This window comes from Mizuhopecten yessoensis, unplaced genomic scaffold, assembly GCF_002113885.1.
Source record: "Mizuhopecten yessoensis strain PY_sf001 unplaced genomic scaffold, ASM211388v2 scaffold11161, whole genome shotgun sequence".
Lineage (NCBI taxonomy): Eukaryota > Metazoa > Mollusca > Bivalvia > Pectinida > Pectinidae > Mizuhopecten > Mizuhopecten yessoensis.
In genome coordinates this window covers 1,556,959-1,618,445 of record NW_018408910.1, presented here as the reverse complement: position 1 = coordinate 1,618,445, position 61,487 = coordinate 1,556,959, and the positions used below count along the sequence as shown (strand labels likewise).

The window sequence follows — 61,487 nt, the reverse complement described above, 5'->3', positions numbered from 1 at the left end:
CAGAGTGTGTATCTCTGTCTACACTTTACACAGACATTACAGAGTATGTATATCTGTCTACACTATACACAGACATTACAGAGTGTGTATCTCTGTTTACACTATACACAGACATTACAATGTATGTTTCTCTGTCTACACTATACACAGACATTACAGAGTGTGTATCTCTGTCCTCACTATACACAGACACTGCAGAGTATGTATCTCTGTCTACACTATACACAGACATTACAATGTATGTTTCTCTGTCTACACTATACACAGACATTACAGAGTATGTTTCTATGACATTTTCGTATGTAAAATAAGTTGCAATTGTGAACCCTCGCAATCATTAATGTGGTATAAAACATGCTACTAAGTTGATAACGTCTTCCTGGTTACGTTGCATAAATTGAGGGCGTGATTGTGAGGTGGAAAAAATAGCGCGTGTGAGCTGTCTTATCCCTGGTACAGATAAAGACAGGTTTCTCTAGTAAAATTGGGAACGAATCTTTGAAATGAAGTGGAAAATAAGGTTGATGAAGAGTACGGCGGAAATGTCAAAAAAATAAATATATTCGATCAAAAAAATATGTATCTACAAATGCCAATATATTTTAACCAACATAATTTAAAATGTTTTGTCGACACTGTTGTTAACGCATGACGCTGATGAAAAGCACGAAACGACCCCTTCTTCAGTACCACTTACAGACCGCTTTGGCGTTATAATGACATAGCGAAATGGTCACATAGTCCTTTTCTTAATGTTAAGTCAATATAAGTAAGTATACTCAGAAGGTTAGGTACGGACTCTTAAAGGGTGGACATGATCGCTATCAAGGCATGGAGCTCATTGGTCTTAAGGTATCTATATCTATTTAAAGCAATCAATTAGGAATGATATCGGTACAAAACTTTACCATTGTAGTCCTTTTCTTAATGTTAAGTCAATATAAGCCACTGTTTTAACAACGAATAGAAGTGTAGTCTTGTGGAAAGATTAGTCGATTTTGTGTATTAATACTGAAATAACCTCAGCATAGTGCATTGTCTTATTTCACTCAGAGGACCTCTTAAGACCAACAAAATGGTAAGTTTGTTTAATTTTATTGCAATTTAATATCTTGTATATATAAATTAATAGCATATACCGGAAACAAACACTGTCTGGCTTACATATGTGAACTATGAACGGCGGTGTGGTATATAATGTTGAAAATGTTAGACTGAGCTTGCCAGATTTCTTGTCTTATTTATAAAATATCAAACACATTCCATTTGTAACTTCACCAAAATAGAAGAAAAATTCGATAACTTAACGAACATAAGTGTTCTTACATGCTTTCTGTTATTTCGTTTTTTGTAATTCCTATATGTAACTAAATATTTATATTTCATTCTTCAAATAAATTCATCGGTGCACAATACTGACATTAGCTGGTATTTGGGGAGGGAAGGGGGCTCTGTCGGCCTGATGTTAGCAACAAAACTGAATCATAAAATCCTTGTTATAGAATAGCCACGTTACAAATACATGTTTGCCTTTTTATGATTCAGCCTGGATTAATCATAAACATGTTCTAGACAACCTATCTTGAATTAATATTCAAACCACTGGTATACTTTACCAACTCTTTTATCACAATAGTTAAAACTTGTTTTCAGCAAAGTGGGATACTTATCTATATTTTGGAGTGAGGTGTTTCTAATATATTAAGTAAGATAGAAATACTATAGTGTTCAGATGTAAAATAAATTACTGATATTCGACCTTATTTGATATTTATGACTATTACCTGTGAAATATATCGGATGTTTTAATTTGATAAAAAGTTATATCTTCACTGCAGTGAAGATATAGTACATTTAATACAGTAAACTTTGCTCCATTGCTTTCCGCCAACATATTCCAGGGTCCGTTCTTCTCTTATTCTTAAGAATTCCTTTGTGTCCTTTCCTCATTTTATTGCCAAACCATTAATGACGTCAACCTTTCTTTGGAGAAATGTGAAGATATACGTCTGACATTGACCAATCAGAACGACTCATTCTATTCATTGCATTCACAGCAGTAGACTTCAATTTCAAACGCAGATGAAGCGAAGGTATTTACGTAACTGTAAAACTGATAACTTTGTTAAGAAATCTTACCAGATATTTGAGTAAGCTATTCAAAATGGCGAGCAGCATTTTTATGAAGCATTACTGTGTTAGAGCCTCTTTAAGGTAATTGGATTGTGTCACCATTTCCCAGTAGAATTCATTCAAATTTTGTAGTTATATTGCTTTGAAGTAAAGAAAATTTTCTACCACAAAAAAAGTATAGGTTGTCAGAATTTTAAGGATTTGAAATGGCAATTTATGTAAAAAGGAGTGAATTTGGGAAAAAAATTGAAAGACACATTTTTTTTCAAAATAATGTCAATAACAATGATACTGACATAGATTAGTATTGCATTAATGTATATCAATTTCATAAATGCTGAAATTGTGTAAAACTCATTATCTATAAACGATTAAATATTGACATTTTATGATAAAACCATATACACATAGTAATGGCATGTATGAGTTATCGTTCTTGAAAAACTTCACAGTGTAGTGAAATAGGTAGCCGGTTTCCTGAAGTACAGAAAAATGAGCACATGTGACTCATTGAAAAAAAAACCACCTGAATTAATGCATGGATTGCTTTGAAATAATTTAATATTGAGAGAACACACTGTTCTGTCAAAAATAAACATACAATATTCATCAGTTTAATATTAAACATTAGAATATGCGGAAATTGTGATACTGTCTCCCTACATTGGAATTTCAACTAAGGAAGTACTTCCTATCTCCGTTTATCAATACACTCCTATGACCTTAAGCGTCACATTGTACTCTACTAACTCCCATTCGGGGAACCCTTGGCACTTTCCCTAAACGAGAAAATTTTACGGATAGTGCCGACGGTTTCCGATATATAACTCCCTCACTTTTTAATGCTGAGATGTTTTCATATAGAACAAGATATGTAATGAAATATATAAAAATAGAGTTATCCTACATTGGTGTTCCACACGGGACAAATGTTGACGTTGTCATATACAAAGATAAGACAAAGTTGATATCAGGTGATGCAGTGTAAGATCTTAAATGTCTAGCCCGAGGGCCAGACATTATAGAATCTTAGCCCGAAGGTTGAGGTTTTTCTAACTTGCTTTTAGACAAGGAAATGTCACACAGGTAGAAATGTGGATACACCTATAGGCTATCCAGGGTAACAAAAGCACGTATATTTGTATACTACATATGTGCTCTCTACGTGGCACGTATATCTTACATACGCAGAGGTGGGGAAATGATGTATTTATTTCCTATATACATGTTTTTATCTAGATAGTTTCACGGGAAACTGTTGTTTACTCGGCTAAAATTGGTTTGAAATGTTTATTTTAAAGGTGTTTCTTATATACGACTTAAGTTAATCCGCAGTTGATCTTGTTTCAGTCCAAGGTAACCAAAGAAGAAAAGACACGTAAGTGTGAAACAGATTAATTTCTTTTTAGAATAAGAGTGGTTTCTCACGTGCAATATTTATAGAATGGTACTATATATCACATCAAAAGTAACATTAACAAAAAGAACCATGAATAATTTATACCATATCGTTAGCAGAATGTATACCGTTTCAAATTGGTTTATACATGTATATTGCTTCTCAAATACAATGTATATTGTTTTCTCATTTTTTTATTTTTTTTCAGTTTTGAGAAAAGTTTTTGATAAATTTGATACAGATGAAACAGGGGCACTAAGTGCAAAAGAATTATCTGAGGCCCTGGCCGCAAATAAAATCTACAAGTCGATAAAGGAAGTCGAACAGATCGTCAAGAAGAGAGATACTGACGGTAAGTCTATTTCTAAATATATCTATAGCAATAAAGTACATTTACAATCTCGGTTTGACGCCTCTCGTTTAAAGGGGCTGGTCGGGGAAAAAATACAAAATACAAAATGCGTTCTCTGTCCTTCCAAAAGTTATACCAGGGCAATATGATGGTCGAGTTCTGCTTGCAATGTCCAGTTTTGACCACTGAAATCTCGGGAAGCCCCCCGTAAATTTAGCGCAGATCTATTTTTATATGTCATTGGTTGTTTCGAAAGTGAGGCAATGAAGATAACAACAATAGCACGCCGTCACGTGCCATGTCGGACTCAACTAGCGGACAAGACAGCAATACTATACGTAAATAATTGTTTTCAAAGGTCATGTATGATGCAAGTGTAGCATTCCTACCTATATGTTGTTGTTATATATAACGGTATTGATACCTCGTGCCTGTCTTTCGCCGCTATGTTTACATTTGGCCTTGTTAATGATGCGCGTGCGGTAAAATTACATTATTGATCTGGGTCAATTGAGAGTTTTAGACTGGCAGGTGACGATTTAGGATTTCTTTGATATAATTATAATTTTTACTCTTAGGGAGTGAATTTCAGCAAAATTTGTATCGGTATATTTCATAAGAATGTATTTTAAACATGTGTATGCCATTTCAGCAAATATGGCATTTTTTCCCCGACTAGCCCCTTTAATCTGGCGCCTCAATTGCCTAAAATCTAGTTCAATTCCTTTTCTTCTCTCCTTTTGTTAAGAATCCCTTTATTTGTTTACTTCATTTTATTGGCAAACCCTTTCATAACGTAAAAATGTCTATGGACAAATAAATGGTGGCATTATAACGAGAATTTATTGTACGACAAATGATATCGGCAAAACATGTTCTTTTATAAGTGTGACAGAGTACATACCGTATCAATCCTAGAAACGTCACAATTAATCCCAAAAACGTCACACAGAAACACTGCATACCGTATTAATCCCAGAAACGTCACACAGAAACACGCATACCGTATTAATCCCAGAAACGCCACACAGTAACACTGCATACCGTATTAATCCTAGAAACGTCACACAGAAACACTGCATACCGTATTAATCCTAGAAACGTCACACAGAAACACTGCATACCGTATTAATCCCAAAAACGTCACACAGAAACACTGCATACCGTATTAATCCTAGAAACGTCACACAGAAACACTGCATACCGTATTAATCCTAGAAACGTCACACAGAAACACTTTAAAGGTTGTGCTACATGATTGTTTGTACAATCCATACTTAACAGTCTGACAAACATGTTTACAAATATTTTCTGGCTGGTTTCAATCGTAATAACATAAAGGTTGATATCAAAATATTGAACGTAGTCTAAGAGTATGTACTGTTTGTACTTTAAATAATGTTGAAGATGAGTTTCATTTTTTGTTGAAATGTCTGTTATTCTGATTTGATTGTTAAATTTTGGAAAAACTACTACGGGAAAAAGCAAATTATGTTTAAAATAATAGAATTATTAAATATACAAACACAAAAGAACTCAAAAGAACTAGTCAATTTGGCCAATTATATAAAAGCGGCATTCATATGCGATTTGCCTATGAATGCCAATTGAAAGCAGTTCACTACCTATGTTTACCATTTTTTTAATCTGTTTATCTTATAAAAAACCATTTACACTTATTTTTCAGCATTTAGTTCGAATATATATGCATCGTGTATGCTTGTTCAATGAATAGAACAGCCATTACCCAGAGACGGTCAGTGGTATCGAAGGTACAAATTATGACGTCATAATAATAATGACGTGAACAATCGGTTAATGACATTCATAGCCTATATGAATGCCAGCTGAATGTGGTAGGGTGATATAGTGGTAATGCCGTACGATGATAAATATATGTATATGGGTACCACCGATATATAAATATTTGTTAAATTCTTAAAATTGACACAAATTTCATTTCAGGAAGTGGTTCTTTGGAGTTCGAAGAATTTTTAGAAGTGTATGAAGATTTACGAAAAACAGCTGGAAATCCACAAACAGAATTAAGAAAAGCATTTGATACATTTGATAAAGACAAGAATGGAGTGCTAAGCAGGGAGGAATTCCGGGAAATCATGATGGTCAAAGGCACCATGAAGTTGACAGAGGTCCAGTTTGACGCACTTATGCGAATGGTTGATAAGAATAACGACGGTAAAATAAGCCCAGAAGGTAATACTCATGTATGATTGTGAAATAATTTCCCTTTATGTAGAGAACTAGAGGCACGGTAGTTTAGTGGTAAGATGCCGGGCTCGTGACCGAAGGGTTGTGGATTCGAGCAAAGGCACGGCACTGCGTTGTATCTTTGAGCAAGATACTTTACTCCGCTTGTTCCAGTTTACTCAGTTGTAAATGAGTACGTGGTTGGGTAGTGCTAGAACTGTTGAATGCTAGCTGTGAGCGCCGAAATTGGAGCATCGGCTGTAGGCTCCGAAGGAAGTTGAGAAAGATATTGGCTGGTCGCAAAGGCCCTATAACGTTGAGACGACCTACGAACTGGTAAATAAAAAACATCGAATTATTATAATTATTATTATTATTGATAAACCATGTACTGTCGCAATCAAATTTGCTGTTGAATGGTATTTTGACAACACAGAAAGTGAAAAGAATTATAAGAAATAAACAAATGCGTCAACCCTAAACAAGATTTTGTATAGCACGTCTACAAAATACATATAGTTCCTAAATTTAAAGGGCCGCATTGGCCGAGTGGTTAAGGCGTCTGACCGTCTATAATCACTAGCCCTCCACAACTGGGTCGCGGGGTTGCTAAAACCTGGCACGTCCGTAACTGTTAATAGGACGTAAAACACAAATAACCAGCCTAGTTTCAAATAAACAAACCGTTTCAATAATTTCATATACTGACGAAATGTTTTTTACTAGTTTAATCTAAAATTGTATCAGTAGGATTTTCTGTAGTATAGTCATGATACTAAGCAAATGTTGTACACTCCATGTACATTGAGGTGAAGGGAATCACCGCATCAGTTTTAAGCGCAAAGAATATCCTTCATCTTTTCGCATTGCAGAGTTATCTGCTCTTGTGAGCAGGTATTGATTGTAACGTCATTAGTTTGTGTGTGAAAATTACGTCGTTTTCTCAAAAATGTATGACGTTACTGTCACAAACAAATGACGTAACAATCAATACCTGCTCACTAGAGCAGAAAACTCTGCAATACGAAACGAGTTCTGACTTCCCCTGTCATCTTTTTATATGCCCTGTGGCCCCTAAACTAGACACTTATGTTGATGCAGAGTTGGTATGACTCCTGTATGGCAATATTGGTAATATTTAATAGTGTATCGACTTTGTAATATACCGGTTCCCAGAAAAACAGTAACTCAGTACTAGGACACAAGTATAGTCTGCCCAATTTAGGAATACTTTCTTTATAAAGAAAAACAGTAACTCAATACTAGGACACAAGTACAGTCTGCCCAATTTAGGAATACTTTCTTTATAAACGGAAACAGAAACTCGAAAATATTGATTAATTATAGTCTGCCCATTTAGGAATACTTTACACAAATACAAAATACACATCGATAATGTGAGGGTCGCAATATCTCTACAGATGGGGTACAGGCGGTTTTTTGTACTCATTCATATCGGTAACTGTTGTGTAGGACGTGTCAGTATTTCCCCACTAATCGTTTCGATAATGTATAAGAGTATCGACACCTGGACTTACGTTTTCACCTTTCACTTCGTTTGCTTTTGTATCCTGTTTGTTGCTGATTTTTGTAAGATTTCTCAGCATGTTTGTCTTAACAAATAGGTACAGACAAATATTCTTATGTACCGAAACTATCGAGTAACGAACCCTCTAGAATTCCTCTATGTGTGTTGTAACTCTTTCACCACTATACACCATAATGAATTCATCAAGATCAATGCATGGTCGAATTTATTAAAGTAAGATAGGGTTGATAGGGTGAGAGTGCCAGTGACCGACTAAAGTCTTAGATTTATCTTAGTAAAAGTCATATAATTATGTTCGTAAAAAAGTTTGATTTGTATATCTAGATGATAAATACTTATAACACATAAATGTTTACTTAAGAATGTTATTAAAGTACTTGTTCGTTTATATTGACTGTGTTTGAATACAGCTGCCGGAATTCACCGGAATTACAACGCTTCTTATTCTAGAACAACTATGATATGCATACAGCACATGTAAATTATTTTGTTAAAGATGAGTTTCTGAAAAGAAAACCATACCTTGGTGTTTTTTTTACGAAAAATAACAGAGATAAAATAAAGCAAACAATATTCGACAACAGCGTTTTTATTGAAAACAGGGGAAAATAGCAATAGGGGAAATAGTCCGGGATTCGAACCATAGACTACAGGTTGTTATGCATGTTCTATCGCGCTAACCGACTAAGCTATAACGTCAACGGAAGTGTATTAGCCCAACAGCTATATCCTTAACGAGATCAAATGGAGGTTACTATACATGTATATGAAAAACAACAGTGCTGTGGGGCAGGGATATTTAAAGTGCAGTGTTCGCGCTATGACGAATCACTGTGTTGTCCTTCTCTCTCCTAGCACGCCTGACCGATTTAAAACGTCACAAGGTTACAGGTAGATATATAGCTTTCTCTTATCCTGGACAGGTGTATCCGCATTTTTACCGTTGTGATATTTTCTTGTCTCACCCTAGGGTTGAGACGGGGGGATTCCCCTATTCCTAACAATGGCATGACGTCACTTTAACACTACAATGAGGTCACGTCAACAATCCATCAACGTCACGTCAACCCTGAATTTAGCATGTAACGTTATCATTACATTGTGCATATGATACACAATAAAAGAACAGGGTAAGAGAAAAGGAATCATTCACCCCCTTGTGGGTGAGATAGTGGAATCTCAACTTGGGGAAAGATTCTTTAGTTGCCAAACACTCGGCAAAGCCTCGTGTTTGGCAACTTAAGAATCCTCCCCCTCGGATTGAGATTCTCCTATCTCACCCCCAAGGGGGTGAAAGATTTTATTAGTATGCTGTACACCAAGGTAAGGAACGAATTGTTACAAATGTCAGCTTTAAAAAACAAATTGAAAAAAATCTTTGGTCTGGGAACTCGTTTTGCCAATAGTCACGTTAAAATACTTAAATTGATTAGAGCGATAGTATAACAATCTGAGGTCCAGGGTTCGAATCCCGGTAGACCCATGCTGCAGTTTTACACTCAGAACACTGTTGTTGATAGCATTTTGTTTGTTCTATCTTTAATATTTCTCATAAAAGTCCCGCACGGTATGACTTTTTTTTCTGAAATGATTTATCAAAGCTGTAGTCATGCCGAAAAAACAGTTTCCAACACTTAGCTACAGTTTTGTCAGTGGTAGGAGGATCCTTAAAGAATCTTTATTATTATTTATTTTTTTGTATTACTATTTTTTTTCCAGAATACATCAATTTCATGTGCCAGTGAGACGAAGAAACGTTACCGTGACCAGTAAGAAGGCTCGACCAATCTGTCGGAAATGAACAAGACATGACTAGGACTGTGACAATTGTTCCCTTGTACTGTCAGTGGTACTACAGACTTCCTAATCCGAGGCCAGACACGAATGGAACGAAGTCACAGTTATACATCACTATTCAACAACTTTCTGTTGATCAAAGTAGTATGTGGAGATAGCGTTTAATGGAGAAGTTTTAACAAAAGTGTTCACTAACGCTTAACTAGACCAAATTATATTGTATTTATTTGCTGCCTTGATTTATCTATAGTTTTATTTTTTTACATCCTCATCCTCATATGATCCAACCAATGGGGATATAGGAATATGTTGTGTCATCTAATATAAACGTATGCTGTGTGTAACACTACGTGTCTCAATTATGACGTCACAATACAGACTATTGGTAGTCTGTCATGAAAAACTTATTGCGAAGACGAAAAATATACATTTTCCAAAGAAATTCGATAAAAACAAATACTTTTGAACTCATTTTCATTTTCTATGAGATCACAACAACGCGCGACTTTTAGGCTTACTTTAGGTTTAAAAATAGTCGTGAAAATAGGCAAACGTATAAAATACTTGTATTTTTTAACCTCATATATACATGTAATTAAACTAAACTTGTATGTTTCATGGGATTTCCTCTATATTTTAAATGAATAAAGTATGTCAAGCCGTGTTCATTTGATCATTTGTTTATTTTCTCACATAAAAGGTATACCGTATACAAGCGGTTTTCACTCTAAGGATCCTATGTCACAGCCAAAATATGTGACCATGCTTTGGATTTATTTAAAGATGAAATTATAAAAAGAGTCAAAAACAATGTTCTTTGGGTTAAAATACAACGGCGTCAGACGAGGATTCGAACCCTGGACTATCTGAACCGGGGACTTAGCTCTAACGAGCTGGTCAATCGTTACTTATTGGCGCGCTACAGTTATATCTAAAACGGAACTAAAGGGAGGTTACTGTAGGTTAGAAAACTACAGTGGAACTCTTTAGTGTTTTGCATGCAGTGGGACAGGGATCCTTAAGTATTTAAGTAGCACGTATTCAGAATGAATCAAGTAACTTATCAGCCACTCATCATTCTATACATGAAAAAACTGTGGTTTTACATGTGGGTTTTACACATGTTAAACCATATATTTATAACATACTTCATGAGTTTAGTTTCACATGGTTTAACGTCCTATTAACACCTTTGTTTAGTTAAGAATCCCCGTAACACTGCCAAATTCTGTAACCAAGTTCTAGGAAAAAAAATCGCCGGCAGAACTATAATTGATAATTCATTTCTGAAAAGAAAATCATGCCGTGCGGGACTGATATGAGAAATAATAAAGATAAAATAAACAAAAAATATTATCAACAACAGTGTTTTGAGAAATTCAGCATTGGTAGAGTGGGATTCGAACCCTAGACCTCAGATTGTTCTACTATCACTCTAACCAGTTAAGTTACCTGGTCAAAGGAAGTGACCAGGCCTAACTGTGCTACAGCTATATATCCAAATAGGGTTACGGTATTTAGGAAAAACCACTGTCCAGTGGGACAGGGATCCTTAAGGACGTGCCTCTATTTGTAAAATGAATGCATGTACATGTATGTGAGCTGGAGGCGATATGTTGGGTATTTGCTTCCTTGCGATAGCGCGGATCTGATGCCGACTTAATAGTGCTATTTCACTGAAAGTCAATGCTGAAAGCGCCAAGCACAGCATTTCTTCTGGTCACAATGTACCGAGTCAGTAAAGTCAGCTGTTAGATTGATATCGAGACAAATCTAAACTACTGTTGAAATAGAAGAGGGCATGCGTGAAATCCCTAAGTTATATTCATTTTAGAAATAAGAGTACGTGTGATCGAGCGGCAGACAACGTTATACATCACTTCAAAACATTCACGACACACTGATCATACACGCAATACATTTGTCGAGTGGAAGTTCTATGTTAAAGTACGGAGCGCATCTCACTCCTGAAAATGCGGAACGTACCAGCGCTTATACTCCTGTGTTATGGTGTCATCTTGCTATTAGCATCTTCCAACTGTTACAAGCATGGCAACCGTCCACTAGACTTTACAAATCGACCTCAAACAGGTTCGTATTTTTATATACAGGTTATTGAAACAATCTGTAATTTACATGAGTATCTGAATGAAATCTAGCATCTATATATCATTAACATATGTGTTACATGTAACCATTGAGGCGTATATTATATTTATATATTTTACCTTCAAGCCGCGGTCACATCTTACGGTCACGCACGTATAGTTGACCGTAGTAGGGGATGACCGTAGTTGACTATAGTCATTTTAACCCTAGTTTAACCGTAGTTCAACGTAGTTGGCCGTATTTACACGTAGTTCACCCTCCTTAAACTTTCTTTATATACTTCAACCTAGTTGACCGTAGTAACATTGCAATGTAGTCTACATCTTACATGAAGACGTCAAAGACTCCCAATTAACACCCGTAATTCATTGTTTTACAGCTAAAGGTCTTGGCGGTTCGAATCCGAGAAATGGAGTATGTTCGTATTGTAAACAAGTAGGCCACTGGTATTGTGTGTACTTCGGATGTGCCAAGTGACGGACAAGGCGGAGGTTTGAGAATAAACATCAAGTTTGTAAACCACTTCATAAGTGTAATCATCAGTGAAATCAACTTTAAAAGAATGGTAAAGAGCGCTAACATCCGGGCCAACAAGAGTGATTAATATAAGTTGTAATAGCTTGTTTCATAATTTTTGTAAAAGAAATAAAGTATTTGTTCATAAATGTTTTAAGAAAAGATCTCTGATAACTTGTATCTTAACATCAACAAAAGCAGAGGTGTTCTGTTCTGATGTTGTTCCGATTAAATCGAATTTTCAACATGTTACTAAACATCACAGCTATTCTATAACACCAGAGGTGTTCCGTTCATATGGTGTTCCGAAAATATTTCACCAACATAAATCAAATTCATCCAACAGCAATAATATTGCACTAACAACAATATACATTCCAACAACAACAATACGCATTCGATCAACAGCAATACACATTTAACCAACATCAATACATTATCCACCAACACAAATTGCACATTCATCCAACATCAATATAAATTCCACCATCTCTAATACATATTCCACAAACACCTTTACACATTCCACCAAGCACAATACACATTCCACCAGGCACAATACATATTCCACCTAGCACAATATACATTCCATGAACAACAATACACGTACCACAAACAACAATACACATTACAACATCACCAATATACATTCAATCTACAATACTACACATTCCATCTACATCAAAACACATTCCTCCAACAACAATTCCATTCCATCTACACCAAAACACATTCCACCAACATCAATACACATCCCACAAACATCAGTACACGTTCCACCAACATCAATACACATCCCACAAACATCAGTACACGTTCCACCAACCTCAATACACATCCCACCAACATCAATACACGTTCCACCAACATCAATACACGTTCCACCACCATCAATAAACATCCCACAAACATTAGTACACGTTCCACCAAGCTCAATACACGTTCCACCACCATCAATAAACATCCCACAAACATTAGTACACGTTCCACCAAAATCAATACACATCCCCCCAACATCAATACCCGTTCCACCAACATCAATACACATCCCACCAACATCAATACACATTCCACCAACATCAATACACATTACACCAACCACAATACACATTCCATCTACACCAAAACACATTACACCAACTCAAATACACAATACACCAACAGCAATACACGTTTCACCAACATCAATACACATTCCACCAACATCATTACACGTTCCACCAACATCAATACACGTTCCACCAACATCAATACACATCCCACCAACATCAATACACGTTCCACCAACATCAATACACGTTCCACCAAGATCAATACACGTTCCACCAACATCAATACACATCCCACCAACATCAATACACATTCCACCAACATCAATACACGTTTCACCAACATCAATACACCTTCCACCAACATCATTACACGTTCCACCAACATCAATACACGTTCCACCAACATCAATACACATTCCACCAACATCATTACACGTTCCACCAACATCAATATACGTTCCACCAACATCAATACACATTCCACCAACATCAATACACGTTTCACCAACATCAATACACGTTTCACCAACATCAATACACGTTCCACCAACATCAACGAAAACACACGTTTTCACCAACAGAAATGATATCTGTTCATATACATGTATACAGTTTTTGATAGTAATAGTGTACCAGCTCATGCCGACGTTAAGTGGTAATTTAAATTACCTCTTATACGTTATTGGGAAATATCCATTTTGTATGATTTGAAGGTGGATGTCTTTGTTACGCTTATTAGGGTGCCTTACTGTTTTGTTTCACTACCGCGGTTCTTGCTTCGAGAACGTACCATCACTCGGATGTAGCCCACCGGATGTACATGGCGGATATCGTCGATGAGGCAGAACACATTTACCCTTCAGGATCACCTGCATTTATTCTCCTTGTACTTTTGCAGGAGTCTCCATGTACCTATTTCCTTCGTTTATAGCTTGCCCTAGTTTTATCAATATGGAGTTGGAATTACTTCGTACTTACTTTGGTATTATTTTTATTATCTTTTTAGATTATATGTTCAAAGTTTCCAGGCGACCAGAATAAATCAAATATCTAGTGTATACTAATGTTCAATGCAAAAGTAGGAATCGATATCCCAATAGTCAGTGTTATGTTTTTGTGACTGCAAAACCGAATGTGCTAACTATGAGATAAGCAGTGTGTAAAAAGCGTTACACCAGGTAGCCCAACACATCAAACGAAATATCCCTGGGTCATTTTTTGTACACCACTAGCTTGTATTTGGCTCCTGTATGTTAATACGGCAATCATGTAAGACAAGTATATATACACTAATATATGTGGCTTATATATGACATTTCGTCTTTTCAAAGCGAAAAGATGAAATGTCATATATAAGCCACCATACTAATACTGCAAGCATACTTTATATCACATTTTTTGTAACTGTTCGACACCTGGGCCCGATCGTTAAAAGTTTGGTTAGCTAAACAAGGTGTGAATATTATATAGTCACTGAACATCTATACAAGCAACTTAAGCTTTAAATTAAAATATTTAAAAAAATACACTGGATTAATATTTTATGTTTGGCAGGTGTTCAATCTTGGCCTGTACAACATAGGTCATAAAGATCGAATGACAATTTTTAAATAAGACATTGCATCCATTTTAGAATTGGTGATATTTTCATAATTATTAAACTAAAACAAAAATATATGCCTGGGGTAAAGCAACGATATTTTTAAACCCATGTTTAACATAAAAGAGCACGACAGTTTTACTAATTAAAGATTGACTGCAATGTAGTTTGATAGGACCGAATCACTGTATTATTTTCTGTAAGACTTTAGTCTATTTTAGGACCAGGAAGTCACGCATGGTGTTTCTTCACAACCTTATACACAGGTAATTTACAAAGCTCAATCTTAATAACATATCATTGTTTATGGGGTTTGTTCAGCAAGGACCATTAACTAGTTACGTCCATAGATAGATATCATCAAATAAAGCTACTGGCTTTTGATGGTAATACCTGTCGAAAATGATCTAAATTTTGACATTTTTATGTCTCTGCAATATAAGATCTAGTCAATATTTTAAACTTGCAAGTTTGATATATCCCATAGGTAGGGACATGTGTCATAACTTGATATTTGATAATTTATGGGGACTATCAATGTGAATATTTTACAATATTATTATCTGTTAAGCTGAATAAACTCAAATGATGTGTTTTTAACAACCTGAGTCGTCACTGAGGACCCATGCAATGGTATTTATACGTGATCCTTATCTTCACGGGGTATACGTATACTCGTATCAACTCAAATGTATTGTTGTTACGACCGGTAACAACAAAATAAAAATAGTAAATATGTAATAAATAATTAATAGCAAATGATATGTAATAAATAATAGGTAAATGATATGTAGTAAATAATATGTAATAAATTATTTATAGCAAATAATATGTAATAAATAATAGGTAAATAATATGTAGTAAATACTATGTAATAAATGCTATGTAATAAATATATAATAAATGATATGTTATAAATAATATGTAATAAGTTATATGTAATAGAAAATAATAAATAATAGGTAATAAATAATTGAATGATTACTACGTAATAAATAATAGAGATGGCAGTGTTTTACCGCATTACCACGAATGGTGTGTTTTAGATATCTGAGACCAGATGACATTGGATGATAAAGTTTAGGACTATGGACGAGTGTCATGGTCACCATCAAAATCTTGCAGCGAAATATGCTATTCCGTCGTGTTATATGAAGATCTATATTTTGGTTATGTTCATGAGATTGCCTTGTGGTTATGTTGTCACGGGCCGAGTTCTATAGAAACGAATACGCCTGCTGTTACCATGCTTTTGTGCCCTCTATACTTGGGGACACAAAAGTGACCAAAAGAAATCCGCTGCACCGATTGCAATATTTGGGATCTTTATATATCTTTCTGCTTCTGTCTACCTTTTCTGTCCTAGCGCCTTGCTTAGCAATACCTCAATTCTGGTTTAACGTTGAGCGTTCGCCGAGGTGAGGAAGGCAATGGGTTCTGTGCCCAGGCCGGGGCATACCAAAGTCCTTAAAAATGGTAGTTATTATTCCTTGCTTAACGTTCAGCTTTTAGGGAAATGGCAACAACTGGTTCACCCGTTGTCCGTATAATGTGATCGGGCGGAACGCTATGCTCGGTGCCTTCGGCAAGGTATTTTAGTGAGATAGCGCGGATCTGGTGCCGACTTCATAGTGCTATCTCACTAAAATACCTTGCCGAAGGCACAAGGAGGCAAGTACACCAACATACCCTGTCTCCGGTACATATACACGCATGCACGCTTACACAACACACATGGAGGAAAGTCCTTAAATAACCTAAGCTGTTAATAGGACTGTTAAACAAAATAAAACCAAACCCATATGAGGACGTGACATTACTTGGATTTGACTTCGATTTACATGGCGGTGTCGTCGATGAAGCATAAAACGCTAACCCTTCCGTAACACCTGGTCTTAATGTAAATCTTTCTTTTGTGCATATTTTGCCCTAGTTTTATCGATTAAGATTTCAAATTACCCTTTATTTGACACTCTGGAACTTCTATATTGTTTGTATGTAATATACGTATTCTGTGCTTTTCTGTGTCTCGATAAAGGATCAGATTGCTCCAAAATGTGACAATCTTGTTTTGTCTACATCGTTTGGATAGTTTCCTTGACCAATATTTCAATTTTGTATAATGCTTATCCTACAATCATACCTCTGTAAAGATTCAGTAGTATATGGGATTTTACCGTTATCATTTTTTATTTGCCTAATATATACTCGTATCATATCACCGGACTTTGATATATACATATACGTATATCACAAAGGGTGAACTAGTGTGAAATACATGGTGGCTGGTTTTAATGAAAGACATATTTATGATCAAACGACACACGCTATCCCAATGTAATGGGAGCATATCAACTGCGTGCCAAACCCTAACTTTGATATAATAGTGCAATGACACAGAGATATGTTATTTAGCAATTGATATAATCAGTACGTGTTGGAAATCTATCCCAAAATAGGCGGATTTAAAACCATCCAATGCTATGAGTAACACTTATCTAGTTAAGGAACATTGTTTTACTTAGATACATCGTGTTGTGACCTTAAGTATCTCGGATGAGTCCTAATTTGACATTAATTCCAAATGTAGCAGTAAAATATTTGATCGATCTGGCTTTCTGCATCTATGGAGACAAGTAGTCTAGTGGTAGGACGCCGAGCCCGTGACACAGTGTTGTATCTTGTTCCAGTCTTGTCCGCTGTAAATGAGTACGTGGATAAGAAGTGCTGGACTTGTGGAATGGTAGTTGTAAGGGCCGAAATGGCAGCACCGGTTGTATGTTCCCCAGGGAGTTGAGAAAGATATTGGCTGGTTGCAAAGGCCCTATAACCACGGATAATAATTTGTGAGCCGCTTTGAGACGCCCTAGTACATATGTTGTGATCAAGCTTAATATAAGAACCTCGAATTAATATCAATAATTATATAGAATCAAAATTTTGAAATAGGTGCTTCATTGTTTGTATTTCTAGTGATTATTCATAACTGACTATCATTGACTGGACATTGCATTAATGACAGATCTGCGTTACAAATGAAATTTTAATCTTGATTTAAGTCAAATATTGGGGATCTGTTGGAAAAATAGTTAAATATATAAAACAAGATATTATTGAACTTTGAAAATGCAAATAAATAAATAGATAAAAAGTGAAATCAGAAAATAAATATCTACATAGAGAGCCATGTAAGAACATTATATCACATTTTCACTATGGAATAAAGGCAAAATGTATTGTCTACCCCTTTCGTTCATTTATTGAACACTTCTTCCAGTTCATTTGATTAAGGTCATGAAAAAGCTGTTACACAATATTTTCATCTTTTTAATTAATTTTTTTTTTTTTTTAAATTGAAAACTTTTAGGAAAATATGAAAACGAAACAACTGAAATCTACATGCGATATTTCATAACATTAAAATTGGTTTTTGCTTTTGATAATTAATACCTATCTAAAATAATCATTAATCTATATAAGATATAATTATTATTATTACGTTTGGTGCTATATATAACATTTGTATCATCATGTACACACATGCATCAAGTTAATAATTAAATATATTGTAAATGTATTATGTACTGTTAAAAAATCTTCAAAAATAATAATAATAATAATAATATTTAACTTGTTTGTGTTACAAAAACTATAAAAACAACAGATCAATCGGTGGTATGCCAACTCAGGTCTATACCAGTTAAGGTTGTTTCCGAAACGTTTAAATAAATTTTCAATGATTTTGACTTAACGGGTTTTTAAAAACAGAATCTATATTATTCGAATTACATCCAGTTTATGTGATTATGGCCATCTAAGCCGTTGTTGCAGTATATTTTTACCTGACGTATTTATTATTTTGAAAACGTTTAGTAAAATACGAAAAAGCGCAACTATAACCACATTCGGTATTTCGTAACATTAATATCAGAGTACGAATGTGTCCTCTTTATTGGCCGTGAGATATATACGTAACACGTGTTATTATTTAAACAAAGCATTTGGAATGTTCTATTGAGTTCATCAAGGTCACAAGTGCACACGTATGTGACGGAAATATCACCACTGTATCACACACGTTCTGTAGACTGGTTGGTTGGCTTTACGATACGCTGTTTATCGTGGTCTTGTGTGGTTGGTTATAGCTATTTTACGATGCTTTATGACATATATCACATGTGTAGCTTTCGACTTCAAGAAAGTCTTATGCAAAGAAAAATAGAAACAACTCCTGCTTTAATGTTAACAAATGTACTCTTTTTGAAAGATAAACGCAACACACAAAAACACAAACATACAACTAACACACAAGAAACAGTTTACCTCTTTATTACTCTTTTTAGCAACAATTTACAAGCATCAATACATGTGGCGCATCAGGGGCTACTCACTCCAACAATTTTACTACCATAACTGCATTAACCTGTATTTATGCTAATATTTTGAATAAGCTAAACTCAGGCGGTATTGAGAGAAGCAGCTAGACTCTAAAAATGTCTCCGGAGAAGCACCTACACAGCACAGAAAAAAGTGAGCAGTAAGACTATGAAAATGTCTCCAGAGAAGCGACTAGACTCTGGTTGTGAACACCCCTAGAGAAGCCATGATGAGAGCAGCTAGACTCATGTGATACTTCAGAAAAGCCGCATCCCCACACTAATATAAAACTATGTTTATATTGGGGTTAATTCCCCTAGAATTTAATAATGAGCCAGTTAAATAAAGCTAGACTAGAACTAAAGCGAGATACATCAGGAAACTGTATGGGAAGCTGCATATATACCAACCTTCCTGAAGTGAGTAGCCCAAACAACCTACAGGAGAGCAATACTACCTGCCACAGGCAAGTATAAATGGTACAAGTAATACTGTCACTTGCTCAACGTTACATTCATTGGGGAAAGAACAGCTACTAATTACAAGGGGGAAAGAAATAAAACTATATTTCATATTGGCAGAACCTAAATGCATATATGATCTTGGCATGAAGCTGGGGATGGTGGGTGGGTACACATAAACAACAGCGGTTCACTGCAGCCTCCCCGGATGAAGGGGGCTGCTACCAATTAAGAGACCCCTATATGGGACAATTTACTGCTCTGCGATTTGTCAATTTTTCATCCACTAATTACCATTCCTTTATTAAATAAATAACCAAACAGCTCATGGTTGTATAAGGGAAATATCATGAGCTGGATATAAACTACATGTATATACAAAACAACGTATAACATTATAACCGCTAAAACAAAAGAGGAGCTGAATACATCGTTGTATATAAACTATAATTTAATATATTGGATATCAAATTATCATTTTAATTTGGTAAAAGATACCTTATGCCAAAAAGTGAGTTACACTGCTTCATACAGCGGTTTTGTCCTTTCAGAAGTCATTAGTAATTGATGTTGCTTCACACTGAAGTCATATTTTAATGGTTAGGTTGTGCACCAAGACAGTTTAATTTCAGCCGGATGGCAAAGTTCAAAATGAGCAATTCAACCACAGTCTGTCACTCCCGAGAAGTTGGCAGTTACCTGGAATTTATTCTGGCCCAGTTGATAAAAAATATTAGTGGTAGAATCCCGTTGGGAACTGTTTTTTTCTGGAATGACTAAAGGTTTGCTTAATAATTTCTGAAAGGAATACCATTCCTTGTAAAACTTTTATGAGAGAAAATAAGATGATGAAATAAACAAATTAGAACTAACTGCGGTGTTTTGAATGTAGCTTGTTACACTGCCGCTCTAACTGACAAGTGTCCTGACCCAACTCTGCTATAGTTATATTAGTCTCGTTCAACCAGATTCTTGTATTCTGCACAAGCTACGCCGAACAGAGAGTCTGGCCAAAGTCTACGATATCGTTTTGTTACGTTAGAACGAAGCGTACTAGAATTATGGTAAACGATTTCATTGGTCAGAGGTAGATACACCCTTTTCAACTTTAAAAAGAAATTGAGTGCCGCGAAATTGCATTGGATATTTTAATTCATGAAAAAACTTACCTGTACATGCATTCCTGAAACATCCTTGTTTTCACTTTTATCGAGAAAATCTCAAAACTGATTGCAAGTATTTTCATTGGATATTTTACAATAATTCATGAAGCTAACAATGCTATTGATACAAGTCAAGTCTAATTACTTGAGTGAGAATCTGTAGTGTTTTGAATGGTGTACAGGTAAAATCTCACTTGTTTCCAACCTCAGTCAGCATTGTTAGCTTTGTGCGCAGATATGATTTATTCAGTGGAAATAAATTGCATTATTCTGGAGATTTGACACATTTTCTTGCATTTTTCTCATCGTTTCCGTTGTTTGTGATGATTTTATATGTCTGACTAATCGACCAGTTATTCTGGAGGTATTTTTGATGTATTGCTATATTACATATGGATAAATCGGTTATGCCCCTTTGTCGTTAACAGGAAAAACAAGTTGATGTATAAGTTATCTGTTTAGCCAATTTTTTTAATGTATGACGTCATAGAGGGTTCTTTCGGTACCCTTCACTTTTTCGTTGTATTCTACATATCATTTCGAACCTTTACATACGGATTCTTTTATTTAAAACCTTTTATTCAACTAATGAGTTCTACATTGACAAAGTTGCGATACGATGCATTAAAAGGATAATCTTGTTTGGCATTCCGCATTTACAAGCAAACATTTCAAAAAGGCAATTCATGGTTTTGTTTTTCTGGCGGTAATCTTTGTTATATCGGCTATGAATGTCGTTGATTGCCATGTTTACCTACCACATTTTTCTATTATTTTTCAACATTACAAAATGTGGTCCTTTCAATGCTAACATACAGAAACATTTAGAGATTTCAAATTTTTCTTTAATCAAAGATAAGCATTTTATTTATCAAGATCACAACAGGTGATAACATAAATCATAATCATGAAAATGCATTAAGATTTCGAAATGTACAAATTAAATCAAAGATAAATATTTCATTTGTCGCGATTACACAAGTGATCACATAAATCACATTCATAAAGATGTATATAGATTTCAAAACGTACAATTTAAATCAAAGAAGAACATATTCAATCAAAATAAGTGAGTTGAAACATTCAGTTAAAAGAGATATGGGACGGAATACGTCTTAAGATTTCAAAATCTACAACTTTAATCAAAGATGAACATATTTAATCAAAATAGGTGAATTGAAACTTAAAGTTAACCCTTTCACAACTGTAGACCATACTGGACTCATCAAGATACATGCATGGTAGTGTCTACTAAAGTAGCATAGGGGTGAAAGGGTTACAAGAAATATTGGTATGCGTATCGTGTGTCTGCAAAATACTAGCGTGGATGTTGATCACTTATATGTAGCGTCCGTTAACCATTTACTCCTCTGCGCATCAAGGCAGTGACGTGGCCATTATCAGAAAACACCAAGGGAATAATTATCACCATTTAATATCACAAACTGACACCGATTGTTTATTTTTTTCCCTCAGCTGGCATATACACATATTGTTGACTACATGTAATAGACGATCAATCATGGTAAATATGATCGCCATTTGTTTGTATAGATGTAGTCAACATTCCCTTGCTAAATCTTCGTCAAAAACACGTTTGTCTTACGTATAAAACATCAAATAAGACTACGTTTAGTTATGGGCCCATTTAGAATTGATCTGTGTTCCGCCTGCAAAGTTTGAATTTTAACAAAAGTACAGGTCACTTCTCCATTTCCAGTAAAATTTCGCAGAATTCTGAAATAGAACAAAGTAATGTCAATTTTGTGTATAATCATATGTACATAATGTAAAGTTGAGTGTATCAAATCCACTATGTTTAATCTTTAAATACAACTGATAGCACAAATGTCTCAGAAGAGGAAAATTGCACAGCCAGAACGGGACTCGAACCCAGCATACCTGAACTCACGAGGCGCTCTCTACCAAATTAACTAACTGGTCACCTGCGATTGACACAGCCCAGTTTAGCTACCTTCCTCCCCCTTTTGTCCATCCTCGATACTCCAAGGATAACGCTCAGTTTCGCTCGCTACACCTCTGTCATAGCAAATTGAAAGGCACGCGGCAGGCTATTTTATTGGTTTCAGGTAAAAGCTCAGGCTGAGGAGCGACACCCGACCTCAAAGCCAGCCCATTTTATCGTTAGGCGACCGACAGATTATGTTCATGTACATCAACGGATCGAACTAGTATTCTTGTATCATCCATAAGCTAGTGCACACTGAACCTTCAATTTTACTATGACATATTCCAGTGATGCAGAGAGCGAAAGTTAGCGTAAACCCTGGGGTATAGAGGACTTTTTGTCTAAGTCTTCACCCCCGAAGAAAACACTGTTCACAACTCAGGTTCAGGTATCCTTTACCAATGGTAAACCCAGTTCTTAAAATAAGAGTCGGTTTCATTAACAACTGGATCACAAGAAGAAAAATGGACGGCCAGACCGAGAGTCGACCCAGAGACCTCCGAAATATACACCGACGCTCAAACCAATTGAGGTACCTGGTCAACTTACCTTCCCAGTTGATTTGTCCGTCATGATCCGTGTCAGCCTCATATACCATGTCATCAGCATCCTCGTCGTCGAGTTTTTCTCCAAGTGTCACCATGATGTGCCGCAAGGTGGCAGCATTTATCATACCTGTGCCTTCTTTGTCAATCATCTTAAATGCACTCCTAAGCTCCGCCTCCTTATCTCGTTCCTTACTCAGCCTCTTTCCACATACAGTAAGAAATGATTTCAAATCTAGCGTGCCTTTCACTTCACTCGCTGTAAGGTATTAGAAATATAATCTTAGATAGTTCACGTCGAAAGCATCCACTTTAAAATGTGTTTGTCATGTTTTTCGTCCTTTTAACAGATATGGTAATTTAAGGACGTGCCAGATTTTGGTGGTGGAGGAATGACGGGGTACTCTGAGAAAAACCACTGACCTGCGACAAGTACCTTGGGATTGTTCCCCGAAGGCAATTTTGAAATTGTATGACATTTATGGAATTTTATATTTCTATGATGGCTTTTTATATCACGTTGAACAGCGTTGATATGATACGGATTTTAAGAATTCTCGTACTACTCACAAAATAGTGATTATGAAATATAAAATAAATCAATAAATAAATATTCTGAGTATAAAATCTACTTGGCCTGGCAAGGATTTCTAATCCTGGACTCTCGAGTTTTGACTGGCCGATTTGCGCTACAGTTATATCCAAAACGAAATCAAGGGGAGGTTACTGCTATTACGAAATATACACTGGAATAGTCTTGTATCTTGCCTGCAGTTGAGCAGGGATTCTCAAAAAATGACAAATTTAGAAACTAGCCGCCTGATACGTTACCATATCTTATAGCAAAAGTTAAAAAAAAAATCGTTTCAACAGTTTAATCGAGTTGTGTCTTACCTAAACTAATGTAAGATATAAGTATGTGTCCTATCATGTAACACGAAGCACTATCATAAATATATGAGTTTGTTAAAACAATTTCTTTCCGTCGCCGGTTATATACATGATAAACATCGGATCTGAATAAACATCATTATAAGATACCTTTAAATGCAGATTTTGGAGGCGATGATGGTGGTTCTCTTTCTTGTTCCTCCTGTTGCTCGGTGGGCGGGTCACCTTCCTCGCCTTCCGCTGGAGCTGGCTTTTGGTCAGGTGGAGGTACCGCTGCAAACAATAGTATTCTTTTCACACTTAGATGTATTATTAAAACACGTTATTAAATGAAGTGAAATGAAACATATGTAACAGAGCGCATGATTAATTAAATCTAAATCACTGCCCCCGCTAGGGATCGAACCCGGGTCCTCTGGCTTACTAGTCTTACGCTCAACCGAACGAGCTAAATAGAAGTTCTCTATAGCCGAGTCGGTAGGAAGTGGCTAGTATTTTACCAGGGTGACACTATAGAAATAGTAAACTTCAAATGAGGACATCGAAATTCCTAATTGGAATCTCATGAAAATGTGAAGAAACTCATAGGAACGAAAAGTATGAACACAGAATATATAAATATATGAGTACATAGTGTCTGATGGTCTTCGAGTTTTTTCGCGTTTTTAGTATGTATGACATACAAAGGGAACTGACTTAAAACGTGAAACACGCGCCTTTGAGTAATGAACGTTAAACACACACACACAGTTGATTGCACCTTAAAACCAGGTAATAAATTCAGTAAGCCAAAAATGAATAACACTGTATCATAAAACTGTTTCGTCCTTCTAGGAATCATCGGTGATGCTCGTAGCCAAAAAGAAATCCGAATTGTCTAAACTACTTTTGAAACCGGCAGTTGCGTAAACACTTTTATTTATGAAACTAAAAATTAAAGGAATACTGGTTAATTTGAAATTAAATAATCTGTAAAAGTATGTTATGAACCAAACTACTTTCCAAAAACGAGAACTGTTGGCATTAAGGTTACAATTAACCTCGGGAACTAAATATAAACCAGCAATGTTTACCGCATTGTTCTTGAAAGATGAACGCAACACACACAGGCGTAGTATCAATCAATGGACGATCCGTACTTTGTATGTTATACACATATAAATGTGCTTTTATACAGTATTCACGTGTTAAAAACCCCACCTTATCAAAAGTGAAAATGACGTTTGCTATCTGAATCCAAAACTTCCTAAATATTATCACGTAAAATAGACAACAAAATATAATGTATCTCAGCGTCAACAAACAAGGACAACATCTGAAATGAGGGAGTTATCGAAAAAAAAATGAAAATACTTCTATGACCCTTATACAGTCGGAAACGAAATGAGAAGCTCAAAATACAGAGTATGCATTTTTAAATAAAAAATCGGGAAAAGTCATTTAACAACATGCGATTAACCTTAGGCAAGGATGTCTCTCACGCTGGCAATTATAAAATATATATCCAAATATACCCATAGAGACGTCAAGTATTTAAAACAAAATACCCTTGTAACATTTGTACGGTTCCGCAACACATCGGGCATTATATATTGACCCTAGACTTTCGAGATGGGTACTCTACTTGGACAATGGACAGTCTGAGGGAGACTCGATGTTTTATCACCCTGTCAAGTGATATGTTAAACCAATCCAACACATTATGCTGTAACATTAATGATGCATCATGATAGAACTCTCACCATTAGATATGGCATTTATTTGTAACACGGTGTCTTCTAGATCTGCTTCGGTAGGTTGATCTCCTAGCGCTCGTAACAAAGTACCAAGATCTTTGAGGGGGATTGTGCCCTTGTCTTCCGTGTCGAACATGCCAAACGCCTCCTTGATTTCTGAAACAGAAACAAATGTCGTTTACCTATAAATGTTGTTTGTTGCGTTTACAATAAGAATAGTATTAAAAAAGGGTGATATCACCTGTGTGTGTAGTATTGTAACACTCTTATGATAACTTTAATTCATAATGCATACGGGAATGTCATACATGCAGTGATTTTCGTCAATTGTTTTGAATCATAATGATTGACAGTGTGTCTACATCTGCTACATGGGATCAATGAATATTTTGGCAAAACGTGATAAACACACTACAACAACACAACATTGCAATATATATATATACCTATTTGAGACGCCATGCCATTGGGGATACTTATGCATAATTCGAATCTACAGCCTTTCTGAAAGCAATTGCAAAATATTACCTATGTAGGTGTACATTGTATTAGCAGTGATCACTCGGGTTTCGCGATTTAAATTATACCTGTTCTCACAAGGTTTTAATGAAAGGTTTCTGACCCATTTCATAATATATTTTCGCTTCGCTGTACAAGTACATCCTCCCCCCCCCCCCCCCCCCCCCTGCAATGTTTCAGTATGCATATGCAATATCTGCATAAACCTTTAAATATTCTCTGTAACTATTCTCTGTAACACTGTTGACAGATTCCTGGTACTGTAAAAATGGAATTTATTTGCGATTTGCTAGTGATTGTGTTGTTTTGCGTTGAGGAAATTAGCGCAAATATATCCACGCGCGAAAAAAATATAAAAGATAGCATATGGATCATAGACATATAGAACATAAACATGGCAGAACCATAGCCTCCCAGCGGTCGGTTTAAAGAGACGCAACAAGAATATTTCCACATACAAGGGTTTCCACATTAAAGCCATATGCTCGGTTGCCGAACAACATCAGCGTCGCTCTAGCACTTTCTCGTTAATGATGCGGATCTATTGCAATTAATCGCAGATTTATCAACAAATGCTGCCAAAGTATTTAAGGAACACATAGGCAGACATAAGCTATAGACGAAGAACCTTATTCGTTTATTTTTTGCCTAAGTATATCAATTTTTTATCTATAGGAAATCCTTTGACTGTTTAATTCACTTTCAGTCAAAACTTACTGTACAGAATTATATACTTAAAACTGACAGATTTTCTAAAACTGAATAATATGACATGTAAACTATACATATCTTACCCCCAACCACCTTACTCTAAGGAAGTTTAAACTATTGTTATCCATTAATTATTGGTATATCTATATGCGTGTGATGCGTGTATGAATGGTGTTATCATGTACTGAATATATTAGTTGCTGTTTAGTATACTTGGTGATAGGTTTACATAAGTGTCTGTGACACTTGCTTCTATTTCCCTTTGTCTTCTCTGTTCACTGTAATAACATGCTTGAACTGAAATGAAAGAAAGTTTAAACTAAAACTAATTGCATTTCGGTTCTTTAATTTAGATTAAAATGCAATGACATGAGCTACAGTACAAACCTTCCAGTTTGTCTTCATCCAGTAGGTCCGCCTGAAACATAGCAAGAATTGTACGTTAAAAGACATTAGGAGCAGAACGAACTGATGACAGCGGGAACTACAAACAATTTGCATTATTGATTTGACTAAGATTCGTTTTAATTGTGCTAATAACTGCTGAAAAAAGGCTTCCTGACATTGTACTGATAAAACCGTTCTCAAGCTCAAACATGGATTATGTGTAAACATTTTTTTCTTATCCACTTAAATCATGTACCCTAGTAGAAAAGTCAAGTGTAAACATTTTAAACGATGTTCGGTTTTAAGCCTCTCCACAGTTTCTCCAAATCATTGGCAAAATGTGATATTTTTTTTTACTAAGTTACTGTTCCACCGAAACAGAAAACTTGTCAGAAAATGTTTTAACATGAGACTTGCTTCATTACAAACGGCCCCCTGGAAACTATCGAAAAAAAAACCCAGGTGTCAACAAAAATCAAAAACTCCAAATCGATAACGATAAACCAGGGCAAAATTATGAACAAGAAAACGTTAACATCAAGACACTTGAAAACTTAAGAGAAGAATAAGACCAGATGCATTTCACAGGCTTAGACAATAACTATTCAGTTCTCATAACCTGTGTATGTTTGTATTCCAGAACGTAGACTAACTTTAGATTAAACTTTATCTTATTATCGATATAATATTCCAGACTAACTTTAAAGTCGGGTGTAAGAGGTATTTAACTTAGCAATTAATGCAATATTAAAGAAATTCGACTTTTCGACTCCTCATGGAAATGCTGTTTTGACGAATCCAGATTTAACGGTGACAATAGTTATCACATAAATATTAAATGACAATCAATACTGAGACTGGCCGTGGTTCAGTTTCGGGAAGAGGTGAACATTGACGGTCGTAAATAACCTTGTTTACATTGACGATTTCGGTCGTTAATAACCTTGTTTACATTGACGATTTCGGTCGTAAATAACCTTGTTTACATTGACGATTTCGGTCGTAAATAACCTTGTTTGATAATTAAAGGTATTCAATGACTGCGTTAAGTATTTTGCGACCATAAATTGAGTTAAGTCTTCATAATAGAAGTATATTTCATCGTTTATATAAAAATACATTTCTGTATAAAATAATCACTTCTAAAAGCAAAATCGGGTTCTTACTCCGTCTAATTGCATTGAAAGCATTGCGTTCATTTAAAGAAAGAGATTATGACCTTTTTTTATTTAACGGGTTTCACATTTGTATTATCGGAGTTTTATAAGAGATATTCTATAAAGTATGTCAATAGCGGTGCTATAGATATCCTTACCAAAGGACACCCACACTGAGAAATTCACAAATGATCTTTCATTAATGCTAATTTAGTTATGTTATATATTGATGACTATTTGAAAGGAGAATTATAAGTGAATTGAAAAGCAAAATATTTTTGACATTTTTGAATATGGATATACAGAATGTTAAAGGCTCATAAGTTAAAGCACAGAAAACAGGCAAAATATGAATGGCACTTTTTTTGTAGTTCATTGTTGATCTGAAGTAAATATAGATAGGTTTTCTATTGATGAGTGTGTTAAATATTTCGTCGTTTGACATACGCTGAATTGAGGAATCTGCGTCGAGATGATATCATAATTTAATTGCAGTTATCCAGAGTACTCGAATGGTTACACACATTTTCTGTTTGTAAAACATTGTATACACTGACAGGCTTGGGTGACATACGGTGAGAAAGTACCATTATACATTCTGTACGAACCCGTATTCCAGCATATTTGTTTTAAAAGACTAATATATACACGTTCACTGACACGATCAAGTTACAACATATGACTGTTAAGGTAAATTAAGGATCGCCGTACCACTGCCACAAACTGAAACTATACATTGGAAACTGTTTTTCTCCGGGTACTCAGGTTTCCCCTCACATTAAGACCCCGCGAGCTAACAACCGTGCCAAGAAGAGTGATAAAAATATAAGTTGGAATAAGTTGTTTGATAATTGTTGTAAAATAACTGAAGTTTTAATTTATGTAACTGTTTTTTTGGCATTACTAGAGCTTTGATAAATCGCTTTTGAAAAGACATTCATGCCCTGAAGGGCTTAAATGAAAAATAATAAAGATGAGTTAAATAAAACCTAATCAACAACAGTGTTCTTCTGTGAGTAAAAATCCAGTGGGGCTTGACCGGGATTCGAACCTCGGATCTCTGAATGCTATACTATTGGTACCCGGTATACACTGGTTACCTATTGAACGGAAGTGTGCTGGTCCAAATGTGTTACAGTTATATCTTAAACGAAACTAAAGGGAGGTTACTGTATATACCAAAAATCACAGTACAGTGGGCCGGGGATCCTTAAACATGTCAGTTCAAAGGGCATTGACTGAGTTTAACAGATATAGGCGTTTAAAGAATCTTTACAAACGATATGTACATTAATTTCGGCTGTTTTGTTCCTTTACTGGAGTGAGCGTATATAGCCACGCTTTGTTTACATGTCATTAATGCCAAAACATCGTCTGGACCTGTGAGTCATATCAATACATCTCATGTGATATATCCACAACATCGTTTTGATATATATACATATTTTTAAAATTCTTTGGTCGAATTATATTGTTGAATTTGATTGAAGAGCAGGGTACAAGTCTTCCATCGCGAACAATCTGAACACTCTATTCAGCCTATAGACTTTTACACCTTTTAAAAGGATCCCCGTACCACTGTCGAAAACTGTATTCACGTGTTGAAAAGTGTTTTTCCCCGCATTACTTATGAAAAGAAATATATATATATATATTACTAAATGTTTATGATTTTTTTTTATTGAAAAAATGCAACAGGTTCAGGTCTGACACATGTCACCGTAATCTAATCAACTAGGTTACTTGGTAAACAAGTGTATCCTAACCCTGTCCCACTACAGTAAGAACCAAAACAAAATAAATGGGGTGCCACTGTCGGCACGAACAGTATCATTGATGATAAGAAAAGTATATGTTACAATTTGAGAAAATCGATTGTAAATACGCCCTGTGATAAAAGAGTCTGGCATTCGTTTCCCTTCATATTAGATATATGATACTCGTTTAGAGGCTTGCAAAAATGGAAAATTCAAAATCCATGTAATAAATCTGATACGAAGGGAAAGTCATGACAGATCCTATATATATCAATATGCAAGTACAAGGTCAGCACATGGGTGTTTCAACATCGTATAGCCGGTAAGATTGTCCAGACTAAAGTTAATAAGATTAAAGACGGTCAGAGTGTCGGAGTGGTACTCACTAATGCTGTGTGTATATATAGAAAAGTCACGACCGATTGTTATATTTAATAGGATTTAGTTTTAATCGCCTTTTAACCAGACCACAAACGAAGCCTCTTCGCTGTCTTAGTCTTTCCAACAGTAATGTCAGGGCTTAATATTGTCAACGACATTCCTGTGAGTCAAAGAGCAGTGCATAACCTAGCTAACATAAATATTAGCTATTACTCATGTGTGATGTAGACAGAGAAGTCTCAAATCAAGGGTTAGATTTTTTGTAGCTAGCATGAGGCTTTGCCGAATGCTAAACTTCAAAAATCTTATCCTGGTGATTGAGATTTTCCCTGTCTGTATTACTCAGGAGTCATTGATTTTTGTATCCCATACTTTCCTATAGCTCTGTAAAGCGTTGTAATGGTGAACGTATTGCACCCCGCCATCATCAAGGGTTTGGGGTTGGGGGTTGAAGGGCGAAAGATGTGACACAATTGATGACACTTCCCTGGTAACACTGCATAAACTGATGACGCGATGTTGACATTTTCAGAATAAAATAATGTGTGAACTGTTTTTATCTGGCATGCAAAGACAGGTTAATCGTTTCCCTCAGAAATATTAGAATGCACATGTAAAGTGTGGGATAGACATATAACTGACCCTCCTTAAATGACCAAAGCTGGTAATAGGACGTAGAACTCAAACACACAAGCAAACATTCAAGGGAAGCATCTATATACGACAATACTGTTACATGTTCATTGCTTTGTTATGAAACCTGAGTACCTTCATTATCCTGTAGCATGGGCTCAAATGCTTTCTTACTAAGTAAGTAATTCTCACATATCATTCTCGATCATTTATTTAGATTGTGTTCGTAGACCAAGTAATCTCACAATAACTAGGACTGACTGTTTTCACAGATTCTATCACTGCTATTACATTCTAAACGAATGACCGTAGACTACTGCTATGTAATTGACACTGATAAGTGTATTTGTAAATATCATACATATGTATCAATGCTTGTACAAAATGTACCACGATTAACAAGACGGATACTTCTGACACATTCAATATAAATAATACACAGACATATTCAAGAACATTTAGAATAAAATATACTTCGATCTACCCTAAAAATAAGAAAGTTTTGACTTACCATGTTGATATCTGTATCCTGTTTTCGCCGTCTACAGAGTAAGTAGGCACTTTAAATAAGAATGCATAACTATATATGTATATATATACAAGTGACTACGTGATCGCCGGTCTGCGGATTGTGTAGTGTAGGTTCACTGGATACAAGACAATGGACGCAGAAGATATTCTACTAGACCATTGTTAGTCGGTTCTATACAAATATCTATCATTATGCTACGGCGAAATGTATGGAAGCCTTAAAATACCACCCTTGGGTACAGAGTTGGTAACGTACAATATATTTTGTCTATAGCTGATGGAGATTTATTCGCCATTTTGTCCTTGACTTTGTGACTACGCATGGCCAACAATGGACGATATATATAGCCATATGTTAGTAACCCTTTATATAACATTATCTGACTACGTACCAAGAATAAGCTTCGTGTTAATCTTTCTTCCTACCACAACCTACGCATGATGAGTTGTAAGTGGAAAGTAACTGCTTTTACCGGGAAATTTACCCTACAGTTTTGATGTTCGCCTTTTTCGCCCTCATTATCATTACAGCGAATATAAATAAACAGTAAAAGAAACATAGCCATTAAATGTGAGTAAAATTAACACTGGGCGAAAATTAATTGCATGAGCGAAGATTTAAACTATGACTGCGCAAAAGTTCCCCGGTATGCAGTATGCAAAAGGTTTAAATTTATTATTGAAGATTCTTTAATTTAACAATCGATTATGAAAATAATGGTTTTTGTTTTTTAGAATAATGATACAATATCAACTATCAGTAAAGTGGTGATACAGAATAGTTTTTTTCTGTCTGAAATTTTAAAAATATCAACAGTTAAATCCTCCTTCCAAACCAACGCAGTGTACATACCGTAACGGAATAAACTTTCACTACAATACATAACAGTGAAATCATCCTCATAAAACACCGTTGTGCAAGTTCCCTCACAAAATACTGGAAGCCTTGTCCGATACAACAAGTAATACCGACCATGTGAAAGCATACTAGTGCAACAGAAGAGAAAAAATGCATAGCCAGACCGGGGTTCGAACCCCCGACCCTCCGAACTCTAGACAGACACTCTACTGATTGCGCTGCCTGGTCGCCAACGATCGACCCAGTCCAGTTCCGCTACACTTGTTAAGAGACTGAAGTGTCTTAAAACACAGATCAAGTATTATCGTGGCAACCCTTGATGTAAACATCAATTTTTTATACCTATTACCATGTGAAATAAATCTAAATGTGTAAAGGAGACTTAAAGGAAACCTTGAAGCCCCTAGTTGGACAACAATGATGATGCAAAGAGACGGCTAATATGTGAAACCAAATATAACCCTTTTTCTTTAAATCGAAGAGAAAAAAAATGTGTCCAAATATGTCCCAGAAGTAAGGTGTCAGGTGGCAAAGTGGATAGCGCACTTGCCTTTCACCAAGGCGACCGGGGTTCGATTCCCTGATCGGACGTGAAAAGGTATTGGGTCATCTGGCCGACCACGCGGGTTTTCTCCTGTTACTGCGGTTTCCCTCCAACACTAAGACTCCTAGCACGCTTACATTCAGTCCAACATACGTGATTCGTATCAGTTAACATAACTTGCTTCACTATGTAAGGTTTATATCGTAGTAAAGGAGCAACAGGACAGTTGTCGTCAATGATAAATATGTACACGTTGTATATTGAGTACTTTGACGGCGATCGGTGGACATTGGGTTAGTCACGTTCAATCAGACGCTTGATCACTTGTAATTCGCGTAGCTTGCGTAGACAACAAGAGTCTGGTTGAACGAGACTATAAATTGCTTTGCATACACGTGTTCCGTTGTTCCGTAGTCGTTACATTGAGGGTGGACGCCGCCCGCCCTGCCGTATATAATTACAGTGGCCATATTGTTATCAGTACCTATCAATTATTGAAACCAATACCCAATAACAGTAAATTCTGAAGTGTATAAAAAATATACAGTGAAAAGGGAAGAATGTTTTATATATAGTTATCATTTAGTATAACAGGTTTTATTGAAAACCAATACAAAAGCTCGCTAGGAGGTAGTTCTGTTCACCCTTTGTCTGTCCAAAGTCGCCATTCCCTTAACAAAGTAATGCACAGGAAATATAGTGCCGGCGTTCATGACTAATTACAACATTTGGTAATTAAAAACCGAAACATACAGTGGCCCAGCATTTCCTTCGAGATTGGTTTTATATTACTTGAATAATAAATATCATCGACAAAAATATCCAACAGAGAAATATAGGGTTCAGGGATTATACCACAAAATTCAGATACAGTTAAGTTTTGCGCCCAGGTATAGACAAAGGTTCAGTTAATAAGAGCTTCCAGGCATACAATGACAATACAAATACAGTTATAAAGAGGTCCCGGTCATATATCAGGGTACAGTATGAAAAAGACCAGATCACACATTAATGAAGAGGAGGCACAGAAAACACATCAAAATACAGTTATTAAGGAGCCTCGGGTACACATCCTATTAGTACTACAATGTATCTAAAGGACCTAGACATACTTTTGAAACTGTTAATTACGGGACACACGAGTACATAAGGCAAAATATATGTGAAGGACCTAGACATCCACACATAGTGATGTAGAGGCCCCATGTCATAATACAGTTATATTGTAGACACGGGCGTACATTAGAATACTAATGTAGAGTACATAGCCATTCATTATGAAACATGTTATGATACATTATTTCCTTCGATATTGGTTTGATATAACTTAGGGCCAAGGGAATGTACACTGTACTGATGTAGAGGGCCCAGGCATTTTATCATCAATGTACGTATGTAGAGGCCCAGGGCATACATCGGGATATTGGTATGTAGGGGCCAAGGGCTCACATCGGGATATAGTACTGTAATGTAGAGGCCCACGGCTAACAACGGGATACAGTTACACTGTATGTAGAAGCCCCGGGCATACATTGGGATATTGTTATGTAGAGGCCCAGGGCATACATCGGGATACTGTAACATTGTACATGTATGTAAAGGCCAGGGCATACATCGGGATAGTACTGTTATGTAGAGGTCCACGGCTAACAACGGGATACAGTTACACTGTATGTAGTAGCCCCGGGCATACATCGGGATATTGTTATGTAGAGGCCCAGGGCATACATCGGGATATTACTGTTATGTAGAGGCCCACAGCTCACAACGGGATACAGTTACACTGTATGTAGACGCCACGGGCATACATCGGGATATACTGTTATGTAGAGGACCAGAGCTCACATCGGGTTACAGTAATAGTGTACATGTATATAGAGGCCCAGGGCATACATCGGGATAATACTGTTATGTAGAGGCCCACGGCTCACAACGGGATACAGTAACACTGTATGTAGAAGCCCCGGGAATACATCGGGATATTGTTATGTAGAGGCCCAGGGCCTACATCGGGATAGTACTATTATCTATGGGCCCACGGCTCACAACGGGATACAGTTACACTGTATGTAGAAGCCCCGGGAATACATTGAGATATTGGTATGTAGAGGCCCAGGGCATACATCGGGATACTGTTATGTAGGGGCCCACTGCTCACAACGGGATACAGTTACACTGTATGTAGACGCCCCGGGCATACATCGGGATATACTGTTATGTAGAGGACCAGAGCTCACATCGGGTTACAGTAACAGTGTACATGTATGTAGAGGCCCAGGGCATACATCGGGATACAGTTATGTAGAGGCCCAGAGCTCACATCGGGATACTGTTACATTGTATGTAAAGACCCCGGGCATACATCGGTATATGCTGTTATGTTGAGGACCAGAGCGCACATCGGGGTTACAGTAACATTGTACATGTATGTAGAGGCCCAGGGCATACATACGAAAACTGTTATGTAGAGGCACATAGCTCACATCGGGACACTGTTACATTGAGACCCCGGGCATACATCAATATTCAGTTACATTGTATGTAGAGACCCGGGGCATACATCAGGATGTAGGTCTATAGAGGCCCTGGCCATACCCTGGATACTGTTATGTAAAGGCCAAGGGCATACATCGATATACAGTTCCATTGTTATGTGAGGCCCAAAGCATACATCGAGATACAGTTATGTTGAAACCCCGGACACATATCGGGATACATTTATAAAGAGGACCCGGGCATACAAGATTACAGTTACATTGTATGGTAAGGCCTTGGGCATGCATCGGGATACTGTTATGTAGAGACCCCAGGCATACATCGGTATGCGGTTATGTAAAGGTCCCGGACATACATCGGGCTACAGTTACATTGTATGTAGAGGTCCCGGGCCTACATCAGGATACAGTGATATAGAGACCCCGGGGATGCTACGAGATAAAATTGTTGTGGCCCCTGGGATACATCGGGATACAGTTATATAGGGCCCCGGGCAAACATCGAGATACATTTGCATTATATGAAAAGGCCCCGGGCATACATCTGGATACTGTTATGTGCAGACCCCGGGCATACATCGGTATGCGGTAACATTGTATGTAGAGGCCCGGGGCATACATCGAGATAATGTTATGTAGAGGTCCCATGCACATATAGGGACACAGTTATATAGAGGTCCCGGGCATACATCGAGATACAGCTACTGTATATAGAGGTCCCGTGCACATATCGGGATACAGTTATATAGAGGCCCGGGCATACATCGATATAAAGTTATGTAGAGGTCCCGTGCACATATCGGGATACAGTTATATAGAGTCCCCGGACATACATTGGGATACATTAACATTGTGATGTAGAGGCCCGGGGCATACATACATGATACACAGTTATGTAGAGGTCCCGGACACACATCTGGATATAGTTACATGTACATGTATGTAGAGGCCCAGAGCTCACAACAGGATATAGTTACATATAGTATGTAGAGGCACTGGGCATACATCGGGATACTGTTATGTAAAGCCCCGGGTACACATCGGGATACTGTTATGTAAAGCCCCGGGCACACATCGGGATACAGTAGCATTGTATGTAGAGGCCCCGGGATAATGTTTTGTTGAGGCCCCTGATAGACAATGGGATACAGTAACGGACGTCCGGGGCTCACATCAGGATACTGTTTAATAGACGCACCGGGAATACAATGGGATACATTAATGTAGAGGCCCTGGGCATACAATAGGATACCGTAATGTAGAGTTCCCGGTCATACAATGAGAAACCGTAATGTAGAGTTCCCGGGCATACAATGGAATATAGTAATGTAGCGGTCCCGGGCATACAACGGAATACAATAATGAATAGGTCCGGGCATACAATGAGAAACCGTAATGTAGAGGTCCCGGGCATACAATGGAATACAGTAGGGTGGAGGTCTCAGGCATACAACGGAATACAATAATGTAGAGGTCCCGGGCATGGAATGTTATACAGTAATGTAGAGGTCCGGGCATACAATGGAAAACAGTAATGTAGAGGTCCCGGGCATACAATGAGATAATGTAATGTAGAGGTCCCGGGCAGACAATGTTATACAATAATGTAGAGGTCCCGGGCATACAATGGAATACAGTAATGTAGCGGTCCCGGGCATACAACGGAATACAATAATGAATAGGTCCCGGGTAACAACGGAATACAGTAATGTAGAGGTCCCGGGCATACAACGGAATACAGTAATTAATAGGTTTCGGGCATACAACGGAATGCAATAATGTAGAGGTGCGGGGCATACAACGGAATACAGTAATGTAGAGGTCCCGGGCATACAACAGAATACAGTAATGTAGAGGTCGCGGGCATACAATGGAATACAGTAATGTAGAGGGCCAGGGCATACAACGGAATACAGTAATGAATAGGTACCGGGCATACAATAATACAATAATGAATAGGTCCGGGCATACAATGCGAAACCGTAATGTAGAGGTCCCGGGCATACAACGGAATACAGTAATGAATAGGTTTCGGGCATACAACGGAATGCAATAATGTAGAGGTGCGGGGCATACAACGGAATACAGTAATGTAGAGGTCCCGGGCATACAATGGAATACAATAATGTAGAGGTCCAGGGCATACAACGGAATACAGTAATGAATAGGTTTCGGGCATACAACGGAATACAATAAAGTAGAGGTCCCGGGCATACAATGAAACAATGTGATGTGGAGGTCCCGGGCATACAATGGGATATAGTAAAGTAGAGCCCCCCGGCCAAACAGTGGGATACAGCAATGTAGGGGCCCCGGGCATACATCGGGATACAGTAATGTAGAGGCCCCGTCCATACTTCGGGATACAGTAATGTAGAGGCCCGGGCCATACAACGGGATACAGCAATGTAGAGGCCCCGGGCATACAATGTGATACAGTAATGTAGAGGTCCCGGGCATACAATGAGATAATGTAATGTAGAGGTCCCGGGCAGACAATGTTATACAATAATGTAGAGGTCCCGGGCATACAATGGAATACAGTAAAGAAGAGACCCGGGCATACAATGAAATAATGTGATGTAGAGGTCCCGGGCATACAATGGGATACTGTTATGTAGAGGTCCCGGGCATACAACGGAATACAGTAATGAATAGGTCCAGGGCATACAACGGAATACAGTAATGAATAGGTACCGGGCATACAATGTGATACAGTAATGTAGAGGTCCCGGGCATACAATGGAATACAGTAAAGTAATGGTTCCGGGTATACAACGGGATACAGTAATGTAGAGTCCCGGGGTACACAATGAGATACCGTAATGTAGGGGTTCCGGGCATACATCGGGATAAAGTAATGTAGAGGTCATGGGCATACAATGTTATACAGTTATGTAGAGGTCCCGGGCATACAACAGGATACCGTAATGTAGAGGTCCCGGGCATGCAATTGGATAAAGCAAAGTAGAGGCCCCCGGCCAAACAAAGGATTACAGCAATGTAGAGGCCCCGGGCATACCCCAGGATATAGTAATGTAAAGGCCCCGTCCATACAACGAGATACAGCAATGTTGAGGCCCGTGTATACAATCTGATACAGTAATGTTATGGTCCCGGGCATACATCGGGATACAGCAATGTAGAGGCCCGGGCATTCAATGTGATACAGTAATGTAATGGTCCCGGGCATACAAAAGGATACAGCAATGTAGAGGCCCCGGGTAAGTAATGTGATACAGTTATGTAGAGGCCCTGGGTATACAATTTGATACAGTAATGTAGAGGTCCCGGGCATACAACGGGATACAGCAATGTAGAGGCCCGGCCATACAACTGGATACAGCAATGCTGAGGCCCGGGCATACAATGTGATACAGTAATGTAATGGTCCCGGGCATACAAAGTGATACAGCAATGTAGAGGCCCAGGCCACACATCGGGATACAGTAGCATTGTATGTAGAGGCCCCGGGATAATGTTTTGTTGACGCCCCTGACAGACAATGGGATACAGTAACAGACGTCCGGAGCTCACATCAGGATACTGTTTAAAAGACGCATCGGGAATACAATGGGATACATTAATGTAGAGGCCCTGGGCATACAATAGGATACCGTAATGTAGAGATCCCGGTCATACAATGAGAAACCGTCATGTAGAGGTCCCGGGCATACAACGGGATACCGTAATGTAGAGATCCCGGTCATACAAAGGAATACAATAATGAATAGGTCCCGGGTAACAACGGAATACAGTAATGTAGAGGTCCCGGGGATACAACGGAATACAGTAATGTAGAGGTCCCGGGCATACAATGAGATAATGTAATGTAGAGGTCCCGGGCAGACAATGTTATACAATAATGTAGAGGTCCCGGGCATACAACGGAATATGGTAATAAATAGGTCCCGGGCATACAACGGAATACAGTAAGGAATAGGTCCCGGGCATACAACGGAATACAGTAATGTACAGGTCCCGGGCATACAACGGAATACAGTAATGAATAGGTCCCGGGCATACAAAGAAATACAGTAATGAATAGTAATGTAGAGGTTCCGGGCATACAATGGAATACAGTAATGAATAAGTTCCGGGCATACAACGGAATACAGTAATGTAGAGGACCCGGGCATACAATGGAATACAGTAATGTAGAGGTCCAGGGCATACAACGGAATACACTAATGAATAGGTTCCGAGCATACAATGTGATACAGTAATGTAGAGGTCCCGGGCATACAATGGAATACAGTAATTTAGAGGTCCAGGGCATACAACGGAATACAGTAATGAATAGGTCCCGGGCATACAAAGAAATACAGTAATGAATAGGCGGTCATACAATGAGAACACGTAATGTAGAGGTCCCGGGCATACACTGGAATACAGTAAAGTAGAGGCCCGGGCATACAATGAAATAATGTGATGTAGAGGTCCCGGGCATACAATGGGATATAGTAATGTAGAGGCCCCGTCCATACTTCGGGATACAGTAATGTAGAGGCCCGGGCCATACAACGGGATACAGCAATGTAGAGGCCCCGGGCATACAATGTGATACAGTAATGTAATGGTCCCGGGGCATACAATAGGATACCGTAATGTAGAGATCCCGGTCATACAAAGGAATACAATAATGAATAGGTCCCGGGTAACAACGGAATACAGTAATGTAGAGGTCCCGGGGATACAACGGAATACAGTAATGTAGAGGTCCCGGGCATACAAAGGGATACAGCAATGTAGAGGCCCAGGCCACACATCGGGATAAAGTAGCATTGTATGTAGAGGCCCCGGGATAATGTTTTGTTGACGCCCCTGACAGACAATGGGATACAGTAACAGACGTCCGGAGCTCACATCAGGATACTGTTTAAAAGACGCATCGGGAATACAATGGGATACATTAATGTAGAGGCCCTGGGCATACAATATGATACCGTAATGTAGAGATCCCGGTCATACAAAGGAATACAATAATGAATAGGTCCCGGGTAACAACGGAATACAGTAATGTAGAGGTCCCGGGGATACAACGGAATACAGTAATGTAGAGGTCCCGGGCATACAATGGAATACAGTAATGTAGAGGTCCAGGGCATACAACGGAATACAGTAATGAATAGGTTCCGAGCATACAATGTGATACAGTAATGTAGAGGTCCCGGGCATACAATGGAATACAGTAAAGTAATGGTTCCGGGTATACAACGGGATACAGTAAGGTAGAGTCCCGGGGTACACAATGAGATACCGTAATGTAGGGGTTCCGGGCATACATCGGGATAAAGTAATGTAGAGGTCATGGGCATACAATGTTATACAGTTATGTAGAGGTCCCGGGCATACAACAGGATACGGTAATGTAGAGGTCCCGGGCATGCAATTGGATAAAGCAAAGTAGAGGCCCCCGGCCAAACAAAGGATTACAGCAATGTAGAGGCCCCGGGCATACCCCAGGATATAGTAATGTAAAGGCCCCGTCCATACAACGAGATACAGCAATGTTGAGGCCCGTGCATACAATCTGATACAGTAATGTTATGGTCCCGGGCATACATCGGGATACAGCAATGTAGAGGCCCGGGCATACAATGTGATACAGTAATGTAATGGTCCCGGGCATACAAAAGGATACAGTTATGTAGAGGTCCGGGCATACAATAGGATACCGCAATGTAGAGGCACCGGGCATACAAAGGGATACATATATGCCCCGACCATACAATGGGATACAGTAATATAAAGGTCCCGGGCATACAAAGGGATACAGCAATGTAGAGGTCCGGGCATACAATAGGATACCGCAATGTAGATACAGTAATGTAATGGTCCCGGGGCATACAATAGGATACCGTAATGTAGAGTTCCCGGTCATACAATGAGAAACCGTAATGTAGAGTTCCCGGGCATACAACGGGATACCTAATGTAGAGATCCCGGTCATACACGGGCATACAACGGAATACAATAATTTAGAGGTCCCGGGCATACAACGGTATACAGTAATGTACAGGTCCCGGGCATACAACGGAATGCAGTAATGTAGAGGTCCCGGGCATACAACGGGATACCTTAATGTAGAGATCCCGGTCATACAAAGGAATACAATAATGAATAGGTCCCGGGCAACAACGGAATACAGGAATGTAGAGGTCCCGGGCATACAACGGAATATGGTAATGAATCGGTCCCGGGCATACAACGGAATACAGCAATGTAGAGGTTCCGGGCATACAATGGAATACAGTAATGTAGCGGCCCAGGGCATACAACGGATAACAGTAATATGTATGCCCCGACCATACAATGGGATACAGTAATATAAAGGTCCCGGGCATACAAAGGGCTACAGCAATGTAGAGGTCCGGGCATACAATAGGATACCGCAATGTAGAGGCACCGGGCATACAAAGGGATACATATATGCCCCGACCATACAATGGGATACAGTAATATAAAGGTCCCGGGCATACAAAGGGATACAGTTATGTAGAGGTCCCGGGCATACAATGGAATACAGTAATGTAGAGGCCCAGGGCATACAACGGATAACAGTAATATATATGCCCCGACCATACAATGGGATACAGTAATGTAAAGGTCCCGGGCATACAAAGGGATACAGCAATGTAGAGGTCCGGGCATACAATTGGATACAGTTATGTAGAGGTCCCGGGCATACAACGGGATACCGTAATGTAAAAGATCCCGGTCGTACAAAGGAATACAATAATGTAGAGGTCCCGGGCATACAACGGAATACAATAATGAATAGGTCCCGGGTAACCACGGAATACAGTAATGTAGAGGCCACGGGCATACAACGGAATACAACAATGAATAGGTCCCGGGTAACAACGGTATACAGTAATGTAGAGGTCACGGGCATACAACGGAATACAGTAATGAATAGGTCCAGGGCATACAACGGAATACAATAATTTAGAGGACCCGGGCATACAACGGAATGCAGTAATGTAGAGGTCCCGGGCATACAATTGGATACAGTAATGTAGAGGTCCCGGGCATACAACGGAATACAGTAATGTAGAGGTTCCGACCATACAATGGGATACAGTAATGTAGAGGTCCCAGGCATACAAAGGGATACAGCAATGTAGAGGTCCGGGCATACAATTGGATACAGTAATGTAGAGTCCCGGGGCATACAATGAGATAACGTAATGTAGGGGTTCCGGGCATACATCGGGATAAAGAAATGTAGAGGTCATGGGCATACAATTTTATACAGTTATGTAGAGGCCCCGGGCATACAAAGGGATACAGTTATGTAGAGGTCCCGAGCATACAATGGGATACCGCAATGTAGAGGCCCCGGGCATAAATCGGGATACAGAAATGTAGAGGCCCCGTCAATACTCTGGGATACAGTAATGTAGAGGCCCCAGCCATACAACGGGATACAGCAATGTAGAGGCCCCGGGCATACAATGTGATACAGTAACGTAATGGTCTCGGGCATACAACGGGATACAGCAATGTAGAGGCCCGGGCATACAATGTGATACACTTATGTAGAGGCTCTGGGCATACAATTTGTTACAGTAATGTAGAATCGCCGGGCATACAATGAGATACCGTAATGTAGAGGTCCCGGGCATACAACGAGATACAGCAATGTAGAGGCCCCGGCCAAACAACGGGATACAGCAATGTGGAGGCCCGGGCATACAATGTGATACAGTAATGTAATGGTACCGGTCATACAACGGGATAAATCAATGTAGAGGCCCGGGCATACAATGTGATACAGTAATATAATGGTACCGGGCATACAACGGGATACAGCAATGTAGAGGCCCGGGCCTACCATGTGATACAGTAATATAGAGTCCACGGGCATACAATGCGATACCGTAATGTAGAGGTCCCGGGCATACAACGGAATACAGTGATGAATAGGTCCCGGGCATACAACGGAATACAGTAATGAATAGGTCCCGGGCATACAACGGAATACAGTAATGAATAGGTCCCGGGCATACAACGGAATACAGTAATGAATAGGTCCCGGGCATACAACGGAATACAGTAATGAATAGGTCCCGGGCATACAACGGAATACAGTAATGAATAGGTCCCGGGCATACAACGGAATACAGTAATGAATAGGTCCCGGGCATACAACGGAATACAGTAATGAATAGGTCCCGGGCATACAACGGAATACAGTAATGTTGAGGTCCCGGGCATACAACGGAATACAGTAATGTAGAGGTCCCGGACATACAATGGAATACAGTAATGTAGAGGTCCCGGTCATACAATGAGAAACCGTAATGTAGAGTTCCCGGGCATACAACGGGATACCTAATGTAGAGATCCCGGTCATACAATGGAATACAGTAATGTAGACGTCCCGGGCATACAACGGAATACAATAATGAATAGGTCCCGGGAATACAACAGAATACAGCAATGTAGAGGCCGGGGCATACAATGTGATACAGTAATATAGAGTCCCGGGGCATACAATGAGATACCGTAATGTAGGGGTTCCGGGCATACATCGGGATGAAGTAATGTAGAGGTCATGGGCATACAATTTTATACAGTTATGTAGAGGCCCCGGGCATACAAAGGGATACAGTTATGTAGAGGTCCCGGGCATACAATAGGATACCGCAATGTAGAGGCACCGGGCATACAAAGGGATACAGTTATGTAGAGGTCCCGGGCATACAATGGGATACCGCAATGTAGAGGCCCCGGGCATAAATCGGGATACATAAATGTAGAGGCCCCGTCCATACTTTGGGATACAGTAATGTAGAGGCCCCGGCAATACAACGGGATACAGCAATGTAGAAGCCCCGGGCATACAATGTGATACAGTACGTAATGGTCTCGGGCATACAACGGGATACAGCAATGTAGAGGCCCGGGCATACAATGTGATACACTTATGTAGAGGCTCTTGGCATACAATTTGTTACAGTAATGTAGAATCGCCGCGCATACAATGAGATACCGTAATGTAGAGGTACCGGGCATACAACGGGATAAAACAATGTAGAGGCCCGGGCATACAATGTGATACAGTAATGTAATGGTACCGGGCGTACAACGAAATACAGCAATGTAGAGGCCAGGGCATACAATGTGATACAGTAATATAGAGTCCCCGGGCATACAATGCGATACCGTAATGTAGAAGTCCCGGGCATACAACGGAATACAGTAATGAATAGGTCCCGGGCATACAAAGAAATACAGTAATGAATAGGTCCCGGGCATACAACGGAATACATTAATGTAGAGGTCCCGGGCATACAACAGAATGCAGTAATGTAGAGGTCCCGGGCATACAACAGAATGCAGTAATGTAGAGGTCCCGGGCATACAATTGGATAGAGAAAAGTAGAGGCCCCGGCGATACATAATATAATGGTACCGGGCATACAACGGGATACAGCAATGTAGAGGCCCGGGCATACAATGTGATACACTTATGTAGAGGCTCTTGGCATACAATTTGTTACAGTAATGTAGAATCGCCGCGCATACAATGAGATACCGTAATGTAGGGGTTCCGGGCATACATCGGGATAAATGTAGAGGTCATGGGCATACAATGTTATACAGTTATGTAGAGGCCCCGGGCATACAATAGAATACAGTAATGAAGAGGCCCCGGGCATACAATGGAATACAGTAATACAGAGGCCCCGGGCATACAATGGAATACAGTAATGCAGAGGTCCCGGGCATACAATGGAATACAGTAATGAAGAGGCCCCGGGCATACAATGGAATACAGTAATGAATAAGTTCCGGGCATACAACGGAATACAGTAATGAATAGGTCCCGGGCATACAACGGAATTCAGTAATGAATAGGTTTCGGGCATGCAACGGAATACAATAATGTAGAGGTCCCGGGCATACAACGGAATACAGTAATGAATAGGTCCCGGGCATACAACGGAATACAGTAAGGTAGAGGTCCCGGGCATACAACGGAAGGGCATACATCGGGATAAAGTAATGTAGAGGTGAATACAGTAATACAGAGGTCCCGGGCATACAATGGAATACAGTAATGAATAAGTTCCGGGCATACAACGGAATACAGTAATGAATAGGTGGCAGGCATACAATGTGATACAGTAATGTAGAGGTCCCGGTCATACAACGAAATACAGTAATATAGAAACCCCGACCATACAATGGGATAGAGTAATGTAGAGGCCCCTGGCATACAAAGGGATACAGCAATGTAGAGTCCCGGGGCATACAATGAGATACCGTAATGTAGGGGTTCCGGGCATACATCGGGATAAAGTAATGTAGAGGTCATGGGCATACAATGTTATACAGTTATGTAGAGGCCCCGGGCATACAATAGAATACAGTAATGAAGAGGCCCCGGACATACAATTGGATACAGTAATGTAGAAGCCCCGGGCATACAACAGGATACCGTAATGTAGAGGTCCCGGGCATACAATTGGATAAAGAAAAGTAGAGGCCCCGGCGATACAGTGAATTACAGCAATGTAGAGGTCCCGGGCATACAATGTGATACAGTAACGTAATGGTCTCGGGCATACAACGGGATACAGCAATGTAGAGGCCCGGGCATACAATGATGTGATACACTTGTGTAGAGGCTGTGGTCATACAATTTGTAACAGTAATGTAGAATCGCCGGGCATACAATGAGATACCGTAATGTAGAGGTCCCGGGCATACAGCGGGATACAGCAATGTAGAGGCCCCGGCCAAACAACGGGATACAGCAATGTTGAGGCCGGGGCATACAATGTGATACAGTCATGTAATGGTACCGGGCATACAACGGGATACAGCAATGTAGAGGCCCGGGTATACAATGTGATACAGTAATATAGAGTCCCCGGGCATACAATGCGATACCGTAATGTAGAGGTCCCGGGCATACAACGGAATACAGTAATGAATAGGTCCCCCGGGCATACAACGAAATACAGTAATGAATAGGTCCGGGCATACAACGGAATACAGTAATGAATAGGTCCCGGGCATACAAAGAAATACAGTAATGAATAGGTCCCGGGCATACAACGGAATACAGTAAGGAATAGGTTTCGGGCATACAACGGAATACTATAATGTAGAGGTCCCGGGCATACAACGGAATACAGTAATGTAGAGGTCCCGGGCATACAATGGAAAACAGTAATGTAGAGATCCCGGTCATACAATGAGAAACCGTAATGTAGAGTTCCCGGGCATACAACGGGATACGTAATGTAAAGATCCCGGTCATACAATGGAATACAGTAATGTTGACGTCCCGGGCATACAACGGAATACAATAATGAATAGGTCCCGGGAATACAACGGAATACAGTAATGTAGTGGTCCCGGGCATACAACGGAATACAGTAATGAATAGGTTCCTGGCATACAACGGAATACAGTAATGAATAGGTCCCGGGCATACAACGGAATACAGTAATGTAGAGGTCCCGGGCATACAACGGAATTCAGTAATGAATAGGTTTCGGGCATACAACGGAGTGCAATAGTGTAGAAGTCCCGGGCATACAACGGAATACAGTAATGTAGAGGTCCCGGGCATACAACGGAATTCAGTAATGAATAGGCTTCGGGCATACAACGGAGTGCAATAGTGTAGAAGTCCCGGGCATACAACGGAATACAGTAATGTAGAGGTCCCGGGCATACAATGGAATACAGTAATGAATAAGTTCCGGGCATACAACGGAATACAGTAATGAATAGATCCCGGGCATACAATGTGATACAATAATGTAGAGGTCCCGGTCATACAACGGAATACAGTAATATAGAAACCCCGACCATACAATGGAATACAGTAAAATAGAGGTCCCGGGCATACAAAGGGATACAGCAATGTAGAGTCCCGGGGCATGCAATGAGATACGGTAATGTAGGGGTTCCGGGCATACATCGGGATAAAGTAATGTAGAGGTCATGGGCATACAATGTTATACAGTTATGTAGAGGCCCCGGGCATACAACAGGATACCGTAATGTAGAGGTCCCGGGCATACAATTGGATAAAGGGAAGTAGAGGCCCCCGGCGATACAGTGGGATACAGCAATGTAGAGGCCCCGGGCATACCGCGGGATATAGTAATGTAGAGATATCGGTCATACAATGGAATACAGTAATGTAGACGTCCCGGGCATACAACGGAATACAATAATGAATAGGTCCCGGGAATACAACGGAATACAGTAATGAATAGGTCCCGGGCATACAACGGAATACAGTAATGAATAGGTCCCGGGAATACAACGGAATTCAGTAATGAATAGGTTTCGGGCATACAACGGAATACAATAATGTAGAGGCCCTGGGCATAAAATGGGATACGTTTCGGGCATACAACGGAATTCAGTAATGAATAGGTCCCGGGCATACAACGGAATGCAGTAATGTAGAGGTCCCGGGCTACAATGGAATACAGTAACGTAGAGGTCCCGGGCATACAATGGAATACAGTAATGAATAAGTTCCGGGCATACAACGGAATACAGTAATGAATAGGTCCCGGGCATACAATGTGATACAGTAATGTAGAGGTCCCGGTCATACAACGGAATACAGTAATATAGAAACCCCGACCATACAATGGGATACAGTAATGTAGAGGTCCCGGGCATACAAAGGGATACAGCAATGTAGAGGTCATGGGCATACAATGTTATACAGTTATGTAGAGGCCCTGGGCATACAATGGGATACAGTAATGTAGAGGTCCCGGGCATACAACGGGATACCGGGCATATTGTAAAGGAAACAGATTATATAACAGGACACTCTTTTGTAAATGGTTTGGGGATATAAATTTAAACGGTTATTAAGAGGGCCCTGACATACACCACACTAAGTTTATGTTAAGGTCTAGGTAGTACATGTATAAGAGGAATTCAGTAAAGGGCAGGTTCAGAAATGTTTTTCTTATGACAAAATGGTGGATACGTCCGTCTGAAGGGAAGAAAACAGTTATGAAATCATATCAGGGAGCGGTGACCATTCAATTCTGTCAAGCTACCAACGTCATAAAAGATATTCGATAGCTTATTAAAATATAAATTAAACCCAAACCGAATTTGATACGAACCAGAAACAACCGACGCACTAAGATAAAGAAAATAATATTGCAATTTTTTTTTTTTCCGTCTTGTTTTTGTCTTTTGTTTTTAATAGATATTTTGCATTGTAAAGTTAGTGTTCAGATTAAGACGACAACTATAACACACACATATATCACTTATAGAGATAATATTTTAATTTCATGACATACAATAATTAAACAACTGGATTGAATCCTGGCCGGTTCCTTGGTCATTTATTCTCACCACATATACACTATAAACTGGCTGTACGACACACGTACACATACATCTCATGGGTGATATGAAGACTGATAAATGTATCTGGTGTTTGAATGAAGACTATATTAGCTGATGTTGACCCTTTTCAAGAAAATATATTTCTTTTGAATGCAAATTGTAGAATAAATTACAACCAAAGATCTGGCTCGAATTTATCAACTGTTCGTCCATTGTTTTAAATCACTTAGTGATGCGTACTCATTGATTACCCCCTGAAGGTGTTTTTTCTATGATTGCATAAATTACTGTTTAAAGATTCCATCATTTAATCAACAAATACCATTTTGATAATCCATACAATGTTTGTTTTTTTGTAGATCACGGCCGATGATCAGACTAGACGTTTCTTATTTGTGGACCTCCGTGTCACTTCGGCCCTAACATCATTTTGACAAATTCTGAAAATGAAATAAAAAACATTTTTCAATTTGTCATGTGTTATTTAGAAATGCGTGATTAGTCATTTTAAACAACCTAATTTGCTGTAGTATTTGGATGAAAATTACATCCAACACTTACTGGCAAAAGTCAAATATGTCGTGAACCATGGAGGGATTAATGCGCCTCCCCAGAATATTGAACGTTGTTAATTTTTTTCAACCATGTTCGGATTTTTGAAACCTGTTTTATTTATTGCTAGTAGGAAATCATTCTATTGTGTTTTCGATGCAATGATAGCATTTCCACCAGAAGAATAAGAGCCAATCTTCTATGATTTAATTAAGTTCTTGCTAAACTATCTAATTCAGGGATTAGAATTGTGATATCGCGGATCTTATCGATATTATCGCTTTCGGGAGACAGAAATATCAGGTAAAAAAAACTTATTTATAACCTTTGATAACCTTCAATCTAAAAACATACCATCATAATCAATTTGTCCATCTCCATTCATATCGGCTTCTTTGATCATTTCGTCTACCTCCTCCTCTGTAAGTTTTTCCCCTAGACTTATCATCACATGTCGGAGTTCAGCAGCGCTGATTAACCCGTTCCCATCCTTATCAAACACTCGGAACGCCTCGCGAAGTTCTTCATCATTCGAGGCACCTTGAAGTTGGTTTACCATCATTGCTAAGAACTCCGGGAAATCTATTGTGCCGTTACCTGTTAAAGAAAAGAACATGGTGATACTTATTAAACATGTAAAGAAAAGTGATATAAAAGGTACAGCATTAGGCAAAGGATATCGGGAGAAAATACACCGTTACTTTCATCTTCCTCCCCTGCAGGTGGGGGATCGGGAAGAGAATACACATGCTGTTACCCACTGCATGTATCGTAGGAGGCGACTAATGAGTGAACCCCATGCAGAATCGGGGATTTGCTTTGGTGTCCTCTATTTGGGGACACAAAAGCGATCAAAATAAATCTGCTGCACCAAATTCAATATTTGGGATCTTTATATTTCTTTCTACTTCTAACTACCTTTTATTTCCTAGCGCCTTGCTTGGCAACACCTCACTTTTTGCCTTAATGTTGAGCGTTTGCCCAGGTGAGGAAGGCAGTGGGTTCTGTCCCCAGGCCGGAACATACCAAAGTCCTTAAAAATGGTAATTGTTATTCCCTGCTTAACGTTCAGCATTAATGGGCATGGCAACAACTGGTTCACCCGTTGTCAGTATAAGGTGACAGGGCGGAATACTGTGCTGGGTGTCTTCGGCATGGTATTTCAGTGAGTTGGCACTATAAAGTCGGCATCAGATTTCACGCTATCACAAGGAGGCAATTACACTAACATACCCTGTCTCCTGCATACACACATCAAAGCACGCATACACTACACACATGGAGGCACGTCCTTAAATGAACGAAATTAAACCAAAGCAAACTTTAATTTTCTCCTTTTCTGCGTTATAATTTACAATGCACCTGACTTTTTTTTACTGATGATGAAAGAACGTACATATATTACATATAGGTCCACTTATTAAACCATAATTCGATATCTTCATTTTTTTTATACATTTTCAATAAAAACATAAGATCAGATATAAGGAAAATACATCAGGTGTCGACATATTGCAATCGCTAACTCAAGACTCACGTGATCATGCCGGGCACCCTTTAGTTACAGTGTAATTGCTAAATAATTTCTTGTTTAGGACAAACAAACATACAACGGTCTTTGTGGAAGATAATAGTGAACGAAACAGTTTAATGTAAGGTTACCTGTTTTATGACTTTTGCTTTTTCACATGTAATAACATAATTATGCTTAATAAACGTTAGGATCCTAACAAAATGCAGAAAAATACTGACGTATCTGTAATTCTAACTAAAAGGTAAGAAAAACAGTTGGTTTTTTTTGGTTTTTGTTTGTTTGTTTTTGCTTTGCGTCCTTGTACTTACCATCAGTATCGACTTCGTTAACCATATCTTTGAGGTCCGACTCGGTCGGATGTTGACCTAGTGACCGCATCACTGTTCCAAGTTCCTTAGACGTGATTGTACCGTCGCCATCTTTGTCAAACAAGCTGAAAGCTTCTTTAAACTCTGTTGAGAAAACATGTAAAGTTTAATGATTTCTTATTTATTTACAGAAATTATGCAGAGATCCGTTTTTGAAAACCCTTTGTATGCACTTGTTTAAGCGATATACACGACGTTTGAAAAGCGTTTGTGTTGGTATGCAACACAGTTCTGTTTGTGACCTGGTAAATGTCTTATCAGGGACCGTATTCATGAAATCGTTCTCATGCTCAAAATCAGATTCCGTGTTCAAGCCCAATTTCCTTGTTTCGCTGATAAAATATTAAAATTCCACATTTTCTCAGTGATTAAGAAGTTTTGGTGAGACTAAAAGCCGAATACCGTTAGCAATATTTACATTTGACCTATTGAATGTGTCACATGATTTAAGCAAGTTGCAAGAATGTTGGTTTGAGCACAAAATCTATACTTTAGCTTATTTAATAACGGTTTCATGAGTACGGGCCTAGAACTGTGCATCTTCAAGTCAACGAAACATTCTGCCTCGTGGAGAGATAGTTTCCTATCATTAAATGGTTGCACTGATTACATTGATAATAATAATTACATAGTTTCTGTGTAGCGATAATAAATACATACCTGCTATCTGGTCTTCTGAAAGTTTTTCTACCGACTGTAAACGAAACATAAAACGTCATTTAGAATATTTTATAAAGAATACCGCTATCGATGAATACGTTTGCATTCGTTATGTATAATTGTACATAGTTTGACCATATTTGAAACAATGCACATTTGCATATACACATCATCAGAACTACATGACTTTATTGGAATAAATTATTTTTAAATTATTTCGCGAGCTATCTTGAAAGCTTTAAACGTGCTCCAAATTTCACGACTGCCGTGCTAGATGTCGACTGCTTACGGACAAACCCATAACATAGGGTTTCGTAAGATGCAGATCGATGAAGCCTATGGACAAATTGTGTGGTAGCCCTCAGTATCGTGCAAGGAAATATACAATTTCTTTGTGTGATATGAAAGTCGATGTTTTTATTATACTCATTAGAGTGCCTTGTGGTTTTGTTGTCACTACCTTAGTTATCGGCGTGAGGACGTGACATTACTTGTATTTTACTATGATTGACATAGCTGGTTCCGTCGATGAAGCAGGAGACGCTTACCCTTCCGGATCATCTGGTCTATTCATCTTGTACTTTTTCACTGATTGGTTTCCATGTATTTTTTTCCTTTGTTCTTATCTTGCCCTAGCTTCATCGATTGTGAGTTTGAATTATTGTGGGTTTGTTGACGCGTCGGTTCTTTCCTTGTTGGTTTTTTGGTTAACGAGTTCTTAAAAAGTACCAACGCTTAACATATGGGGTAATAGTCTTATAATTGAGGCCCCTGTATTTTCCCATCATTATAGTGTTCCGATCTGCTATATTCATAATCATGCTATGGAATATCTATTTCCTATATCAAACAGAACTTTCTGCTATTAAAAATGATTGGCAAAGAAACGATTTTTTTATAATAAATAGATCCAGTAGTTTAATTACCAGACACGAGGGCGATTCAGAGGTATTAGAGTGTTTATATTTGCTATATGTTTATTGTCAACATGATTAATGAAATTAATGATACAAAATATTGACATGTTATGTCTCTCTCATCCTCGATATCCAGGGATCACTCTCACTCATCATCGATATCCAGGGATCACTCTCACTCATCATCGATATCCAGGGATCACTCTCACTCATCCTCGATATCTAGGGCTCACTCTCACTCATCCTCGATATCCAGGGATCACTCTCACTCATCCTCGATATCCAGGGATCACTCTCACTTTCGCTCTCTACACCCCTGGAATATGTCATAGCAAAATGGAAGGCACAAAGACAGCTGCTTGATTGGTCTCAGATGAAAAAACCTTACCAATCGCAACGCTGATACCTGTCCTTTGAATATGACAAAGGGGCGACACCCGACTTCAAAGTCAGTCGATTTTTTATCGTTACGCGACCGCGAGATTCTTTTGATGTACATCAAAGGATCGAAGTAGTCTTCTTGTCTCATAAACAGGGTGGTTCACGTTGAGACTTCAATTTTGCTATGACATATTCCAGGGGTGCAGAGAGCGAAAGTGAGAGTAACCCCTTGAGTATCGAGGATGTCCCTCACTCTACAGGTGAATTTTTGCTTTGCTAGTGAAAAGATAACCTCTGGCCTCACGATCTATAGCAAAAGACATCTCACACGTGCTTTTATGTCATCATCACTTTATGCATTGCAACCAGTGTAGCATCATCAATTTTGTCACACATTTCATGCAACCTTAATGAGAAGTTCACCATTTAAACTTTTTTTAAGGTCGAAAAATGTAAAAGAAAAATAATTGATCACTCCTGCGGTAATGCAGACAGAAAAACCATTACACTGCAGCTAAGGTTTTTAAATGTAGCTCCCACAAAAGTCTTGTCAAAATTCTTATCCTCGAATTGAGATTTACGTGCTTTCCATCACACAGGAGAGGTATTTCCCGCTTATAAACAAAGGCTTAATCAATACGAGAAAGCTAAGCATCGAGCCTATAATGAAAGGAAAAGTTTTACAATCGTCGAAAACATACATCCTCATAGTATAATCCATACATGTAAGTGTTCCTCCTAGTTTCTATGAGCCAATTTCCAATTGTTCCAACAGCGTTCTGATTACAGTAAGTTTATTAAGGCTGGCGGGAACGTGGGTACACATAATTGTTACAATGTAATGTATCGTTTAACCCTGCGATCTACCGCGTGTAAGCACTAGCACGTTTTATGAAGTATTGTAAGTTACTCAACTACCAAGGAAGTACTGTAATGTAAATGTGGATATTTTGGAAATAAAACGATTGTTGAAATATAAGTTAGGTAAAATGAGAGATAAAATGAACTTACCATCCTGCAAGAATGTTCTGATCTTCTTTACATTAACTGTTTGAGTTTATTTGAACCCATAAACCAAAGCCGTGATGTTGTTGTGTAAAGGGTTGTAAATAAATCGTTGAGATCTTTGAACTACGACAACAAAAGACTTAGATTGATATCGCTCGACATCGTTCTGATTGAGGGGTTGCGTAAAGACAAATGCCTTTTTACAATGGTTACCGACGGGTCATGTCTGTTTACAATGGTGTGTGTGTGCGTCCTCCATGTGTCATTCGTATCCGCATTGCGGTATTGGTGACAAAGGCTCGTCTGCGCAATGCCCGGGGCTTCGAAGGTCAATTGAATTTAATACACCGTGAAAACTGTTGAAATAGGAAATGATGTAGGGGAGGTAACCCTAGCGGTAGCATAGGAATTGCTCTGGGTCATACAAATGTACATGTATATTGAGGAACTATTAATTTGAAAATTAAAGCACACAACAAGATACACAAAGTAGTGTAAATATGATATTATTTATTTAAAAAGTACACACATGTTCAGCTGAGTTAATATGTCACAAATGATTCACTACCGACTTCCCTGCTATAACTATGAGGGGAATAAAACCCCAAAAACTGAGATTACCATAGTAACAATAATGATATGATAATCGAATTTCGTAATTTAAGGATCCTTGTCCCTCTGCCAGAAACTATACTACGTATTGGAAACTGTTTTCTCGGCATGACTATAGCTTTAATAAATCATTTCTAAAAAGAAACCCTTATCTTGCGGGACTTCAATGAGAAATAACACAGATGAAATAAACAAAATTTAATCAACAATAGTGTTCTGCGTGTAAAAAGATATCGGGTCTAGACCGGAATTCGAACTCTGGACCTCATATTGTAATACTATAGCTGTAACCGATTGAGATCCCTGGCCTGGTCAACGGGAGTTTTTTGCCCAACTGCATTATCAAAACGGAAATTACGTGGCTACTGTATACAGTGTAACGGGACAGTGATCCTCAAGTAAACGTTTCGTATACGGCATTTACATGAAAAAGTCTTCTTTTTCGACATCCTATTCATTTTGTGCTTCAAATTCCATTCAAACCCATAGTAAACTCACTGACATCGTGTAGGATAGAGTTACTGTATCACTTAGAATGCGAAATTTTGAAGTTTACGTTCAGAATATGCTTGCAGCATGGTAAGGTTTTAGATAACGTTTTACCGTCAGCTATTATTTTAACTGTTGGTTCACCCTAAAATATCCGCATTGCATTTACAAAAGTTAATCCTGATATTTGGTTTCATCAACGACAGCTTTTAACGCAGTATGGATACACACAACAAATTGTCATAGTCTTGTTTGATGTTACTTTTAATATTTAAAATTACAGCTGGTTGTTGTACACCACTGGATGTTGGAATATTCAGGGGTCAGGATGGAAAATGTTCATTATATGCAATTTATTAATTATGTGTTGAAGACCTCATTGACATGCTCAGTCATCGACATGTACATTTACAAAATACACTTCAGCCAGTTTCCTTCCCATAATGCAGTCAATTTACTCCGCTATACACCTTACCCCAATAACCTTTTCTTTAAGCCATTTTGCACCTCTTTCCCTCCTTCCTCTCCTATCCTCGTCTCTTCCATAAAATAGTATACAACATATCTTATATATACTATATCTTGTCTATATTTATATGTATAATATTCGTTAGTGCCGTCCAATCGCCGTTTCACAAAAAAAGGACGGATTAACATAAGTACTTTGTACTTGTTTACGAATGCTATATGTATATCATGTTTGTATTTCTGGAATATTTAACCGATAATAAAATAAAGTTTAAACTAAACTAAAAGCAAGATAAATACTAACATACAAGAGATAGCTGTAAGGTTTACATAGCTACTTGATTAGCAAGAATTTGGTATTTGGTTTACAATAACGCGGAAGTCTTCTATTTGAAAAATAAATAAATTAATAACTCAGTGTAAAACTAACGTAAAATAGTCTTCTCCTTGTGTACAGTAATTAGACACTCTCTCCCTAACTCAGGTAAATAACGTGTAAACTGTTAATATCCGGGGCAACAAGAGTGGTTTATATAAGTTAAAATAACTTGTTTAAAAATTGTTGTAAAATAATAAAGATATCTTTTTTCTTTTAACTGTCGTCTGCTATTAAACGTCGTATTAACTAAAAGTAGGTTTAAACGTGTATACGTATGCAATATTTTGATTAAATTGGTGTAAGGGAGATAACTAGTATCGTCTTAATAAATGCGTGTTGCATTAGCCGACGATTTATTATTCTAGAACTAGATATGAAGTCATCTTTAATGGTGAATGTTGCATAAGTCGAAATTTAGCTTCAGTTTGTTGCAGATACTTGTCCTTAAGATACATGCTATTTTGTTAAAAAAACCCATTAGTTTCGTAGTGAACCAAAAATGGCATTTTGTAAAGAAATATTTTATTAAAATGATCCACCTTCGTATTTAGATAGCTCATTGCACAATTGTACATACAGGTGACCGCACCTTTAGAATTTGGAAATACATACAGCATGCCGAAATGAAATACATGTATACTGCAACATACAGCTGTGTCACCCTTCTACTATAAAACAAAACTATCCGATGTAAAAGTTTAAAGCAATATCCGTAATATTGAAAAAAGCAAGAAGCAAATAAGAATAGATTATATGCGTAAATAATAAACAGATATTGCGTACACTTCAAATCTCCAATTTGAATCTATCAACATAAATATGGATTTGGGAAACACCTATTTAATAATTGTTAAGCGGATGCAGAAATCCAATAGAAAAATGGAATTAGTGTCGGATACAGAATTATGTGTGAAGAAATGATTTTACTTAAACAGAAAATTAATGAAAACCATATTGTGTTTATATATCATCTTTATTTCCTCCAAATTAAAGAGCATGATAATACATAATGAATACATACATTGAAACAATCGTGGCATTCATAGAAGTTTAGAAACGTATATACATATTGTTAAATATCAGTGATATATTACTGGTTTATGTAGCCAGTAAAAAAAAACCCCAAAAAACCAAAAATAACAAAATGATACCTTGCCTACATTAGAAAAAATAACCATTTTTCTTATATTAAAAAAGGAAGTATTTGTAAGACATTATTATTATCAATATTATTATGTATATGAGTTAAACATTCTTTTTATCGCATTTAGGATTCTAGTCTAAATCCTTCAAAATCAAATTCATTTAAATGATAGGTCATTGGGCCTCCTAGTAAAATGTGAATTAATGAATATTCAGGCAGTGAATGCAGATATGACCTGAGTTCAATACTTGAAATGCAGGCAATTATACATCATAAATTGTCAAGAAGATTTTCTGTTACAGACAATGCAACATCTCATGAGATACAAAATCTGTTTAGAAATAGCCACAATGATGGCATACAAGCTGTATGTTACCTACACGTGTAGATACAATCAGTATAATTATAGATCCGATATTGTCATGACAATTTGGGTGCCGCAAGGCTTATTTTCATAAATTATGAGGTTTTAGACAGTCTTGTAGCAATACAAAATGTGTAAAGTCTGTGTCATTAGACATTCTTTTCATCCATGTATTAGTTTCAAAATTTGTTACGGATTTATAAATCAATGACTTCCAATACATTTTTTTTGGAAAAACACCATCATCTAGAAAAAGTACAATGTATTCATATAGATAATACTTCTTTAGCATTCTGACAATGTCTGGTATATAACCTTTTTGACAATAATAATTAACTGTATACATAAAATACCTCAAAATGAACACTCTTGCAGATTAAGTTACTTCTTTTTATTCTGCAGATCCTGCCTAAAGACAAAAGCTTTTTATTATTGATATACGCCTCTATAGAAAACCATCCGATTAAAGAAGTACACATATCAGTTTTTGTTCTTTTTCCGAAACCTTTGATTGGCTTAACAGTAAAATGGTGGGCTCTCTCTAACATCAAAAATTCAGTATTGGAAAGTACCCAGAGTTCACATCCGTAAAGCGCAGACGGTTAGACTTTATTTTTTACAATTTTAGCAACATTTAATGAGTTTAGTGCGCATTGATGTGCATCAGAACGTAAAAGGTTCCTAATGTAGGTATCTTATTGATCAAAACAAGCGTCATTTTTTACACGCTTGTTTTGATTAATAAGATACCTACAGTACAATTAATGTTTATGATTCTTTTATTTGAAAATACGACAACTTTACTTTTTGACGCAGAATACATAAACCGTCACTTTCGTCTGTATGATTCACAAATAGTTAACACACAGGTGACCTCACCTTTAGAATTTGGTAAAACATACAGCATGTCAAAAATGAAATACATGTATACTGCAACATACAGCTGTTTCACCCTTCTAATATAAAACAAAACTATCCGATGTAAAAATTTAAAGCAATATCCGTAATAATGAAAAAAGCAAGAAGGAAATATGAATAGATTATATGCGTAAAAAAATAAACAGATATTGCGTACACTTCAAATCTTCAAATAATCAATGTAAATATGGAGTTAGGAAATACCTGTTGAATAATTGATACTTAAACAGAAAATTAGTGAAAACCTCATTGTGTTTATAAGGTGATGTGTGATATTCATCTTTTAGTTATATATTTGATGTACTTCACTGATGGTTTAAATTGTCACGTGTTTATAATTATAATTATAATGTAAGATAAATATGCTAACTATACACGCTTTAGTTCTATATACAGTAAACATACATATTTTAACGGTTTTCTAATTTCAGCTGTTTTTCAGATTTAAACATTGCATTTATTTATGATTGCGCTCGTCGAAATTTATCTCTTTATTTTTCTTCGGCATATATTGTGAGTAAAACTATTCACCACAGTGCGTATCTGTTAACATTTGATAATACGATAAAATGTGTACTCTTACAGTATGTAAATACCATAATCCCAAAGCATAAACACGTAACACAAATGAAACACGGAAGTCTAGATTGTTTGGTTAAAATAACAAGAGGCCCAGAGGGCCTTATCGCTCACCTGTATATCTAAGCAATAATGGCAAAATATTCTCCTTATAAGATCCAAGGGAGTGGGCAGACCCCAAGGCCAAACCTTGAAGCATATCTGTATTAGATTGTTCATGCCAAGCAAGTTTATGTATGGTTATGGGGTGGGAACTAGGTCCCCAGGGTTGTGGCCAGACCCCAGGGTTAATTCTAATATCATGACAGCATTTATCTCTTTATGCCCAGCATTTGTATATGTAGTTTTGGGGTGGGGATCTCAACCGTTTCAAAGTTATGACCCAGGGGTTAAGTTTGCAAGGGTGGGGCAGATCCCGGGGTCAATTAAAATATCATGGCAGTATTTGTCTCTTCATGCCCAACAATTGTATATATAGTTTTGGGGTGTGGATCTCAACCGTTTCAAAGTTATGACCCAGGGGTTAAGTTTGCAAGGGTGGGGCAGATCCCGGGGTCAATTAAAATATCATGGCAGTATTTGTCTCTTCATGCCCAACAATTGTATATATAGTTTTGGGGTGTGGATCTCAACCGTTTCAAAGTATTAAACTATGTTTGGCCCAACCCCTTAGCCCGGGGGGTCAGCCCCACTACTTGTACAATTCTGAATCCCCACCTCCCATGAATGCTTCCTACCAAATATGATTTATATCCAGTGCATAGTTCTACAGAAGAAGTCATTTCTAGCAATATAGCCAAATTGCCCCCTTGTTGGCCCCGCCCCTTAACCCCCTGGGGGTGGCCTCACCAATTTTATATTTTAAATCCCCACTACCTAGGGATACTTCCAGTCAAATATGGTTGATATTCATTTTTTGGTTCCGGATCCAGAGAAGAAGTCGCTTAAAGTAATGTAGCAAAATAGGCCCTTTTGGCCGCACCCCTCAGCCCCTTGGGGGTCAGTCCCATCATTTGTACAATTTTGAATCCCCTCTACCTAGTGGTGCTTCAAATCAAATAATATAAATATCTATCGCATAGTTCTACAGAATAAGTCGTTTATATCAATATAGCAAAATTGCCCCATTTTGGCCCCGCCCCTCAGCCCCATGGGGGAAGAGAAAAGAATATAAATTGAAAATTTGTTATGGTATATCCATTAACTGGAAGTTTGTTTTAATCGAATCATTTAAAAGATACGAAAGGTAAACATCATTACTTTTCAATCCATGAAGACGAACATCCTCGATACGCCAGGGGTTACGCTCACTTTCGCTCTCTGCATCCCTGGAATATGTCATATTCTTAACCAGACAACCTGTCGGTTGTTTCTCCTATACAGAAGGGATAATCCTCAAAAATAAACCCCGAGGGGAACAATTTTTCGTGATTTAATCTGATTCAGCGGAACCCTTTATCTTACGTTTGAACAAGTCCCATCTAAGTTGCTATTTCATTCACCTTAAATTCCGACTCCCTGATAAGTCCTATAATGTTCTCCTTCGACCCTTATACGTGTATAAATAACTCCATTCCTAATTATTCTAATTGAAATAAGAATACCAGACTGTTATTCTGATATGTACTATAATTAGCATTCTGTGATTGCTAAATTGAGTAATATATGAGATTACCATCCTCACTCTTGCTCTCTACACTGTGCAGAAAGGATAAGTGAGCGTGACCTCTGAATTATCGAGGTGTGATATTCCATGATTGTTACAATGAATGATATACTTCTCGATACACTTCATTCGAATTGAATATTCCAAAACCAGACATATGCAAGGATCACTTAAGAACACTCAATGAATGTCCACCATTAGAAAGTTCTCTGACGCGTTCCCAAGCTAGTTGATTTGTTAGTTATCAGTGATTCA

General features: G+C 38.1%; 3 protein-coding genes across 4 annotated transcripts; 1 reads left to right on the top strand and 2 right to left on the bottom strand.

Annotated features, from left to right (window-relative positions):
* The first annotated feature begins 954 nt into the window (after nt 1–954).
* Nucleotides 955–10,096, top strand: LOC110467131 (calmodulin-6-like). Its single transcript, XM_021524066.1, has 5 exons — nt 955–1,078; nt 3,484–3,511; nt 3,741–3,884; nt 5,850–6,098; nt 9,361–10,096. Exons 1-5 carry the CDS (start codon nt 1,076–1,078, stop codon nt 9,384–9,386), a joined length of 450 nt encoding a protein of 149 aa, XP_021379741.1. The 5' UTR covers nt 955–1,075; the 3' UTR covers nt 9,387–10,096.
* Nucleotides 10,097–19,375: 9,279 nt separating this feature from the next.
* Nucleotides 19,376–32,123, bottom strand: LOC110467113 (calmodulin-alpha-like). Its single transcript, XM_021524042.1, has 6 exons — nt 31,914–32,123; nt 27,475–27,505; nt 25,864–26,013; nt 24,272–24,394; nt 23,235–23,489; nt 19,376–22,453 (listed from the first exon to the last, which is right to left on the bottom strand). Exons 1-6 carry the CDS (start codon nt 31,914–31,916, stop codon nt 22,419–22,421), a joined length of 597 nt encoding a protein of 198 aa, XP_021379717.1. The 5' UTR covers nt 31,917–32,123; the 3' UTR covers nt 19,376–22,418.
* Nucleotides 32,124–49,007: 16,884 nt separating this feature from the next.
* LOC110467114 (calmodulin-A-like) lies at nt 49,008–54,807 on the bottom strand. 2 transcript variants are annotated; one of them, XM_021524044.1, is made up of 5 exons: nt 54,617–54,807; nt 52,308–52,341; nt 51,588–51,731; nt 50,100–50,342; nt 49,008–49,633 (listed from the first exon to the last, which is right to left on the bottom strand). In XM_021524044.1, the coding sequence occupies exons 1-5, from the start codon at nt 54,617–54,619 to the stop codon at nt 49,602–49,604; spliced, it is 456 nt and encodes a 151-aa protein (XP_021379719.1). In that variant the 5' UTR covers nt 54,620–54,807; the 3' UTR covers nt 49,008–49,601. The 2 variants fall into 2 exon arrangements, with proteins under 2 accessions (XP_021379719.1, XP_021379718.1); XM_021524043.1 differs by lacking the exon at nt 54,617–54,807 and having other exon boundaries at nt 52,308–52,356.
* Nucleotides 54,808–61,487: the final 6,680 nt, after the last annotated feature.

What these genes read in the sequence shown, in the direction of transcription:
- LOC110467131 (XM_021524066.1), top strand. An exon ending in AACCAAAGAAGAAAAGACAC is followed by an intron (nt 3,512 to 3,740) that starts GTAAGTGTGAAA and finishes ATTTTTTTTCAG; the next exon opens with TTTTGAGAAAAGTTTTTGAT. An exon ending in CGGTAAAATAAGCCCAGAAG is followed by an intron (nt 6,099 to 9,360) that starts GTAATACTCATG and finishes TTTTTTTTCCAG; the next exon opens with AATACATCAATTTCATGTGC.
- LOC110467113 (XM_021524042.1), bottom strand. An exon ending in GGATGAAGACAAACTGGAAG is followed by an intron (nt 26,014 to 27,474) that starts GTTTGTACTGTA and finishes TTTCTGTTTCAG; the next exon opens with AAATCAAGGAGGCGTTTGGC. An exon ending in CGGACAAATCAACTGGGAAG is followed by an intron (nt 22,454 to 23,234) that starts GTAAGTTGACCA and finishes GTTCTATTTCAG; the next exon opens with AATTCTGCGAAATTTTACTG.
- LOC110467114 (XM_021524043.1), bottom strand. Translation starts at nt 52,356, where the DNA reads ATGTTTCGTTTACAGTCGGTAGAAAAACTTTCAGAAGACCAGATAGCA. An exon ending in TAACGAAGTCGATACTGATG is followed by an intron (nt 50,343 to 51,587) that starts GTAAGTACAAGG and finishes TTTCTTTAACAG; the next exon opens with GTAACGGCACAATAGATTTC. An exon ending in TGGACAAATTGATTATGATG is followed by an intron (nt 49,634 to 50,099) that starts GTATGTTTTTAG and finishes TTTCATTTTCAG; the next exon opens with AATTTGTCAAAATGATGTTA.